This window comes from Hibiscus syriacus, unplaced genomic scaffold (assembly GCF_006381635.1).
Source record: "Hibiscus syriacus cultivar Baekdansim isolate YM2019G1 unplaced genomic scaffold, ASM638163v2 tig00002840_pilon, whole genome shotgun sequence".
Classification (NCBI taxonomy): domain Eukaryota; kingdom Viridiplantae; phylum Streptophyta; class Magnoliopsida; order Malvales; family Malvaceae; genus Hibiscus; species Hibiscus syriacus.
The window spans coordinates 3,977,136-4,049,224 of record NW_024061947.1 but is presented as its reverse complement, the minus strand read 5'-3'; the positions used below and the strand labels follow the sequence as shown (position 1 = coordinate 4,049,224).

The 72,089-nt window shown below is 34.2% G+C and overlaps 1 pseudogene; it reads left to right on the top strand.

Moving 5' to 3' along the window:
• The first annotated feature begins 25,188 nt into the window (after positions 1-25,188).
• LOC120154552 lies at positions 25,189-56,289 on the top strand (annotated as a pseudogene).
• The last annotated feature ends 15,800 nt before the right edge of the window (positions 56,290-72,089 follow it).

Sequence of the window (72,089 nt, the reverse complement as noted above, 5' to 3'; positions counted from 1 at the left end):
TCCGGGTCTTGTCAAAAGTTAAACTAGATGATATAAAATGGGTCCAAACTCGATATGATCAGTTGAACCTAATAGAGGAAATGAGGTTGAAAGTCATTCATCATGGTCAACTTTACCAAAAACGAATGATCCGAGCACATAATAAAAAGGTGCACCCAAGAGTATTCCACGAAGGAGATTTTGTACTAAAGAGAATTTGGCCAATTCAAAAAGATTTCAGAGGAAAATGGATGACAAATTGAGAAGGACCTTATGTCGTAAAGAGGGCTTTTTTGGAGGAGCACTGATTCTGGCTGAAATGGACAGGCTGGAATTACCAAATCCCATTAATTCAGATGCAGTCAAAAAATATTTCGCTTAGCGTGAAAACCTGAAAGGGCGCCTTAAGTTGAAAAAAAATTAAGGGTGAAAAGCTAAAAAGGTGCCTTAAATTAAAAAAAAAGGGTTGGTCCAAGATGAAAACTATCAAAGGGCGTATTGAGACTAAGGATGGATTCAAGTTAAAAACTCGAAAGGGCAATTTGGATGAGGATTCAGGAAAGGTTCTGCATCACGAATTCCAAATCTTCTGCAGACTTAACAATTCGAGGAAATATGGCACTTCCGAACATTGTCACATTTTCAAGGTCCCCTTGACAAAGGCTGCACTCAAAATTCATCTAACGGCGTATCAGTTGGAAACTCAAACTGTTGGAATATCATCTAATCTCGCTTCAGTTATTTGAGTGTCTATCACATTAGCCAGAAAAGCTATACACTCTTTCGACATCATTTTCTTTGCAGTCATTGCTGATATCACATTGGATGGTGTTTTCGTTTTTTCACCGATTATTATGATTTATGAGCCTTCCGCATCCTTTAAAAATAGTCACTTATTATGACAATCAACCCATCCATGATGTGGAGACAATCAATCCATGTCCAAAATAATTTCGAACTTGTCGAAAGGCAATTTATTAAGTTTGCCGAGAACACAACCCCTTGAATCATTATTGGGCATTCTACATATCCAAGTTACCCTTGCACTATGACCCATAGGGTTTACCGCTATCATCTCACTAAAGATTGGTTCTAACGGGATTCCTCTAGCTCTAATCAACTTTGTAGTAATATAAGAGTGCGTACAACTAGGGTCAACCAAAACAAATACAGGTTCATAAAAAATATGGAATATACCTGTTAAAATCTCTGGGTCATCCTGATCCTCATTAGTCTTAATATTATAAATTCTGGCTACTCCTTGCGTCTCTGCTCGCTAGATTGACTCAAATTATCTTACGGATCTACCTCTCACTCTGCCTCTATGATATCTGTTACTGATCTCTCAGTTTGCACTGATTTATCCCCGTATATCTTAGGACAATTTCGAGCATAGTGACCAGTCTCACTACACTAGAAACAAGCTCCATTGAGCAATCTACATACTCCATGGTGAAATTTACCAGAAGTCTGCATGGAGTAGTTCGTTCTCCATATGCTCTACCCGAGCTAGCAGCAAAAGATTGTGATTGTTTATTCTTTTGCGAAGCTGCAGCTGAACCATCTCTATTATTGTATTGGGAACTCAAACCCTTGCCTCTTTTAGCATGATAGGAAGCTGAAGACGTTCCAACTCTTTTTAACGTCTTCATACCCAGCTCTGCTGTTAAAGTCTCCTCTTGAGCTCTTTCGATGGCCTTAGCTCGGTTTATGACTTCTTACAGGGTAGGCAAGTTTAAAGCCAACATCATCTCTTTCAATTTAAGCCTCAATCCCTCGATGAACCAATCACATCGAGCTTATCATTGGGATCTTCTTCTGTAGAAAAATGACTTAGTTTGTTATACTGAGCCTCATATTCATGTATTGCTCGATCACCTTGTTTTAGATTAAGAAACTTCAGCAGCATCACTCATATAAACTGCTCACCGATGTACTTGTTCTTAAATTCATCCTGAAAGAACTGACATGTCACTTGCCCAGGTTGTGCATACATCGTAGTGTTTGTCCACCACACTCGAGCTGATCCTCAAAGTAAAGATATAACTCCTCCCAGCTTTTCAAAATCTAAGCATTGAAGATTTTCAAGCATCACCTTAATGTTGTTTAACCATAAGTCGGCGTCTATAGGACCTTCATCCTCTTCTCCCCTGAACTCAGGTGCTCCCAAACTTTTCAGCTGTTTTGGGATTAACATCCGAGGTGCTGGAGAAGTAGGGGGAGGTGGAGGAGGTTGAAATCGAGTCAAGATCGCATCGAGAGCCTGCATAAAAGCTTCATACTCTAGCACTGGCATACCCTGATGTACCGACGCGTTAGCATTTTCAGACTGGATCGAATGCTCACTAATACCTTCATTGCTCTCACTACCCGACCCTTTTCGAACTTCTTATTTAGTTTCTCTCCATGAATTTGCAGATTCTGACATCTAATACGACATACATAATAATAACTACTGAAATTAGTAAGGAGTGACATCAATCATATCCTAATGACACCATATCAATAACTTTGACATCTTAGTGGCCTATAAACCCTTTTTAAAGTAAAATACACTCGGTTTTAGCCAATAATCGGTTAAACCCATAGTTGTGATACCAATGAATGTAACACCCATTTACCATATATGTTCCCGTACACAAGTCACATATGTCACATGACTTTTAAAACATTTCTGTATTTAAAAACCAATAAAATTTTGTTTCTATAAATAAAATATTTTACTGTAATAATAATAAAAATGTTCATTAACTAATATTATGCAAAATAACTTTAAAGTTATAACATAATAAATACTACCACATCATAAGTCAAATACATTCCAGAGCATAATCATAAATCTATTACATTCCATCTAGTAAAATCAAAAGTAGACATAAATGTCATACAATTACTGATGAGGTAACCTTTGATTTAAGATGTCAGCTGCAGTCCTTACTCCGTTCGTATGTTATTACTTACGTGTGAAATCATCATACGCTAAGTATTCACTAAGTGAGGCATAATAATATAAAAGAGGCAAAACTAGAACATAAGCAGATCATAAAATATCAAAATATGAATTTAATCGTATAAATAATAGTAATACATAAAAATGACTTTGTAAACAAAATTTCTTTCACATAACCTGCGAAACAATATTTAGTATGCCCATCATATCTATCAATAAATATTTTTTTCAAAGTATCCATTTATTTTCTCAATGTATGTCGAATGAGAATACAAGGTACATGAGTTACACATAAGTGCTAAACGAAAGCATATGTTCTGTAGTGACAACAACACTATAATAAGGTGACAAAATGGTAATTCAGAAACTCATTATGAATACCATGGATGCACACATAGTGTCGAAAGTACACATAGTACTGATACAAAAATACAACATATGCATTAAACAAAATCGATTGATAAGCATCATACACAAAGTATGTCGAAATGCACCTATGACTCTTAATGCATATACAATAGGCCTTTAAATCAAATTCGCAGACTAAACATTTATTCTGAAACATCGTTAGTTGTTAAAATAATATAAAAGTACATCCATCTATTTTAGATCCATTCATACTCTAAAATATTTTGTAAAATCATTTTCATAAATTTTATGAAAATATTTTAAAATACAGTAAAACATACTTTTATCAAAACATTCGAGGTTGACTTATCGCAAGTCATCCTCATATCATATAAGTACATAATAAATGCACTCACCTGGTATGCCACAATATTATGCCTTAATGTAGTTCGACTATTCTGTAACTTTATCCTTTTCTTTTTGTTTGCTTGTCTCAGGAATTTGATTACAATCTACACAAGCATCCATAATCACATACAATATAAACTAAAATGTTACTATACCTTCTAACATTTATACAAAATAATAATACTCAAAAGTACTATTATTTTTTAATTCTTTTCAAATTCATCCTAAATTTTCCTTTTTATTCATAATGGTCCATTGTCATAAATTCTTTGATTAAAGCCTAAATAAGCCCAAACATTTTCCAGCATTAAACTTACAGCCCAAAATCTCAACAATACCAAATTAAACCATCGACTTAAAATTTCAGACTGAATAGTATCGATACCTTACTACAATATCAATACTTCTCTCATATGGTACCGATACCCGCTTCAGTATCGATACCATCTGTGCATTCTGGAAATCCAATTTTCAACTATAGTATCGATACCTTCCTCTTGGTATCGATACCTCCACATTAGTACCAATACTACTTTAATCAGTATCGATACTGTTCATCATATTCATACTCTTTCCTTCAATTTAACCTTATAGTATCCGTACTGTTCTTCCAGTACCGATACCCTTACCTTGATTTTACCTATTTCACTTCAATTTTTACCCAAATTTCACCTAAATCTCTTACTCGTATCTTCAACCATGCCATCAAACTCATTATCATTTATCCCAATTAACTTACATTCATAAATTTCCTTATAACATCCAAATTCTCCATAGAACACTTAAAACTAAAATCACACCAAATATTCAAACATGTTTTCAATCATTTATAAGGCTCCAAGTTTCTTATTTACATCTTTGACAAGTTATTATGTTTTTAAAATCCAATTACTAACCAAATTTCATCAATTCACTAAAAAATCCATTTTACTAATTCACTAACAATTCACTAATCTCTTTGTTTAATTCATCCTTAAACTTTCCTTAAGCTTTTATATCACTCAAGGCTTCAAAACCAACCCAAAAATGAAAGGAATAACCAACTTGAAACATATCTTACCTTAGCAATGGAGTTACAAGAAAGAGAAGAAGAATAAGAGTAGAGAACCAAAGTTCCAGCCCTTTTTTCTTTTTCCCCTATTCATCACTTAATAAATATCTCTAAATATGAATATTAAATTCATTTCCTACTAAAAGTACATAATTCCCCTCCATTCTTCTATCCTTAATAATAAGTCTTAGTCATAATTTCCAAAATGAGTCATTGTACTTTTTAATTAATTCAAATTAAACACCAACTTTTAAATCATTACATTTTAGTCACTGACTCGATGTTTGGGATATTACAATAATCATTTAAATTTAGGATTCGTGCGTGGTGGAGGTTCTGAATTAATTTTGAAGATTTGAGTAGTAACATCAAATGGTGATCGGGGATAGGTTTAAAGATTGAAAAAGGCTTGAATAACCAGAAAAGGAATGGATAACATATGAGATTCAAATATTGATTTACAACATCCAACATTTGGGGAATTTGAAAGTACATGGGGAAATTCACACCCTTGCACATTGTCACAATTCTCAAGATCCCTTTAACATAAGCTACACTTGAGTCATTCTGCGGCGTGCCAATTCAAAAGCATTTGTACTATTGATGTCTAAGTAAGCCTACTTTATTTTTTTAATCTTTTTGAGTTAAAAGTTTGTTGTGTAAAAACTTTTTACATTTATATAAATAAAAAGAGGTCTTTTTATTGTTAAAACCATGTTGCAAGCATCCTAATTTGAAAATAAAAACATGTAGATTAACTTGGGAAACATGAGATTGGTGTGTATTATTGTACAAAATGTTTTGGAAAAGTGCAGGTGTTCCGAAGCCAAAAATGGTTTTAGCATGAGGCTTACATGATGATGGGCTACAGAAAATTAAAGCCTTTGGCTACGTATAAAATCTCATCAGGTTGGGATAATCTAAGATGTTTGTCACTGATCAAGTAGCTGGTCATGAATACTATCTGGACTCAAGAAAGAAAAGAATCAAAGTCATGTCCAGCCAAAGAGTTTCTGATCACGATTGTCAGTCAGGGTAAACTGCTGGTGATTTTTGGACCCAAGATTTGACTAAATTACGAGGCGGTCAACAAAATAGAGTTCTTATTTGAAAAAAAACCCTAAAAGTGCATCATTGCACACATTTTAGACATAAATAGGATCATGACATTCATAAAATGCACAAAGGTGATAAATGCAATTGAGTACTTATAGCTTTTCCAAAATGAAAGGTTGAAGATGTCAAGATCCAATATAAAAGTAACCAATTCAGAGTCCCAAAAAAGGAAAGGTTCAACTGAAACTGAAGTCGAGGTAGATTCCCATATATGGTGGCAGTGAGATAAGCTTCCACAAGAAAAATTAATTTCCAAATATTATCTTGAGTTCTAAAACTTTCAGGTATGGTGTTTTCAAAATTCTTAAACATATACTAACAAGTGGTAATGCTTAATTTTCAGATTTAATATTCTTGAAGTTAAGAGAAGCAAAATAAACTCAATTCAATCTTCCATGAAGAATAGTGGAATGAATCAATGTTTCCGGATCTGATTTACCCTGAAGAAGTAGCAGGGCAGATCCCCTTTCTTTTTCCAGATTTGATATTCCCTGAATAAGTAGTGGAACAAGCTTGCCTCGATTTAATTTTTCAGAAGAATAGTGAAATGAATCAACATTTCCAGATCTATTCCACCCTAAAAAAGTAGTGGAGTAGATCCCCTTTTTCCAGATTTGATCTTCCGTGAGTAGCAGTGGAACAAGTCTACCTCGATTCAATCTTTCCTGAAGAACAGTGGAGTGAATCAAAGTTTCTAGATCTGATCTACACTGAAGAAGCAGCGGAGTAGATCCTCTTTTTCCATATTTGATCTTCCCTGAGTAGCATGGAATAAGTCTACCTCGATTCAATCTTCCTTGAAGAATAGTGGAATGAATCAACACTTGCAGATATAATCTACCCTAAAGAGAAGTAGAGCAGACCCTTTTTCAGATTTGATATTTAAAAATCTCTCTTGAGATATTGTTCACTTCCAGTCTCAATCGAGACTATATCATATTTCAAAAGCACAGATTCGGTCGTATGAAAACTCATTGTCTCTTCGTCTTTGCCCTATTATGGTTAACACAATAATGGGCAATAATAGGGAAAAGAGGGGCAGTTGTCGATGCCCGTTTTTGTCTGGAGACTGTTATTATTATGTTTTATATTTTATTTTATTTACAAACCCATTTACAAAACCGGACCCAAATCAAACCCATTTACAGAGCCGAGCCCTAACCAAACCCAGACCCGAGTCCAAACCAAACCCAAACCCGGGTCCAAATTGAAATCTAACCAAAACCTAACCCTAGCCCTGCCACAGTAGACCTGTAATGCTCTGCTCCAAACAAGGAGATTGCTGCTCCAACATGCCACTCCACACCAAATCGGCAAGCAACTACAAGTTACAAGGCATTGTAATGATTTTGTTTTATTTTTTTATTTTTTTTGTAAAGATAGGTATAAAACCCGAAACATTTGTAAGCAAAAGGGACCCCTTTTTTTGTCTATTTTTTCGAAAGCAATACAAGCAAAGGTTTAAGGTAAAAATATATTTTTTCTTTTTTTAGTTTCAAAAATAAAAATACACATTTATTTATGAAAAACGAGATAAAAGGAAGAGATCTAGAAAGATACGGAGGAAGGTGTTGAACCGTACGACCGGTTCATATTTCGCGGTGGTCGGAGAAGGTGAAAACCTAAAGCTTCGAAGGGCCTTTTTGAGTTTTTTAGGCACATCGTTTGGTGGTTTCAGACTTAGATCTAGGCTTAGGTGGGTAGATATGGAAGTATATGATTTTTTGGGTCGGTTTAGGAGTTCCGACCGTCGTGTGTGGCAGCCAGAATGGCGGTCGGAGAGGTAGCATAGGGTGGCTGGAAGGGAATAACTCGAGGAAGAAAGGGGACAGTTTTAGATTTTTTTAGTTTCGGTTGAAAATGAAAAAAATAATAATGAGAAAAGTAGGTTTTATAGGAAAACTTTAGGATAAAATCATGCATAGGTCCCCCTAAGTTAGTCGTGTTTTTGCATGTTGGTCACCTGCAAGGACCAAAGTTGTTATTTACCCGTTTTTATGCATGTTATATATTTTATGGGATATTTGTTCTTTAGTCCCCCTATAGTTTAGCGTGCTTTTGCATATTGGTCACATATAGGGACCAAAGTTGTTATTTACCTGTTTTCATGTATTTTATGTATTTTTTGGAATATTTGTTGTTTAGTCCCCTTATTTAGGTGTGTTTTTGCATTTTGGTCATGTGAAGTATTTTTTTATTTTAATATTTCTAGATTGATTTAGTGATCTATGAATTTTTCTTTAAAAGTAAGTTTTAAGCTTGTAAAGAAAGGAATAATTATTAAAAGGTCCCAGGAGTTTCAACATATTTTATATTTTGGTCTTTGATATGTTTTTTATTTAATTTAATTTAAACACGTAATTTTATTTTATTTTAATTTGGTCCCCATATCTTTCTTATTTTTATTAATTACAATTTTGGCACTTAATGTTAAATATGTTCATTTTGGTCACTTTTGCACTTTATTTTATTTTAATTTTTAATAAGATGATTTATTTGTTTACTTTCTAGTCAAATTTTCATTTTGTTTTATTTTAATTTTGCATGCTGCTTTTATGTTATTTTATTTTAGTCATTAATTAGTTATGTTATCTCTTTTAAACTAATTTGCATGGTACCCTCATAAGCATTTCTTGACTCGAATCAAAATAATTTGACAAAGGGTAATGTTGTTCATTTTAAGATTGTCATAAAGTGACAGTCTTAACGTATAAAAAGTTACTTTCTATAATTTTAAAATGAAGTCTATCCCATTAAGTGACATGAATTGAATTAATTCCATTTTAAAATTTGGGGTTTGGTAAAAAATCATGTTCTTTTAATTAAGTTCACCGAGAAAAGACTCTTAGATCGAATCTAAGGTATCGCCTCGTCCTTATTCTCATTAAAGGTTGGTGAAATAAATAAATAATTGTACTTGCTTGACGTATGTTTTTAATTTGTTTTATTTTTGCATGTACTTTCAATGGAATTTCAAAAATAAATAACACTCGAATTAATATTGAATTTTAGGACGAAATAGTAATATCTCTTCATTTTGATTGAAGTAATAAATGATTGCTTTAAGACATGAGAAGTCATTTATTCTCGATTGGAAATAATTAGATATTATCGTTTTCTCTCGAATCAATATTAAATTTTAGGACGAAATGTTAATATCTCTTTATTTCAATTGGAGTAATAAATGACTGCTTTAAAGCATGAGAGGTCATTTATTCTCAATTGGAAATAATTAGATATTATCGTTCTCTCTCTTAAAATTCAAAGAATATGTTTAAGAAAAAGGTCTTAGAGTTATTTTGTTTTTATTGTATTGTTATGTATACGCTTAAATTTTGAATTAGTAATGAACTTTAGGATGTAATTATAATATTTTCTTATTTGATTAGAGTAAGAATCGACTGATTTAAGGTATGAGAGGTCGATTCTTCTCGATATGAAGTAATTAAATATTATTTTGTTTCATCCTAAAATTCAAATAACATTATTTGTATGAGATCTTAAATTAAATTAAACTCAAACTCCTAATTTTCATTGCAAAGACAATTAATTAATTGACTAGGTATCGATTTAGGGCGTTGTGGGGGTGCTAATCCTTCCCCGCACTTAACCGACACTCGAACTCAAATTTTGGTAACGCAGACAGCAAATTTTTTCTTTTAATTAAAAGTAATATTTAAAAAAAATAACAAATACGTTTTGGGTGCCCATTCACACATTAACCAAAGATTGGTGGCGACCCCTCGAATCACATTTTATTATTAACTGGGCACTAAATTATTCAAAACGAGATCTTTTAAAAACCAAATTTTAAAAATTAATTTTTTTAAGAAAAATTGTTTCGACAAGGACAACACTATAGATCATCGCAATAAAAACATAACAAACAATCACCAAAGCCAATGGCATAACGATCTCTAAGCCAGTCCCGATTCCACAACTTTTGAATAAGTTACCACCATGCTTTAAACATAATACTCCGATACATTCCTTCCATTTCCGGATGATGAGCCAAAGAAGAAAGTTGCCAGCCGGAACTGGAGAAATGAACATCTTCAATTGAACTCACCAACCTGCCGATCTCTATTAAGCATTGCCACCGATTCTACAACCTTGATTCCACTAACCACTTCCACACCTTTTTTGAGGGCATAAAAAACTTTAGCTTACCCTTCCCCGACCACTTGGCCTCGATGAAAATCTACAAAGCTCTTTTAATCGCTGTCAGCAATGCTAATTCTATGTTATCGCCTACGACCGGTCCAGAAAAGATTGCTCTCATAACATTATCCTTTGAGAGGACTCCCCCGCAACCCGACGCTGCTTCGGCCTCGTTTTCAACTACAGAATTTGACAAAAATCTACTGTAGGAGTACATCTTGCGTGTACCTTGCAAGAACACCTGAGACGTTTTTCGGCTCACAATGCGGATTAATCCACCAATCATCTAGGTTTGGAGACCAATCATCTTTCGATGCCTTAAGCCAATATAACGCACGAAGCTTTGTAAAAAAGATAAACCTCATCAATTATTAGGACGTGCCAAAGAGGTCATAGTTCCTGGTTGAACCATTTTGACCAGCAATTCCAGTCGGACTTCTTCAACACTAGTTTCAACAAACTAACATTGAGTGCAACATAAATGAGCTATACATGGCCAAAGTAATCAAAATCAAAATGAAATAAACACAAAAATCTAAGATATTTATAGGAATCATTTTACTTATAAAAAGAAACAAAAAATTAAAAAAAAAAACACACAAGAGAAGACCTAGTTTTTTTTTTCTCGGCAAAATATTTTTATTAATGAAACCTTAGTTAAGAGCCATGTTAAAAACCTCTCTAAGCGTAGGTGGAGGAAAAGAGTACTCTTAACTAGGTGCAAAGCACAACTGTGAGAGGAAAAGAGTAAAATAATACTCTTAAGAGAAGACCTAGTTAATTGCCATCACTATTCACTCAGAAACAGGTTGCTTAAATGCATGAACTTTATAAGAAAAACTAAGTCCAGACAAGTCATTGAACCTTATCTGATGCACTGCCGGAAACCAGTTGCCTGGACATCAATTCTTCTGCTGATAAGAGCAACTCTAAGTTTAATTAGATGCATTTATAAGATGGCGATTATGAACATAAAGTAACGCCAATGGCTTTCACTCTCATTTATTATACACTCATGACTATTTGTAACCCTTCCTGCATTTAACTGTGATAGTACTGCTTGATTCAATGCACAAAGTCAACTGGCAGCATATATTATTGATTCCACTTTCATTTTTTTTTAAAGTATTCGTGTTAAGTATTCATATCTTATTCATATCCGGATCAGTACCTTTTATAGTGGTTCCTATAGTGAAAAAAAAGCAATTTCAGTCTACAAGAAGTTTTAGGGCTTTTACATGTAGACCACTAGAGATTTGAACATAAGAACAGTATTGGTATCATATATATATTCTATTAGCACAAAATTTCACAAAAAGAATCGACCATGAAAACGATGAAAGTTTTTAAGAATGATAAGGAAATTCTAGTGGTATACAACTCGCGAAAACTGAACCCTACATTGCATTTTCATCTCTCCACTATGAAATTTCCCACCATCATGGCAACATAACTAATTTTTATCATCACTGAAAAGTCTAGTCAAAAGTGAGTTTGGCAATATATACTAGAAATTGTGACTTAAATCCAGTTAGATTCGATCTTAAAACTTTATGATATCATCTGCTTAATGTTTCTTTTATTTTGTTATGCGATCCGTTGTCAGTACCTATAGTAATTTTGTAACAACGAATCAATGATGATGTGAAATTCTATTGTGTTGTTATTCAATCAAATATCATTTTTATACGAAATTCCATTTAATCTTAAATATTTAAAACTTTTCTGTATGTGCATTTTTTTTTAATTGAAAACTTTTCTGTATATTATTTTTTTATCACTTTAATGACCATAAGTAAAGGCATTATGAATTTGGACCTGTTAAAAGCATTATAAAAACTTATGCATTAAATCTTAAATTGCAACACGGTATAAGGGCTAAAACAAAATTTGACCCTAAGTAATTAATTCTCACCAGAGCCTGCAACCGAGGCCTCACTTCCATTGCAAATGAAATGTTTTAAAACTTCGTGTCGGTACTTATCTCTCTCTCGACACTCGGTTTTCGTCCCGCTTTACAAAAAGCCCAAATTAGGCCCCAATCACATTACACCCCAAGACCCGAAGGCCCAGAATGAAACAGACCCAATTCAAGCAACCCGTACCCGGTCCAACAAGCAATCCGGCCCAAAACCAGATTCTGCCAACCCCATACACTGCCATGCCCACGTGAAACACTCTCCACCATGCTTGCTCAGCCGCTGCCATACCCAAGAGGATGTCATACACGCCACTCTCCTGTATGTTTATGTGTGTTTTATATTTTGGTCATGTGTAGTGGCTTTTTTATTTTTTGTTAAACTATTTAAGGGCTGGTTTAGTAATTTACCCTTTTTATTTTGAATGTATATTTTAGGCTAAAATAAATAGAATATTTAGGAAATAGTCCCTATAGTTTCTGCATGTGTATATTTCAAACCTCAAATATGCTTTTTATTTATTTAATTTGGCCATGCAATTGCAATTTCTTTTAATTTAGTCCCATGTTTTATTTATTTTTTTATTTTTTTGTAATTTTAGCACTTAATATTGAAAATGCTCATTTTAGTCACTTGTATACTTTATTTCATTCTAATTTTGGCATGATAGTTTGATTGTTTACGTTTTAGTCATGTTTTTATTTTTTATTTTAATTTTTTCATGTTTCTTGCATATTAGTTCATTTTAATCATAATTAATTTTGTATGATACCTTCATAAGCATCACTTGACTCGACTAGAAATAAAATGACTAAGGATAATATTCGATCATTTTAATATTGTCGTAAAGTGAATGTATTTAAGTATAATAAAGTTACTTTCGATAATTTTAAAATGAAAGTCTATCTCATTTAGTGACATGAATTAAATCAAATTCATTTTAAAATTTGGGTATCAGGAAAAATCATGTTCTTTTAATTAAATTCATCGAGAAAGACTGTTAGATCGAATCTAAGGTCTCGTCTTGAGATGTTTAAATAATTGAACATCCTTATTCTCGTTAAATATTGGTAAAGTAAATAATTAATTACACGTTTGTTATGCTTTTTATTTGTTTTATTTTTGCATGTGTTTCCTGATAGATTTTCAAAACAATAACATTTGAATCGATATTGAAAATAATAATATACTTTCATTTTGGTCTGAGTACAAAATGACTGCTTTAAGGTGAAAGAGGTCATTTATTCTCGATTGAAAATCATTAGATATTATCGTTTTCACTCAAATCACTATTGGATTTTAAGACGAAATAGTAATATCTCTTTATTTCAGTTGGTGTAATAAATTACTGTTTTAATGCACGAAAGTTCATTTATTCTCGATTGGAAATAATTAGATATTATCGTTTTCACTCTTAAAATTATTTTGGGTGTTGTTATTTTGAATTAATAGTGAACTTTAGAATGGAATTTTAATATTTCTTTATTTCGATTGGGGTAAGAATCGATTGCTTCAAGGTGTGAGATATTGATTCTTCTCGATATGAAATAATTAAATATTATTATGTTTCATCCAAGAATTCAAAGAATGTTATTTTTAGGGGATATTAAATTAAGTTAGACTCGAACTTGTTAATTTCATTGCAAAAACAATTAATCGACTAGGTATTGATTTAGGGGGATATAGGGCTGCTAATCCTTCCCCACACGTAACTGACTCCCAAACTCGAATTTTGGTAACGCAGACCGCAAGTTTGTTATTTTAATTAAAATTAATATTTTATAAAAATAACAAATGCATTTTTGGGTGATCAATCACACCCTAATCAAAGATTGGTGGTGACTCCTCAAATCACGTTGTATCATTAACTAATCATCAAAATTATTTCGAAACGAGACGCTCTTTTCCCCATCCGAAAAAATCGTTTCGACCTCTTGGCGACTCCGCTTGGGAAATTTTATAGAGAGTTAGTCCATTAGTTGACTAATTAATTGTCTATGCAAATGAAAATTACCAGTTTGATCTAATTTAGTTTTTGATCCCTTGTTTGGTTTGAATAATTTTTTTTGCCTGTAATCTAATTAATCACTAAATAGTTTTATTGATCTGTTTGCTAATGCTTTCAGAATAAATAATTGTTCAGGATTTTGAGTTTTCTATTTAGTGTTGTTTGATTTATTTTCGCTTTTCCTCACACACTGCACAACTGCATTTGCATACAATGAGCTAAAACCTCGCTCTGTCGTATTTAGGTAGGAGTGAGAAACTACTCCCTCGTATGGTTTTCACCTCCATATGGGATAATAGATTACTCTTGGGGCTCACGCTTTATGGTCCTCGTGATGGTTTTCAGCTTCGTATGGACATAAGGAAGTGTGTCCCCTCAAATTAAACTCGATTTGAAAGCCTGTGATGGGTCAGGATTGAGGGTTCGACAGCTCAATGAGGCACTAACAAGGACAATTCGAGGACCTCTTACTTTAGAACCGAACCCAACATGTAGTAAACTTAGAACCCAGTTAGAGCCTTACCCAGATCATCATAATCCCGTGAGGAGAGTACACAAGGAAAAGCATGTTTGATCCATTTAATTGTTGTAGTGTAATTTTAGTTCCCAAATAAATGTATGCAAACTAGATATCATGCGGATATGTTTATATTTTCGAATAAGCATGTGAACTAGATGGTATAAGGTTAGGACTTTGTATAAACGAAATATGTGGGTAGAAATCCTATTTGGGGTAGGATCTACCAAAGCATGATTGGGTAGCCAGCATGTGAGGTAGGTTCTATCGATAAATTACATTATGTCTGATTAATTTATTTATGACTACTGACAAATCTTCCCTTGTCATTTTGTTTTATTTTGTTCTCATTTTTCATTGCATTTTTCTTCTCATTGGTGTTGATCCATGACTGATGTCCATATAGAAGACTAGTAATATTGAACGAATGATTCAAAAAGAGGTAGAAAATAATGCAGATGTTCTGAGATGGTCCGAGCAGTCCCAGCTAACAAATGGAGGCAGTTTGTAGACTAGGTCAAATCTAATTGGGTACACACACATCAATGACAGTCAAAATGACATGATCACTAACTACCATCAATATGCTCAAAGAGTGGCTCAGTGCTTGGTTAACCTATCGCATGAAGTTGATGTTGTAAGTGAAGGATTGGAACCCGAGACTAAAGAAGCTCGGAGGATTTTAGATTTACTAGGGCACATGCAACAATTAGGAGAAATAGCTCAGATTTATATGTGATATGCTTAAGCCTTGTAACTGAACTTCATTTATAATAAAAAGTTGTTCTAAGGAATCGTTCCAGAATCAACACCTTGCATTGCATTTACATTGCATCCACATTGTATTTACCTTTTCGCATTGAATTTTATTCATTAATAGTCATATTTTTCACATTCATTAATAAAATATTAATAAAAGGATATTGTGGCAGAGTTTCTGAAAGCCAATTAAAGTTCCAGGGGTGTGTTTCTGGAAAGATAGAAAGTAATTAATGAAATATTAGCATGTGTTAGTAGGATCAAGAGAATACAGGAGCAACTCATAAAGACCCAACAAGAAATGATTGATGAAGCAAGAAATTTCCAAGTTGAGACCAAAGAACAAATGTCCAAGTTAATGGGTATGATGGTTACAGTAATATATGGGGAGAAATCATTAGAGGACCCTATTATGGAATAAAATATGAAAACTTCGAGTGAGAATCTGAATATTAGTGGTGCAGCCAATGCGATGACAGCAAGTGATCAACAACCTGTTGGGGAATATGGTAATCCAAGTAAACTCCAAAAATCGGGTATGATTCCACAAAAAGTGACAGAGATCATGTTGGGAAAAGCAAAAATTGAGGGTGAAACTCCTAACATGAAAGTTAAGACTGACTGAAAGAAGAGAGGGATAGAGGAAGTTCAAATGCCAGTAAAGATGACTAAAAAAAACAGAAAGAAAAAGAAGAAGATACCTCTCGTTCCGATTCCAATCTCATATTCAAATTTGTTACCCTTTATCTTCGAAAGTGGCCTCCTAACGCCTATTCCTCCAAGGCCTAATACTTATTTTCGTCTAGATTGGCAAGATGTCAAAAATTCATGAGGCCATCTTAGAGAATTTAGCCACTCTACGAAAAGTTGTGCAGTTATTAGATTAAAAGTTCAAAACCTCATCATGGAAGGGTTGTTATGCTTTGAAAATGGAAAACCTAAGCTCCCCAGAAGCTCAAAACTTGTTGACGAAGGGAGATCTGCAAACAAATGTCTCTCCAAAGATGTTAAGTTAAACCTTCAAAATGAACATCTAAATGATCAGTCACAAGGTCTTTAAGATGGCCATAATAATGACAATGAGAAAGTGAGATCAAAAGAGCTTCTACTAAATTTTCCTTCATTTTCGCTCAACAAGTTATATTCCAAGTTGCTTCAAGACCAACTGATTGCTCCACGTCTTTCTCTACTATCCTTTTATCCGAGTTGGTATAATGAGAAGTTTCTTGTGAATATCCCGCTGGAGCCCAAAGACACTCCATCGAGAATTGTAGCAACTTCAAGCAACAAGTCCAAGATCTTTTGGCTCATGGAGTTATAGAGTTGGATGTTAACAATCGATCTGTTTTGGTCAGAAAATTTGGAGTCAGCCCCCATAATGGAGTTGATGGGGTTGAAATATGAAAGAGAGCTTTAAAAGGAAAAATAGAAAAATCAAAGAAAACAAGGTATGTAAGGTAGATTATTAAACTCTCGAGACCTCTCTGATGCTATAAAAGGATAAAGAAATGGAAAATAATGAGAAAGAAGTTAAATGAGGTCTTGGAAAAATACGACCCTCAAGGTTTTTCAAGTGCCCATTTCTGACTTGTTATCTCCTTTAATCAAGAGTCAGTACCTCACTCCAAGGCCTTTGACCATGAAGACTAAACCATCTGATTATGGCTATGACTCGAGTAGTGCTTGTGATTTTCATCTGGGGGCATTGGGCCATCACACTGACAAGTGCATACCATTGATGGAAGAGATAGAAAAGCTCGTTAACAAAAGAGTCCTGACAAGAGAAATAATCGAGAAATGGGGAGCAAGTTAGGGTAAAGACCTTAATCCAATTGGACACCCATCATTCTAGGAGAAATAGAGCTTTTTGGCTAAACAAGTAGAGGTCTTGGTCTACCACAGTCGCACTTTATGTTTGTAGCATCTTGCTTGAACTTGTTATTTGTATTTTCTCAGTTTTTTTGTAAGGATACTTTAAATGAACTTGTGCTACTTTAAAATGGTGAGCATTGAATTAAATTTGCAATCTTGAAATTCTTTGAATATCAACTGAATTAAAAATGCTTTAAAACAATTAGAGTTATGGATCTTTGACAAAATGATAAGATTGTAAACTGATAAAACAAGGACCCTTGACCTTACCCTAGAAGATACACTCGAACACCATACCCCTCTCTTGCAAGGACCAAACTAGCCTTCTCTCCGTATTTAGGTACATAAGGATGTAGACAAAATGGGGCATCTTGCACATGAGATTGCAAAGATGATTGGTTTCTACTTTTTTTGATGACGTTCAATGATGATCATGATATTCGTATATGGAATAATTGAGTAGGTGAATCTAGTTTAGGTCAATCGCTTGGAAATTGAACTCTAAGGATGAGGTTTTGTTTTTACTTTCAACAACACCTAGACTATAACAGGTTCTTCTTAACAAGCTTAAGAAACTGAATCTGTATACCCAGAATGCAATTATATATGTATACAATAAAACTTGAGCTATCCCTCTAGAGCAATTGGTTAAACGCCCTAACTTTATGGATAGATTCAACTAGCCCGATAAAGGCGATTATAGTATATATATACAATAAAGTTGAATTCAGCTAGCAAAACAATGGACTAAGGGAGTTAAGGAACACATGTTATAGTCAAGTTCACACGAGCACTCAGGAATTTCATTTTTAGACCGATATTTTTACACTGCCTTTGTAGAGGGGTCTACAAAACTTGAACAAATGAAAGATTTCAGAGAACTGAAATAGAAGTGTTCTAAAAGATTTAACAATTGATTATGTTAGTTGCAACATTTTGTTTGCACCCAATTAAATGCCAAGGCAGAAATAAGGGGTATCTATAACATTCCAAAGAGCATAGACAAGAAGAATGAATTGATGGCTGAAACCTTAGAAAATAGGAAGCCAAACAAAAAATAACCCATAAATTTTAACACTTGTCAAAGAGATATAACTTTGAAAATATTAAAGAGTTGTTGATTCTTTTGATATTCTGTGAACTCATGTTTATGATTTGATCTAATTGTGAACATGAATTAAGGGGCTTCCTTGTGAGAGATGCCAAAAAGAATAAGCGATGCCAAGTATTCCGCAAACTCCAAAGTAAATAGTCTGAGAGATTATAAAAACTGAAGGATAGAACTTGGAACACTTCCTTGTGATGTTTTCAGTAACTTGCCAAGAAGCAGAGGATCGCCTTATTTGAAAGGGGCACTTATCCCAGCACATAGCAAAAATGAAAAAGTGCGACCAGTCAATGATAAATTTTGGCACCCAAATAGGGACGAATCATGAAAGTACCCACATTGGGGCATCACCAAAGACCTAGATCGTGTTGAAATAACAAGGTTCAGACCGAAAAGACATTAAGAATGAGCCTCAAAACTTGGAGTGTCATAGGAATAACATTAATTTGAGCAGAGTCTACCTTGTAAAGCAAACCAGCCGAACATCAATTAACTGTAGTTCAAAAAAAAATAACTCTAAAAGTGTAATTGAGCCAAGGACGGAAAGGGGGCATCAAGATCATAATACTGACCACAACAAGAATTTGAGAGAGAAAACATTTCCTCTGAAATGAAGACAGGAAAAAAGAGCACAAGATGATTGGGCAGATATTCAGAAGTTGCAAGTTGCTACACTGATATTTGAGTGAACCCTAGAGAAGAGTGATCAAGAGGGAGAAGGCATGGTTCCCCACCTTGGAGTCAAAGGAAAATTGAATCAGTATTTATGCATGCATGAGAACATCATTTGGATAAAAGAGAATTCATTACATTACATTACATTCACATTTCACACATAAACGTTTAGTTTTTACAGATCTTCCAAGGAAAAATAGATTCATGGTATTAAAATTCCATCAAGTGGAAGCTAGAATTCAAACCTCAAATATAAGGAATCACATTTAAGGAGGCAGAATCTAAAGAACAGAGTGGGCCCAATCCATAGAGGAAGCATTACTTTGAAGTGGGGCATGTTGCCCGACCAATAAGTCATTTTATAAGTCGAAAAATAAGAAAATTTTCTCTTTTAAATCTAAAAATTGAAATTTTTGAAAAGTAAGCAAAGTTTTTTACCTAGTAAACTATTTCCAAAATTGGTAAGTCCTTCAGGCCATTAGTAAGTCTTTCGAGCATGATGCTTAAATCCTTCGTATCACCTGTAAGTCTTTCAAGCAAGATGATAAGTCCTTCGGGCCATCCATAAGACCTTCGGGCAAGATGTTTTCACATGTCTCTCAAAAAATGAGAAATTTTCTCATTTAAATATGAAAATTGAAATTTTTGAAAAGTAAGAAAAGTTTCTTACCTAGTAAGTTATTTCAAAATTCGGTAAGTCCTTTGGGCCATCAGTAAGTCTTTCGAGCATGATTCTTAAATCCTTCGGGTCATCTGTAAGTATTTTGAGCAAGATGATAAGTCCTTTGGGCAGTCCATAAGACCTTCGGGTAGGATGTTTTCACATGTCTGTTGAAAAATGAGAAAGGTCTCTCATTTAAATATAAAAATTGAAATTTTTGAAAAGTAAGAAAAGTTTCTTACCTAGTAAACTATTTTCAAATTTGGTAAGTCCTTTGGGCCATCAGTAATTCTTTTGAGCATGATGCTTAAATATTTCGGGTCAACTATAAGCCTCTCAAGCAAGATGATAAGTCCTTCGGGCGGGATATTTTTGCATGATTTTTTGAAAAATGAGAAAATCATTTCCAAAGTTTATCAGTTAAATCTTTTATCAAAATAAAATTTTTGAAAAAAGTAACTTATTCAGAATTCCAAAAAGTGAGAGATTCAACTGATACTCAAGTCGAGACAGACTCTCATATTTGGTGGCTGTGAGATAAGTTTCTACAAGAAATCGATTTTCAAAGATTATCTTTAAATCCAAATCTTCATGTATGATTTTTCAAATTTTCAAACATGTACTAACAAGTGGTAATGTTTAATTTGCAGATTTGATATTCTCGAAGACTAGAGAATCGAATCGAACTCATTTCAATCTTCCTTGAAGAACAGTGGAATGAATCAATGCCCCCATATCTGATTTCCCTTGGAGAGAAAGTAGAATAGATATCTCTCTTTCAAGATTTGATATTTCCTAAGTAATAGTGGAACAAGTCTACCTCAATTCAATCTTCCCTGGGTGACAGTGGAATGAAATCCCTCTCTTTCCAGATTTAGTCTTCCCTGAGTAATAGTGGAATAAGTCTGCCTCGAGTCAATCTTCCTTAAAGAATAGTGGAATGAGTCAACGTTTCTCTATCTGATCTACCCTAAAGAAACAGTGGAGAAGATCCCTCATCATATTTCAGAGCATAGAATCGAACGGACGAAAACTCATTTTCTCTTCATCTTTTCGCTATTCTTGTTGACATAAGAATGGGAAAAGTGGGGTAGCTTTTGACACTCGATTTTTGTTCCACTTTACAACAAGCCTAAATTGGGCCCCAATCACATTACACCCCAAGACCCGAAGGCCCAGCAAGGAACACACCCAATTCAAGCAACCCGTACCCAGCCCAACAAGCAATCCGTTCCAAACTTCCAACACCCATACACTGCCATGCCCACGTGAAGCACTCCCCACCATGCTTGCTCAGCAGCTGCCAGACCCAAGATGATGTCATACACGCCACCAACCTGCAACAGTCATCACCCCTTCACCAAAATACCAAGCAAAGTAAAAAGTTTTTTCAAACTAATATATACTGTAAAAACAGATATAAAACCCAAATAAACCAATGTAAAAATAGTTCCCCCTCTTTGATTTTCCAGAAAATAAAGAAATAATATCAAAAAAGTTTGAGGTATGTTTTCGATTTTATTTTTTTCCCTTTGTATTTTTTGTAGATTTCGAAATAAAAAAAATGAAATCAAAGCATGCATGAAACCTAAGTAGGGGAAAGGGGTTAGATGTATTACCTTAGGAGGAGCTCAAAACGGGGTCGGTTCGTCGTCACAGGAGTTAGAGGGAGCCGAACAGTCGAGGTTGTTGTAGAGTCTTTAGGGAAATTTTAGGTGGGTTCTAGGCTATATTAGTTGTCTAGGGGTGCGGATCTAGACATTTTGGGTGTTTTGGGATAATTTGGGAATTTCGGCCACCATGTGCGATGGCCAGAGTGGTGGCCGATCGATGGTCTGACGGAGGGCGGGCAACAGTGGGCCGTACGAAATAAATTTAGAGAGATGAGACTCTCTCTCCTTTTTTCTTGTTTTTGGTTCAAATGAAAAAAAAAGAGTAAGTTGTATTTATAAAACAAGTTTCAGGTAAAATTGCTCTTAAGTCCTTCAACTTTAGGCATATTTTTATAAAATGGTCACTTGTAGGGACCGAACTTGCTATTTTTCCTTTTTTATGCATATGATAAAATTTTCAGATTAATTGTTGTTTAGTCCTCCTAGTTTAGCCGTGTTTTTGCATGTTAGTCACATGTAGGGAATTTGTTTTGTGATTTACCCATTTTTATACATGATATTTGTTTTTAGGGTTATTTGCCTTTTAGTCCCTGTATGTTTATGCGTGTTTTGCATTTTGGTCAGGTATAGTGGCTTTATTAATTTATGTTAAAATATTTAGGGACTGATTTAGTAGTTTATCTTTTTTATTTCGAATGTATATTTTAAGCTAAAATAAATGGAATATTTAGGAAATAGTCCTTGAAGTTTCTGCATATGTATATTTTGAACCTCAAATATGTTTTTTTATTTAAGTTAATTTGGCCATGCAATTTTAATTTTTTTAATTTAGTCTCATGTTTTATTTATTCTTTATATTTTATAATTTTAGTACTTAATATTGAAAATGCTCATTTTAGTCACTTGTATACTTTATTTCGTTCTAATTTTGGCATGATAGTTTGATTGTTTACGTTTTAGTCCTGCTTTAATTTTTATTTTTGAATGTTACTTGCATATTAGTTCATTTTAGTACTAATTAATTTTGTTTGATACCTTCATAAGCATCACTTGTCTCGAATCGAAATAAATTGACTAAGGGTAATATTCATTTTAATATTGTAGTAAAGTGACTATCTTAACGTATAATAAAGTTACTTTCGGTAATTTTAAAATGAAAGGCTATCCCATTTAGTGACATGAATTAAATCGAATTCATTTTAAAATTTGGGGATCGGGAAAAAGATCATGTTCTTTTAATTAAATTCATCGAGAAAAGACTGTTAGATCGAATCTAAGGTCTCGTCTCGAGATATTTAAATAATTGAACATCCTTATTCTCGTTAAATATTGGTAAAGTAAATAGTTAATTACTTGTTTGTTATGCTTTTTATTTGTTTTATTTTTGCATGTGTTTTCTGATAGATCTTCAAAACAATAACATTTGAATCGATATTGAGAATAATAATATATTTTCATTTCGATATGAGTAATAAATGATTGCTTTAAGATATGAGAGGTCATTTATTCTCGATTGGAAATCATTAGATATTATCGTTTTCACTCAAATCACTATTGGATTTTAAGACGAAATAGTAATATATCTTTATTTCAATTGGAGTAATAAATGATTGTTTTATGCACGAAAGGTCATTTATTCTCGATTGGAAATAATTAGATATTATCCTTTTCACTCTTAAAATTATTTTGGGTGTTGTTATTTTGAATTAATAGTGAACTTTAGAATGAAATTTTAATATTTCTTTATTTCGATTGAAGTAATAATCGATTGCTTCAAGGTATGAGAGATCGATTCTTCTCGATAGGAAATAATTAAATATTATTATGTTTCATTCAAGAATTCAAAGAATGTTATTTTTAGGGGATCTTAAATTAAACTAGACTCGAACTTGTTAATTTCATTGCAAAGATAATTAATTAATCGACTAGATACTCATTTAGGGCGTTGTGGGCGTGGTAATCCTTCCCCACACGTAACCGTATTTTGGTAATGCAGACTGCAAGTTTGTTGTTTTAATTAAAATTAATATTTTATTAAAATGACAAATATGTTTTTGGGTGTCCAATCACACCCTAATCAAATATTGGCGATGACTCCTCAAATCACGTTTTATCATTAACCGGTCATCAAAAATTATTTGAAACGAGACCCCTTTTCCCCTGCGGAAAAAAACCGTTTTGAAACTCTCAATATGTACTTTTGGTGCACCTTGTAAACATTGGAATCTTTCTTCTTAACAACAGTTTCGTCTGCAGGCAAGATTGTCATCGGTGCAGCTGATGGTTCCCATGCTTTCTCTCAATGGCTTGCCACCTTTTTCTCCGACTTTATAGTTGTTTTATTACATGTAATTGGTGACAAAAAAAAAAAAAAAAAACTAGACCGGGGGATGACGACAAGTATCTGTAAATATGATTTGATTTGTTTGCCATCCCACGTTTATCACTCATTTCATTTCTTTTATTATTTTGTTTTGTTTTGTAGTGATAAACAAAGTTTGGGGCATATCCAAAGAGTTGCGACGAAATTAAAGAAGTTTGAGTCTTAAAATGTCACGAATAATGCTCAATTTTGTCTCACTCAAAACTCATCAATCCAATTGAAACACAGAGTATAAGTGGCATATTTAATTCAAAATAAAAAATAGTATTTAATAAGACAAACAAAACATGATGTTAGAATTTTAATTTATTCTCTTTTAAAATTGTAGAACCTCTCAATTTGGTAGTGTGCAAGAACGTCACAAACAATGTTCAATTTTGCCTTACTCGAAACTCATCGATCAAACGAGTTGGAATTTGTAATTCTTTCTTGTTATCGGCATCCCTTTTTCATTATTGTAAACTTCAATTTCTTAAAAGGAAATTAAAAAAAATAAACCCACCGAAAAATAATTGAAGTGGAATTGATGGTTCAAAGCTTATGGAGGAATTTTTAACAGAAATTATGGGAGATGAAGATGAGAAATAAAGTTGATGTTCAATAAATTTATTTTCTGGACAGATCCTGAAATTTTTGGATTGATAAAATTGTATTGAAAATTAATTTCTTTAATAAAATTGTTTGACTAAAAATTGGAAGTGAGTATAACTCGCGTATTTTTTTTATAAAACTCACGTGTTTACTTCACACTAAAGAAGAAATTATTTAATAGGACAAGAAAAATATAATGTCATATTTTTAGGTTTCTTTTGATTTTTGAAAATATTTTATATCTCTGTTTTTTTAGAAAATTAATTTTTATTTTTTAAAAAATAAAAAGTACTTTTGTCAATAGAAATAAAAATTGTGAGAAAATACTTTATATCTAATTTCTTAAAATAAAAATGAATACATAAATATGAAATAATTAAATTAAAATATAATTATTAAAAAATGTCATTAAAATAATAAAAAATTAAGAAAATTTTTTAAAATCAATAAAAATGTTGCAAGAAGTATTTGAATCTATAAGTTGATTTAAAAACTCAAATCCTGTATTGTTTCTATTTTTCAAAATTTTAAAATGATTTTACTAAAATGTTAAAAAAATCTTTCAATATTTTTAAATTATAATTTATTTTATGAAAATTATTTTTTAATTTTAATATCAAACATATTTTTTAATATTTTTACTTTTCAAAAAATTAAAAAATAAAAATATTTATTTTTCAATACCAAACAAATCCTTATTTTTCTTCTCTTTTAAATTGAAGAATTAAGTCCACTCATTTTGGCCCAACTCATTTATTTTCTTTTCAACTTTGTAGTGTATTAGAACGTATAAAACAATGTTCAATTTTGTGTCCCTCAAAATTCATTAATCAAATTAATTAGATTTTATTTACTATCTTATTATCGTAATTAAGATATCATCCTTGTAAACTTCAATTTCTTAAAAAAAATTGACCCAAAAGTTGAAATGTAGAGTATAATTCACACATGATTTGAAATAAAAATATTATTTATTAATATAAGTTGATTCAAGTAGTAGGTAGTTTAATATCGTTTAAACATGATCTCGTGTTTTATTCTGTGTATGCAGAATATTTATTATCGACGAATGAAAGAGTCCTATTTAACAGAGGAGAGCCTCGGTGCACAGAACAAGTTCCATAGAATGCTTCCTCATAAGGTTCATGTCTCCAATTTCATTGCCAGCATGAACGATGAAAGGAATAATAAGTGCAGTCCTTATTACAAAGGACTCACTGATTCCTCCCTCTCTATAAACCACGAAAAGAACATTTCTGGAGCCGACATCAGTCCCGGTAGAGAGAGTCAAGCAACAACTGCGGCCAGTTCATCTAGCTCTTTTTCGAGTTTGTTCGGTAAAGTTCAAGAATTTGGTTCTAGTTGTTTTACTTGTAGGACAAGTGGTGATCGTTACAGGGACCCCTCTACGCCTTCTGATGTTCTGAAACCTGTTAAAGCAACTAGTTTTTCGTCTTCAACGTGTAATAAAACGACTACAGAGATGGAGAGAAAGGAGATCCACGATCCCTATGTTCAGTTAGTGGTTGAGGAGAAGCCATTGAGGGAGAGAGTATGGGAACGGGCGACTACACCGGTGACGGCGCCGGTAATCTTGTCAGCAGAAGGAACTGCTGTTGGGAAGAAAGATGCCGATGTTTGCAAGGTGCACCAAAAGTACGTGTTGGCAGACAAGTACCGGCCCAAAACTTTGAAAGATTGATTTCATCTGCAATAGAAGTAAGGTCACTCGGTTGCAGGCTCTGGTGAGAATATCTACTTATGGTCTATTTTTTATTTTAGCACTTATATATCATGTTGAAATTTGAGATCAATTGCATAAATTTTTATAATGTTATTAATAAGTCTAAATCGATAATAGTCTTAAATATTTTTATTAACATGTAAATTTATTATCAATTGAAAATTATTAATGATAATGTAATCACATTATATTTGAAATCATTAATGAGAATGTAAATTATAGACTTCGTTAGTTTCTGATTGACGACAGTTATTTTCGTCCAGACTTATATAATAATATTATTATATTCATTATATATTATATTATATTATATTATTATTACAAAACCCGAAGGCCCAATTACAACAAAAACCCGAAAGCCCATTTTACAAGTCCAACCCACATTAGGCCCAGAATCGATCCAGATTCAAACCCAGTCCATGCCCAGATGACCAAATTGGCCCGAATTCAGCTAGGGTTTCCCTTGCTTATCCAGCGACGCCAACAACCATCATTTTAGATCTGGAGAGATCCAACGGCCACAGATGATCCAACAGAAACCCCAGGGTTTCATTACAACCATAGGGGCTATTTCGGCTGCCGCCTCCATATGGCCCACTCCGACATTGCCACACCATCACCGCCTCACCAGAAGACTCCAGAAATAGTAGGATGACTACACACTTCATTGCCCTATGGTAAATCACCACCGTAGGTCCAGTGACTCACCGGGTTAATCTCATCATTTCAGCCGAGTCTCCGAGGCCTATAAAAGACCGATCCTGTAAGAAAAGAGGGAGACACGAAAAAACATAGAACAATAGGAGAGACACGGAAAGACAAAGCAAGCAATAAGGAATACCCAGCAACCAATCCACGGAAAAAAAACTAGGAAAATATAGATAAGAGATCGGGAGAGCCTTACCGTCGTCAGAGCTTCCAAGCGTCGTCGGAGAAGACAAAACACCGAAGGTAAATCATTCGATCTACTTCGATTGAGAGCTTTTTAGGGAAAAAGATCACCGGATTCGACTTTAGGATTCGGCATATGACTGCCGGCCAGTGGACGGTTTTCCTCCGATGAGGGAAACCTAGAGAGAGGGGAGAGTTTCTATCTAAGAGAGGGAAGCCAAATGAGAGAAATGGCCCTTAAGGGCCGGTTTTGGGTTATTTATACCCTCTATAATTGATGTCATTTTGGGGATGGGGTTTCTTTGTAAATAGTGAATGGGTAAACCTCGTATGTAGTCCCTCTAATTTTGTAAGCCTTCCATTTTGGTCACTTAATCAAGTTTTTACACATTTTAATTTCGTTTTCAAGTTTTATTTTATTCTGTTTTAGTCCATGCCAGTATGTTTATATATTTTCGGGTAAATAACATGTTTAGTCCCTTGTATTTTAATAATTTATACTTAAACCCGTATAATTAATTATAAATTTTTAATTTTAAATATTATTATTAGTTTATTTACACTTTTAAGTACCATAAATAGGATTTATTTACAATATTGATTTTTATCTTTTATATTTTCATGATTTAATCATTAAAATTATTATATGTAATATGGTTGTTTTATTTTATTCAATAAGTCATAAAATTATTTTCTTAACTTATTAGGAATATATTTTTTAAATGATTATTGGTGTAAAATAATATTCCAATTGCTTTTTATGGGATCAAAAATTAAAATTAAATACAAATTATTAGTTTACTGCAAAGACAATTAATTAATAAACAAAGGTACCAATTTTGGGTGTTGTGGGGGTGCTAATCATTCCCCACACGTAACCGACTCCCAAACTCATTTTCTGGTAAGCAGACCCTTGTTATGTTATTTTAATATTATTTTACTAAAATAACATATCATTTTGGTGACCAATCACACCTCGACAAAGGATTGTGTTTTATCTTATACCAGAAGATAAACACTTATTTTTTCGAGACAATGACACTTGTGTGTACACTTTGTTTTTTTCGCCGGGTAAATACCGTCTCTTGACGACTCAACTGTGGATATTTTTAAAAAAACAGTCAAGCCACCAATTTACTAATCAATTGTCTTTGCAATAAAATGATAAATTTGTTTTAATTTTGTTTTAATCCATTGATTATTTTTTTAGTTGTACTAACTTCTTTTTTTTATGTTTTCAGATTTAATTATGGGTCTTTAGAATAAATTAGTATGGTGTATATTGTTTTTCTTTTTATGTTTTTCCTCACACACTGTGCATTGCATTTCATGAAATGAGCTAAAACCCCGCTCTATACCATTTAGCTTGAATGAGAAACTACTCCCTCATGTGGTTTTTGCCTCCGTATGGGATAGGGGACCATTCATTGAGCTCACACCTTATGTTCCTCGTGTGGATTTCATCTCTGTATGGACATAAGGAAGTGTGTTCCTTCAAATTGAACTCGATCCGAAAGTCTGTGATGGACCAGGATTGAGGGCTTGGTAGTCAAAGGGGCACCAAACAAAGGACAATTTGATGACCCTTTTCACCTTAGAGCCATAACTCAGCATATAGTAAACCTAGAATTTGAGTCTAGGCATAGCCTAACACAAAAGAGTCTTGTAAGGTTAGCACACAAGGAAAAATATGTTGAGTCTTTTAATTTACTTAGTATTGCTTTATTTTCCTAATAAATGCATGCGAAATAAAAATCATGCGGTTAGGTTTATTTTTCCAAACAAAACATGGAACTAGAAAGCATGAGGTTAGGATGGATATATAGATAGGATCTTTTCTTTTCATTAATTGGTACTAATCATTTTTTCTTATCTTTATCTATTAAGTAGTTACATTTTATTTTACTCGTTGATATTAATTTCTTTTACTTGCATTGTATAATCGTGACATAATCAAAGGTGTTCGAGAGTGGTCATCAAAATAAAAGATTTTCATTATGGACAAAGGGTTTCAGGATCAAGTGAACTATGACACAATCAAGGAATGACATCTTGAGGAAGCTTTTAAAATAATGGAAAGCTATGTACCCAAAGATCCTGTTAGATTGGTATCAAAAGCATTCTATGGTAAGAGTATCAATAAAAGCATTCAGAAGGAAGGAAGTTTTTATGAAGCTCAAACACGTTTTTGGAAGAATGAAAACAAGAAATTGAACGCAAAGATTGAAGCCATACATAATGATTTAAAAAAATCATTCAATCCTTTAAAAATGTTGGTATAGGAAATACCCCAGAAGAATGGATAACAGGGATTAGTAAACTGAAAAATGATGTTGAGCAATGGAGAATGAATGAAAAGATACATGAAGATTGAGCAAAGAAATTATCTTATGACATACAGATTGCAGAAGAAATACGCAATACAACCATCATTAATTTGGGAAAATGTCAAGCTAAAAATTAGATATTGAAGAAGGCTATAGCCAATATGGAAGCTTTATATCAGTTCTACCAGTTTGAGATTGATACTGAATTAAAAGCCACTAGAGCCTAGAACCACACATTGATGAAAATGGTAGATGATTATGGAGATCTTGTACAAGAACTTCTTAAACATAAAGGCTCTCTTATAAGGGAAAATGAGTAACATTGTCTACAACTCCGAGAGATGACATGTAAGATTCAAGAAAAAGATGATGTCATGAAGAAAGTTGCTACCCAATAAAGCAATGTAGCCCACAAGCTAGTAGACTTAGCTGGCTTTACAAGGGAATTGAAGCAGATTGACAACTTAACTCTTGAGCATGAATGGAAATTGTTAATATAGTTCAACAGAAATTAACTTGGCTTTTTAAAGAGATAGAAAAGTTAGAAGTGAAATCTATCCCTTATATATAAAGTTTTGTTTGATGTATCAGAACTTTTGTGTTCAATGAAAGTTGTTTTAAGATTATCACTCTTGAATGACACCTCTTTCATGTATATATGCATTTGCATTGCATAGTTTGCATTTTTGTTTTGCATTTACATTCATGTTCTGCATATCATGTTAACATGCATCAATCATGAAAACGTGGGAGTAATTTGTGAAGGATTTTATAATCAGCAGATCTGAAACTAAATTCAAGTCATTAAGGGCAGGTCTCCAAAAGATTGAAAGTGATTAATGGAATATCAGCACGAGTTGGAAGGATTGAAAGAATTCAAGATCAACTTGTAGAGACTCATCGAGAAATGTTTAATGAAACAAGAAAGTTCCAAGTTGACTCCAAGGAACAGATGTCTAAACTGATAAGTATGATGGTTACTATATTGTATGGGGAGAAAATGTTATAAGACCCTATTGATCATGAAAAGATGAAAGCCTTGGGAAAAAGTTTGAATGTTAATGATACAATTAATGTCATGATGAGAATTGACCAAGAACCTGTTGTGGAACTTAGAAATCCAACTAAACTCCAAAAATCGAAGAATGTGATAGAAATCAAGTTAGAGGAAGTGGAAATTATGGGTGAAACCTCTAACATGAAAATTGAAGTTGATTCAAAGAAAAGAAGCATGGAAGAGGATCAAATGTCATTCAAGAAGGCTAAAAAGAGCATAAAGAAAAAGAGGAGGACACATCTCAATCCAATTTTAATCTCATATTCAGACTTGTTACCTTTTCTCTTTGAAAGTGGTCTCATAACGCCCATTCCCCCTAGTACTTATTTGCGTCTAGATTGGCAAGATATCAAAAATTCATGCAATTATCATTCTGGATATTTTAGCCACTCTACGAAAAATTGTATAATTTTGAGATTAAAGGTTCAAAACCTCATCACAGAGGGGTTGCTATGTTTTGAATATGGGAAACCTAAGCTCCTCAGAAGCTCAAAACTGGTCAAGGAAGAGAGATCTTCAAATCACTGTCTCTCTCATGATGTTGGTCAAGAGTTAAACATTCGAAGCAAATATTTTGGTCATTAGTCACAAGGTCTTTAAGATAGAAATAACAATTGCAAAAAGACAATGAGATCAAAAGAGCTTATACCTAATTTTTCTTCAGTTTCGTGCAGCGAGTTATATCCCAAGTTACTCCATGCCCAGATTATTGCTCCATGTCTGAATAAGCCTTTGTTGCCTCCATACCCTAGTTGATATAACGAGAAAGTGTCTTGTGAATATCATGTGGGAACCTAAGGGCACTCCATTGAGAATTGTGGTAACTTCAAACGACGAGTCCAAGATCTTTTGACTCATTGATTTATAGAATTGGATGTTAGTAATCAGTTCATTATGGTCAGATATTTGGGAGTCAACCCCCAAAATGAAGTTAATAGGGTCAAAGCAAGTGAAGTTCATACAACATAAGATATTGAAAAGAAAAAAGGTAAAATTAAAGAAGGTGAGGAATGTATGGCAGACTCAACTTTCAATACCTCTCTCATGCTAAAGAATGAGAAAGAAATGAGAAATGAATAAGTAAAGGGAAAGGTAATTCGAGATTAACCCATATGTTTAAGAAGGAATAGGGCAAAAGATATTAGATTCTCTGAAAACAAGTGAGGCAGGGGGCAATTTAAGGAGTTTGGTGAATACTACCCCAATCATAGCTGCAGTGAGCATCCAGAACCAGGACAAAACTGTTATCACCAAGGAAAATTGTTATGGAACTAAATTTGAGCATAGTTTTCATTCATGGAAGAAGAGGATGATGATCGGATTTTTACCAAGAAACTACTCATAATAAACAAAAGATTAGAGCGTCTGAATGAGTTACCCAAGAAATGATCAAGAAATAGGGGAAAATGAGGACAAAGATCATGGTCCGATTACACACCCAACATTCTAGGAGTAATAGGGAAGTTAGATAAATAAGTGGAAGTTGTTATCTACCACTATAGTTCCTTTTATTTTCAGCATCTTGTTTGAACAAGTTTTTTGTTCCTTTCTCCACCTTTTTTTAATAAATAAATTTATATTGCTTTTAAGGTTATGAATATTGAATTAATTTTATAATATTGCAATTCTTTGAATATCAATGGATTAAAAAATCTTTATGATTAGAGTTATACATCTTTGACAAAGTATAAAGATTAAAAACTGATAAAACAAGGACCCTTGACCTTACCTCAGAAGAAATACACCCAAACACCATACCATCCTCCTACAAATATGAGATAACCTTCTCTTATTGCAAGGAATTAGACAAAAGGCTTAGTATTTATATATAGGAGCGCACATCATGGGGCATCTTTTTTGTATGACATTGCAAAACTGACTAGAATAATGTGATGAACGTAATCTTCACAAATAGGTAAATCTAGTTTAAGTCAGTTGCTTGGGAATTGAACTCTAACGATGAGATTTTCTGACTTCCCCCAAAACACCTATACTATAATAGGTTATTCTTAACAAGCTTAAGAAGTTCGACCCGTATACCCATATTATATTATTATATACAATAAAGCTTGAGTTGTCCCTCTAGAGCAATTGGTTAATTGCCCCGGCTTTATGGATAATATTCAGCTAGCCTATTATATTATTATTCTATGCAATAAAGTTATCCATCTAGAGCAATTGTTTAATAGCCCGTGCTTTATGGATGTGTTTCAATTAGCTCAAATAAAGGCTAATTTCAATAAAGCTGAATTCAACTAGCCAAAATGGAAAAAGGTTACTAAATAAGAAGTTGTTGTAAAGATGGACTAACGGAGTCAAGGAACACGTGTTATAGTCAACCTCACATGAGCACACAAAAATTTCATCTTTAGACCGATATTTTTGCACTGCCTTGGTTAGAGGAGTCTAAATGGAAGATTTCATATAACTGAAAGAGAAGTATTCTAGAAAGTCTAGTAATTGGCTATGCTAGTTGCGTTATTTTGTCCGCATCCGGTTAAAATACCAAGTTAAGAAATGGAGGCATGTGTTAATGTTCACAGAGAGTGAAAGAGGAGTGACATCTTTAATAGATGAAACCATAGAAAATATGAAAACCAGCCTGAAACTGACTCATCAATATTGATACTTGCCAAAGAAATATAACTCTCAAACATTAAAGAGTTGTTGATTCTTTTAATATTCTTTGAACTTTGATCCAATTGTGAACCTGTAAGGGGCAATCTTTTACAAAATTCTTTCATTCTTTGATAAAGAAAGAAGGAAAAACATTTTTAAACAGGACAGTCTCAAATGAGAAAATTCTTGAAGCAGGTGATGCATATTCTACTTTTATTGGATAAAAAGATTAAGCGATGCCAGAATGATGAAGTATTTCACATTTTTTAAAGCAAGTGGTCCGAGAAACCAAAACGTCTGAAGAACAGAACTTATAATATTCCCTTTATGACAACTCGTCAAGAAGAAGATGATCACCTCATTCGAAAAAGGGGGACATATCTCAATGCATATAAAAAAAAGGCAAGAATGCAACTAGTCAAGAAGAAGATGATCACCTCATTCGGAAGAGGCACATATCTCAGGCATTTTTATATCACTTTTTAAGTTTGTGACAACATGAAGAGAATCCCTTACTTAACAACATTACTGTTTAGTAACAATAGAGTGAGAGTATTTAGGATAAAGAGATCTAGGCACGAATAGAGCCACGAGAACCCACAATGGGGCATTATCAAAATTAAACCTTGTGGGGATCATAAAATTCAAAATCCAATAGACATTGAGAGTGAACCTTACGACTTGAAGGTTGGAGGTATTTTTGAAGGTCCATATTATTCATGTTGGGCATTTTGAAGGCTCACATCAATATGAAAATGTTGGGACATTTTAAATGCTCATTTTAACTAGAAATAGAATGTTAGGCCATTTTGAAGGCCCATTTCAGAAAGAAATGATCCATGTGGGGCATTTGGAATGCTCACATCAGTATAAAAATGTTGGGGCATTTCGGGGACCCGTTTCAACAAAAACCAAATGCTGGGGCATGCTAAAAGCCCATATCATCCTTCAGAAAGATCATTGATTTGAGAAAATATTTCCAATGAGATATAAAGATGTGAAGAATGAAAATGGTGAAATATTGACAGTAGAACTGATTATACATAATTGCTTTGTTCATCATACAGTTGCATTATTCCGACGATTAGATGCTGACAAGCCAAAACCTTCCACTTGTATTTCCAGAGAGCTTGGTCCTTTGGTATCCCTATAACACCATACCTCTAAATATCATGCAAAGAGTTCCCTGGTAGAGAAATCTAGGCAGAAGCCACATGAAAGGATGAATGTTTTGTCAAATGTTTTACGAACTAGTTATTATGATACTGCACCAATGTTGTGATCATATGGTCAATTTATTGACCCAAGATGAAGATTGTATTCCAAAACCCCAAGGTTCAAAATGAGAAATTTTGAAGATTTATTTCCACAGAGGAGCAATAAATTTTCAAGAAACTAGTCAAGCCAACTAATATTGACCGATAAGCTTTTGCTAAATATCTCGACATGATATGGTCTAAATAACCTTGTTCGAGATCTGATTAGATGTGAAGACATCAAATGAATTAGGATAGATTCTCCCTTAGAGGTGTTTCAAGAGTCAAATCAGAACAGACGATGCTCTTCCAAGATGATAGATTATCCTTTCAAATATAAGAGCTTTATTGGATTTTTACACAAGTACAGATAAAGAAAGCCAATCTTATCAGGGAACTGACATAGATCAATACTTACAAGAGTGTACGTTGATGAAAATTTCTTTTGGCAACCATCCTTTCAAAGATCAAGAAAACACCCATTTGTACATGCCATTGCATCATTTCATACATACATGAAAAATATGTTAGGAGAACTTTTTATCACTCTTAGATTTGTTTTCTAAAAACTTCAATTATAGTTTTTTGGGGAACACTTTTATAGGAAATTCAATCTTGTTTCCTTGAGTCAATCCATGACTTCCTCGTAAAGAGAAGACAAGCTTTGTCATTCTAGGCTCCTCAGTGGAGTCAATCCTTGACTTCCTCGTAAAGACAAGTCAAACTTTGTCATTCTCGACTCCTCAGTATAGTCAATCTTTGACTTCATCGTGAAGAGAAATCAACTTTTGGTATTTTTGACTCCCCAGTTGAGTCAATCTTTTACTTCCTCATAAAGAGAAGTCAACTTTGTTATTTCTGACTCCTCAGTAGAGTTAATCTTTGACTTCCTCATGAAGAGAAGTCAACCTTTGTTATTTCTGACTCCTCAGTATAGTAAATTTTTGACTTCCTCGTGAAGAGAAGTCACCCTTTATTATTTCTGACTCCCCAGTAGAGTCAATCTTTGACTTCCTCATGAAGAGAAGTCAATTTTTGTTATTTCTGACTCCCCAGTAGAGTCAATCTTTGACTTCCTCGTGAAGAGAAGTCAACTTTTTTTCTGACTTCCTAGTAGAGCCAATCCTTGACTTCCTTGTGAAGAGAAGTCAACATTGCATATTTGTTCTTCCTGGCAAAGTAGCGATGCAAGTCAACTTTGAGTTTGAGCTCTCTTGAATGAATAGTGGAGCAGATACTTCTTCAAAAATTGATTTGAATACCCGAAAAGGTAGCACAGATCCAGTCTGATCTTCTCTGAATGAATTGTGGGGCATATTCTTCTTATTTGTAAATAATTATTATCGTTCGTGAAAGAGTAGTGAAGCAATGCAATCCAGCCTTCATGGAAGAGTAGTGAAGCAATGTAATTCAGCCTTCACGGAAGAGTAGTGAAGTAAATCATTCTTAGCCTTCCTGGAAGAGTAGTTAAGTAAAACAACCCAACCTTCATGGAATAGTAATGAAGTAAATCATTCTCAGCATTCATGGAAGAGTAGTGAAACAATATAATTTAGCCTTCACGGAAGAGTAGTGAAGTAAATCATTCTTAGCCTTCACGGAAGAGTAGTGAAGTAATGCAATCCAGCCTTCATGAAAGAGTAGTGAAGAAGGAACAGATCAAAGTTCGATCTCCACAAAAGAGTAGTGGAATGGATTACCCATCAAAGTATGAAGTCCACTGGACGAAAATTCCTTTGTCTTTTTAACTTTTCTAGATTATTGTTAACACAAAAATAAGCAAAGAGGGGCAACTATCGACAATTATTTTCATATGGACTTATATAATAATATTATTATATTATTATATTCATTATATTATATAATAATAATAATTATTATTATTATTACAAAACCCAAAAGCCCAATTACAACAAAAACCCGAAAGCCCATTTTACAAGTCCAACCCATACCAAGCCTAGAACCGATCCAGGTCCACACCCAGTCCAGGCCCAGATGACCAAATTGGCCGAAATTCATATAGGGTTTCTCCTTCTTATCCAGTGCTGCCAGCAACCATCACCGTTGGATCTGGAGAGATCCAACGACCACATATGATCCAACAGAAATCCTAGGGTTTCATTACAACCCTAGGGGCTATTCCGGGCGTCGCCTCTAAATGGCCCACTCCGACGTTGCCACGCCATCACTGCCTCACCAGAATACTCGAGAAACAACATGATGATCGCACACTTCACTTCCCTATGATGAGTCACCACCGTAGATTTGGTGACTTACCGGGTATATCTCATCATTTCAGTCGAGTCTCCTAGGCCTATAAAAGACCGATCCTGCAAGCAAAGAGGGAGACACAAAAAAATAGAGAGCAATAGGAGAGACACAGAAAGACAAAGTAAGCAACAAAGAATTCCAATCAACCAATCCACGAAAAAATAGGAAAATATAGATAAGAGATCGGGAGAGCCTTACTGTCGTCGGAGCTTCCAAGCGTCGCCGGAAAAGATGAAACACTGAAGGTAAATCATTAGATCTACTTCGATTGAGAGCTTTTTAGGGAAAAATGTCACATGAATTCGGCTTTAGGACGGGCAGAGGATTGATTAGGTGTATTTTATAATTTTCGGCCACCGTGGCCGATGGCCGGCAGTAACGATCGACGACGACATATGGCTACCGGTCGGTGGACGGTTTCCCTCCGGTGAGGGAAACCTAGAGAGAGGGAAGAGCTTCTCTCTAAAAGAGATAAGCCAAATGAGAGAAATGACCCTTAAGGGCCGGTTTTGGGCTATTTATACCCTCCCCGAATGACGTCATTTTGGGGAGGGGTTTCTGTGTAAATAATGAAGAGGTAAACCCCGTCTGTAGTCCCTTTAATTTTGTAAGCCGTCCATTTTGGTCACTTAATCAGGTTTATACGCATTTTAATTTGGTTTTCAAGTTTTATTTTATGATGTTTTAGTCCATGCAGTATGTTTATACATTTTCGGGTAAATAACATATTTAGTCCCTTGTATTTTAATAATTTATATTTAAACTCATATAATTAATTATATTTAAATTACTCTAATAGTATCTAGATTTTGTAATATTTTGAATTAGGCCCATTATTTTTTTATTTTACAATTTAACCATTGAACTTTAATATTTTTAATTTTTAATATTACTATTAGTTTATTTACACTTTGAAGTACCATAAATAGGATTTATTTATAATATTGACCTAGATCTTTTATATTTTCATGATTTAATCATTAAAATTATTATATGTAATATGGTTATTTTATTTTATACCATAAGTCATAAAAATATTTCCTTAACTTTTTAGGAATATATTTTTTAAATGATTATTGGTATAAAATAATATTCCAACTGTTTTGGGCGTTGTGGGGTGTTAATCTTTCCCCACATGTAACTGACTCCCAAACTTATTTTCTGGTAAGGAGGCCCTTGTTATGTTATTTTAATATTATTTTATTAAAATAACATATCGTTTTGGTGACCAATCACACCTCGACAAAGGATTGGTGGCGACTCTTCAAATTCGTATTTTATCTTTCAAATTCGTATTTTATCTTATACGAGAAGATAAACACTTATTTTTTTCGTGACAATGACACTTGTGTGTACACTTTGTTTTTTTCGCCGGGCACATACCGTCTCGACACCGATACTTGGTATCCCTGTTGTATGGCTTATATTAGGGTGAAAAGTGGAGAATGTAATCACATCATATTTGAAGGACCTCCTAGTGTTGGTAAAAGAACCATGATTTTGGCCATGCTTCGAGAAGTTTTTGGACCCAATCGAGTTTAGGTACCTTACTATTAAATATATTGTAATAATATTGGGTAACCATTGTAGACATTATTTTTCCCATTTTATTTTAATATTAATATTATTATTATTATTTTATTAATATTATCAATATTATTATTATTATCACTATTATTAAATAATAAATATTTTTTATATTATAGGCCCATTATAACTCAAACCCTAAAGACCAATCCCGAAGGCCCAAACAGCAGATTCAGACTTGGTCCAGACCCTATCCAGCCTTCTAGGGTTTTCATCATCAGCTCCCAGCAGCCAGCTCATTTCTACCGTTGGATTTGGCCTTGATCCAACGGCCACAGATGAGCCTGAAGAAACCATAGGGTTATGATACCCTAGAGACTACGGTTGCCGCCTCTGACACTGTCGACGTCCCGCTGTCACGCCACCCCTCCTTCGAAGCCTCCAGAAGTCCCAACGGCAGCCGCACACGTCGCCCCTACAGTGAGTCACCACTAAAGGTTCGGTGACTCACCAAAATTCACCAATTAGACCAATCTGAGGCAAGCACCGTGGTGGCCTATAAAGGCCACCGAACCTGCAACGCCAAAGAGACACAGAAGGAAAAGAACCCACAACAGCAAAATATCACACAAAAAATGAGAGAAACTTATCGAAGACCGCACGTTGACCGGAGCCTCCACGCGCATTCACTCGCCGCTAAAGAAACCAAAATACTGAAGGTATTTCTCTATATCTAGGGAAATTTTGGGCTATTTAGGGGAAACAGACACCGAAATTGGCCTTTGGGCATTCCGATCTTTAATTTAAGGTATTTTATAATTTTTGACCACCGATGGTGGTGTTGGCGGCGGCGTACGGCTGCTGACCGACAATCGGATTCCCTCTGGCGAGGGAATCCTAGAGAAAAAGGGAGAGAAATTTTTATCTCTCTCTTTTAGAGAGAGAATAAGAAATGAAGAAATGTGAAAAATGGCCTAAGGGTCGGATTTTAAAGGGTATTTATACCCTCCCTTGAACGACGTCATTTAAGGGATGGACCTTATGCATAATCTTTGCGCATAGGTAAATTATACCCTCGGTCCCTGTAATTTGTGTACTTTGTAATTTAATCCCAAAAAGCATGTTTTTGTTATTTTAATTTGGTATTCGAATTTATTATATTTTAGTCACTTCCATGCTTTAACATAATTTAGGTAAAATAACATGTTTAGCCCCTATAATTTTAATAACTTTTATTTTAACCCCGAATAATTGGTTATGGTCAAATTACACGGTTAATACTTATATTTTATGATATTACTAATTATATCCATTAATTTTTATATTTTATAATTTAATCACTGTTTTATATATAATTTTCATTTTGACTTTAAGTTTTATTACTTTTTAATTTAATCTTATAATTTTAATTTCTTTTATTTTGGTCATTGTTTAATTATAATTTTATTTTATTTTTATCCTTTATTTTTCAAATACTTTAATTATTTCTTCTTATGTTTTAGTCACTAATATTTATATAAAATGTAAGCATTATTTGATTAATTTCACAAAAATGAATTAAATAATATTATTTATTTTAAATATTAAGAAAGGATTGTCTTAAAATAACTAGATGTCCTATTTTGGTATTTTAAAAATGAATAAATGTCCTGCTTACATATATATATATATATATATATATACTTCATTAGTGTTTAAATTATTTTTTATGAAGAATTATCATACTCTTATTAATATTTATTTATTTTTTAATATAAAGAAAATGGTTGTCTTAAAGTAACTAGATGTTATTTTCTGATATTTTTAAATAAATAAATGCCCTATTTATAAAACCCTAAATATATATATACTTTAATTTTATAAAAATTATTTTAATATATTTTTAGAATTATTCGATTGAATCTGGAATAACAGGATCGTAAATTAAATTCATATTTGAATTCTTAAATTTCTATTATTAGAGACAATTTATAATCGACAGATACCAATCTTTGGGCGTTTGGGGGTGTTAATCCTTCCCCAAACGTAACCGACCATGAATCCCTTTTTATTATTAAAAATAATGAATTTTTGGTTATATGCAGACCAATTTAACTTTTAAAATGGTGTTTTCTTAAAAACTATTTTAAAAGGTGATTTTTAGCTATTCGACCTACCTAACCCAAAAAGGTCGATGGCGACTCCAAATATTTCTTTAAAAAACCATTTATTCATCCACATAACATTTCCGCCAAGGAAATTCGTGACTGGACGAAAACCGGTTATGACAACTTGGTGACTCTGCTGGGGACCCTGGTCAAACCTAAATCGATTATATATTATCTCTATAGTAAGAAATTGAGAATTCGAATATTAATTTAATTTATGATTCTTTGATTTCTTTTAATTTATTATATTTCCTTATATACTAATGTTTATATTTGATTAATTTTCAGATATTAGGATTCATTTTTTATTGGTTGTTTGTGAAAGGTTTGAGAATTTCTCCTCACACACAACACTTACATTGCATAAACATAAGCTCTATACTAGAGCTATTTTCCCTTTTTAGTGGGAGTGAAAAGGACGTCTTCGTGAGAATTTATTCTCTGTATCAGACTTAGCAAGTGACTTTCAGGGTTTATATGATCTACGTCTTAATGAGAATTTATTCTTCGTGTCAGGCATAGGGAAATGTGCCCTCTCGAATTGAACTCGATCTGCTTTAAGCCTATAATTTATTTGATCTAAGACAATGTCGATACTCTGTCCGTAGGTGTACACAAAGGAGAAATAAGTTCAAACTTTTTTTTTAATTTATTTGATTTTTTATGCATACGAACTAGTAATCGTGCGGTTAGGTTTATTTTTCCAAACAAAGCATGAAACTAGAAAGCATGAGGTTTGAATTTATATATAGATACTATGATATATAAAATCTTTTCTTTCCATTAATTGGTACTAACCATTTTATTTTTTCTTATTTTTATCTATTTCGAGGATACATTTTATTTTGCTCTAATTTGTTTCTATTGATTTATTTTGCTTGCATTACATGATCATGGCATAACCAGAAGATGTTGATTCGAGAGAGTGGTCATCAAATTGAAAAGTTTTTATAAATGTACAAAAAGTTTTATGATCAAGCGAACTATAAAGCAGCCAATGAATGTCATCCCAAGGGAATTCAGAGGATAGAGGATAATTATGCACCCAAAGATCGTATGCTCGTTGAAGAGCAAAAGGAGATACGAGAAATAAGAGAACAAATGTCCAAGATGATGGGTAGAATATCTGTTTTGGCCAAAGGAAAAGAGATTCCTACACAAAAAGAGAGAGAGCTCAATGAATATAATCATGCAATCTCATATATACAAGGGGCTTCTGATCCTAACCAACTTGAGAAATTGTATACAATCATCTTTCGTATTCACAAGTTGTCTAGAGATACCAAGGAAATGGTGACAACTGTAAAAGTTCCCAGAAATGAGAATATATCATGTAATATGAAATTGTCGAGGTTTAGTCTGCTCCCGACGTCTGAACTCAGGTTTAATCCAAGATAAAAGGTGGTTCTCATTTTGATGCTATCCCTATATCATATGAGGAGTTGTACGAGAAGTTACTTGAAGCGCAAGAAGCGGCTCCGCATTATGTGAAACCGTTGCAGCCTCCGTATCCGAATTGGTATGACATCAACTTTTATTATGAATATCATGCCGGAGCTCAAGGACATGCCATTGAGAATTGCCTAGCCTTCAAGTATCGAGACCAAAGTCTTTTGGATCATGGAATCTTAGAGTTTATGATAAATGATCGACCTAGTTTGGTAATTGAATATCCTGCTAGATTAATACCAAAAATGGTCAAAGGAAAGAGTATTAATAAAGACGTCCAGAAGAAAGAAGATTTGCCGGTGTACGAGGCTCAATTAAGTCATTTAAAGATTGAAAACGATAAATTGAGAACAAAAATGGAAACCATGCATGAAGATTTCCAAAAGGTCAATCAAGCCTTTCAAAATGCTGGCATAGGAAATACCCCAGAATAGTGGATAGCAGGGGTCACTAAACTGAAAAAGAACTGCAAAATACACGGAAATCAAGCGAAGAAGTTCTCTCATGACTTACGAATTGTAGAAGAAAGACGCAATACATCTGTCATTAAATTGGGAAGATGTCAAGCCAAAAATCAAATGTTGAATAGTGCTAAAATCAACATGGAATATTCATATCAGATTCATCGAAGTGAGATTAATGTTGAAATAGAATTCACTAAGACCAGAAACAAGACATTGATGAAATGTTTAGATGATTATGGAGATCTTGTACGAAAACTTCTTGAACACAAAGATTCTCTTACAATGGATAATAAGAAACATTGTCTACAACTCCGAGAGATGGCATGTAAGATGAAGGAAAAAGACAATGTCATGAAGGAAGCTGTTGCTCAAGCAAACAGTACGGCTCATAAACTGGTTGATTTAGTTGGCTTCACGAGAGAGTTAAAGCAGATTGACAACTCCACACCTAAGCATGAGTGGAAGTTAATTTGGCTTTTAAGAGAAATAGAGAATTTAAGAGTGAAAGCTATCCCCTATATGTAAAGTTTTGTTTGATGTATCGAAACTTTTGTATTTAATGAAATCTGTTTTAAGATGATCACTCTTGATTGATACTTTTTTCATGCATTTGCATTGCATAGTTTGCATTCCCATTTTTACATTTTCGCATTTACATTATAGTTTTATTTAAATATTGTTATATGCATTAGTTATTAAAATATATAAATAATTCCTAAAAGGTTTTGTAACAGTAAAAACAAGATCATTCATTCATATTATTGTACCATCATCATGAAAACAATGGAGCAATCTTGTGAGGGATTACAAGATCAGTGGCCAGAATAATTAACAAGGTTACATATAGATACGAGGAATGAAGCATCAGATTCTCTAGAAGATGGATCAAATCAAATTATTCAAGTGATAGCAACTAATAAAGAAGAGATAACTGCTAAAGAGCAACACTGCTATCAGATTAATGAGTCGAGAAGGATAACATACCCTGGGTCATCCCACTTGAACCCAAAGAATAGCCTCATTAATTATTCACAATATGAGGAGAGATTCAAAAGGGTGGATGGAGAAATCAGAAATATAAAAGGTTTTAATGCCTCCCACAAAGAACTAGAAGCCGAGAACTCAGTTTGGTTCCAGATTTGGTTATTCCCCAGGAATTTAGGATGCATGATTTTGAGAAATATGATTACACCAGTTGTATCCTAATCCATTTGAGAATGTTTTACAGAAAAATGGAAGGATATTTAAATTTTGATGATTTGTTAATTCACTTCTTCCATGATAGCCTTGTTGGGCTAGCAGTAATATGGTACAATCATTTGAACCAATAGCATATTAAGAGATGGGTTGATATAGCTGATACTTTTTTGGGACAATATTGGTATGTTAAAGGTAAAGCTCCCAAACGTAAGGATCTTCAAGGAGTAAAGATGAAATCCAATGAAGGATTTAAGGAGTATGCCTTAAGATGAAGATGAATGGCAGCACAAGTTCAACCTCCCATGTTAGAAGAAGAGATATCACATATGTTTCACGATTCCCTTCCTGCTCCTTTCTTTGAGTTAATGCTGGCAAATCCGACGAAGGAATTCGATAATTTTGTGACAAATGGAGAATTAATTGAAAATATAATCAGCGAAGGAAACTTAAAAGTCACATCCAAAAGCCCGATTTATCAAAAGTGAAAGCTGATGATGTAAATGAATGCCGCATCCAGAGTCCCCACAACTGTAAAAGAAAAGGAGCAAGTAGTTGTTCAGATTGACCAAAGAAAGTCACACGATTAAGAAATACTTTGGAGGTGTTCCAAACTTCCATTTCAGACTTGTACCCTCATTTGATTAAAGGTCAATACATCACACCAAGACCAACGAAAGTGCCACTAAACCCTTCTGCTCATAGCTATGATCAAAATAGTGTTTATGAGTTCCACTTGGGGCTATCTGGGCACTCTACAGGAAATTGTAGGCCACTATTAAAAGAAATTGAGATGCTTGTTAACAATGAGACATTGACACGAGAGTTGGTGGAACAGTGGATGATGAACTCAAGTAGGGCATCAAAGCATGATTGAATCAAGTGTTGTCGCACTAGATAAGTAAAAGGGCATCATGATCAAAGAAGATATCATTTCATCAGTCATAGTACTTTTCATTTTCAGCATCTTGTTTGAACATGTTTTTTGTTCCTTTCTCCGCCTTTTTGTGATAAATAAATTTGTGTTGCTTTTATGATTATGAGCAAGGAATCAAAATTTAATCTTGAAATTTTTTAGTATCAAGTAAAGTAAATATTCTTTTAACTTTTCAAGACTTATAGATCTTTGGCAAGTGGTAAAATTAAACCTTTCATATCCCATACAATGCCATAAATACAATTACGTGATCTATTTTTGACCCTTACCAAAACTAAATCTGGGCACTATATTTATATGAGACTCTGAAGTATTACCTCTACCTATTTTTGAGACATCAAATCCATATGTTTATCTTCTTGGTTAAAGTTGATTTGTTTATAACACTACCTTTCACCATATACTTGACTTCAAAAGTCACACCTTTGGCCTTCCAAATACAAAACTGTCATACCGATGAAATCAAAAGACCTCAAAAGAAGCAAACTTTCATTTATCCATGAATCTTCCTGCAAGAATAAACGAGATGGGGCATAATGGATCAACTTATCGAAGAGAATTTTGAGTAATTGGGCCATGCCTGAAGAAGAAAAAAAATAGGGAATGATTTAAATATTTATATCATGCATCAATTACATTGTTTTCATGTAAATAAAGTTAATCCTGACTATTCATCCCCCTAGAGATACCTCTTTTACAAAGATTTCTATGTATGAAATGATGAACGACCATCTTTCATTTATCTCTTCGTAAAAGGAGAAAAATATATCCTTTGTTGTCCCAATTTGAGCTTGAATGATTTTTCTTCTGATTTAACCTTAACCACCCTCCACATTGGGGGGCAAGGTGAAGGATATTTGCTCACAGGAATAAAGATCGTCAATACAGTTTTATCACGAAAGCAAATCTCCATGAAGTAAAGAGAGTTTTGAACTACAAGATAGGTCAAATACAAAGTGCTTAAAGATCAATCCAGTCAAGAATAATGAAAGAATTTTTGAAATGCAAGAGAAAAATGAGGTTCTCAAAACAATTGAAGTCCAATACTCATCTATCAGGAAAAAAAAAGAGAAAAGAAAAAAATGAAAAAAGAAAAGAAAAAAAGAAAAAAATTGAATCAAGTATTTCAAGATAGGTGACTCATTGAGCCTCAAGCTACAAGGTTGATCAAGTGCAATTAGTTCAAAGATTCATATTCAACAAGAAGCGCAAGAATTGCTGGAGATATAAGAAAATGGAAATAAACCCAAAAATTGGCAGTCTAGAGGGATTAAAAAAAATAAATGATGAAAGACGAGTAGCAAAGAAGATCCAATGTCAAGCAAGGCAAGATTGAAGGCGTCAGAATGAATTGATCCTTGGTTCACTTGTTTGGGCCTTTTTTATCCATTTCTTTCATAACCATGAGCTCTGACCTACGTTATGTACCTGAAAAGTCCATTCTAATCATATATGGATTTCTAATAAAAGCGACTATCTTCAGTTTTCATTCTGCTTCTCAGGATTGATTTTTATTTGCAAAAATTGGTTTTTTAAATCTTTAATGCATGATGAAAAATAATGAAGTAGGGTTCAAGACGTAAAATTTTGAATAACATCTTGAAACCAAAGGAGGATTCGAGTTAAAAACCTGAAAAAGTGGCTCGAATATTGAATGGTGCAACAACGACATTGGAGACGATTTTAAGCTCTTGATAAAGCACCGCACATCCCAAAGATGTTCATGAGATTCTGGAATTAAGAAGTATATCTATGAGATGAGCATAACAACCATTTCTCCAAGATAATGGACGCTCAAAGAGACATGTATACTAAACCAACCTGAAAGACCTTACCTTACCAAAATCAACCTACACCTTAAATCAGTCAATAATTTTGGCCTTTGCCATTTGTCTATGATTTTTTTATTTAAAAGTGTAGTTGATTTATTTGATATTCATTAAACTCATGTTTTATGATTTGATTCAATTGTAAGCCTATAAGGGACAATACTTTACAAAGTTATTTCATTCTTTGATAAAGAAAAGAGGAAAAACATTTTCAAACAGGACAGTCTCAAATGAGGAGGGTCCTTGAAGCAAGTTATTGCCTATTCTACCTCTATTGGAGAAAAAGAATAAACGATGACAGAATGATGAAGCATTTCACATTCTTGAAAGCAAGTGGTCCAAGAAGCCAGAAAGTCTGGAGAATTGAACTTGTAACGCTCTCTTATGACATTATCAACAACTCATCAAGAATGATTACCTTGTTCTAAAAGGGGCATGCTGAAAGCCCGTTTCAATTAGAAATGACCCATGTGAAGCATTTTGAAGGCTCACGTCAAAAATAGAATGTTCAACGCATTGTGAACGTTCGTATCCGTAAATGTTGGGGCATGCTGAGGGCCCATATCATCCTTTGTCAAGATCATTGAATTGACCAAATATTTCCAATAAGATAGAAATGTATGAAGAATGAAAATGATGAAACAATGATAGTCGAGATTGCTATACATAATTGTTTTGTTCATCATACAGTTGCATTATTCTGATAATTTGATACTGGCAGTTAAAGTGTCTCACTTGTAATCCCACTGAGTTTTGTTCTTAAGTGTCATTGTGACGTCCTACAAAAGCCCTGAAAACTTTGCAAAGAGCTACACTGATTGAGAAATCTCGACAAAAGCCACAGGAAATGATGATTGTGTTGTCAAATGTTTTACGAACCAGTGATTATGGTGTTGAACTAATGTTGTGATCATATGGTGTTTCCATTTATTGACCCAAGATGAAGTTTGTCTTCTTCAATCCCAAGGTAAAAGTGAGAAATGATGAAGATTTCTTTCCACGGAAGAGGAGTTGAAATTTTAACAACAGGAAACTAGTGGAGCCAACTAAGGTTGAACAATAGGTTGTTGTTAAGCATCTCGACATGATATGGCCTAAATGGCTTTGTTCGAAATTCAGTTAGATGTGGAGACAAGAAAGGAATTAGGATAAATCCTCATTGTGATGTGTTTCGAGAGTCAAATTAGAACAGACACTGTTGTCCTAATTAATCTCTGCTAAGTTAGGCATATCTACATCTATATTCTTCAAAGATGATAGATTCTCCTTTCAAAGATAAAAGCTTTATTGGATTTCTACACAAGTCCAGGCGAAGAAAGTCGGTGTTATCAAAGACAAAATGAGGCAACAAGATCATAATTCTGAATGCAGCAAGAGTTCCATGAATGAAACATTTTTCTGAGACTTTAATGCAAATGAAGCAAAGAAAACACAAGATTGCTCTTCCAAAAAAGATAATGCCAACTTGAAATGATATTTTGACTAAGTAAAGGAAGACCGAGGTTCACCACTTTGAAGTCAAATGAAGATTGCATCAATATTTTTGCATTCATAAGAACATCATTTGCATAATAGAAAATGCATTACATTGATACATTTGATTGCATTGAAACATGAGGTTTTTACAGATCTTCATATGAAAAAAGAAGATTCATGATGGCAAATACCTTACAAGTGGAAGGTAGAATTCAAACCTCAAATATATTAATCAAATAGATAGATGCAATCCATAAATGAAGCATTATTTTGAAGTTGGGGCATGTTACCCAATCAACAAGTTATTTCTCATTTAATCTTTTCTGAAAATGAAATTGTTAAATAGTAAGAAAACGATTTCCAAAGTTTCTTACTTAGTAAACTATTTCTCGAATTTGTAAGTTCTTCGGGCCATCACTAAGTCTTTCGAGCATGATGTTTAAATCCTTCGGGTCATCTGTAAGTCTTTCGAGCAAGTTGATAAAACCTTTGGGTCATCCATAAGACCTTTAGTGCTGGATGTTTTCAAATGAGATTTTAGAAACTAAGCCTTTGGGGGTTTCCTAATTATCTCAAAAGAGATGTTAAAGGAAGCTAAGCCTAACAAAGGGGTTCCTTGACAACTAAGAAACTAAGCTTTCAAGTGTTTCTTGATTCATAAGTCCTTCGGGCCATCTGTAAGTCTTTCGAGCATGATGTTTAAATCTTTCGAGTCATCTATAAGTCTTTCGAGAAAGATGATAAAACCTTCGGGTCATCCATAAGACCTTCAGTGCTGGATGTTTTCAAATGAGATTTTAGAAACTAAACCTTTGGGGGTTTCTTAATTATCTCAAAAGAGTTGTTAAAGGAAGCTAAGCCTAACAAAGGGGTTCCTTGACAACTAAGAAACTAATCTTTCGAGGGTTTCTTGATTCATAAGTCCTTCGGGCCATCTATAAGTCTTTCGAGCGTGATGTTTAAATCCTTCGGGTCATCTATAAGCCTTTCGAGCAAGATGATAAGACTTAGGGCCATCCATAAGACCTTCAGTGTAGGATGTTTTCAAATGAGGTTTTTAAAACTAAGTTTAATTTTAAGGGGTTTCCTAATTATCTCAAAAGAGTGGTTAAAGGAAGCTAAGCCTAACAAAGGGGTTCCTTGATAACTAAGAAACTAAGCTTTCGAGGGTTTCTTGATTCGTCAGTCCTTCGGGCCATCTGTAAGCCTTTCGAGCAAGATGATAAGTCCTTCGGGCCATTTATAAGTCCTTCGGGCCATTCATAAGACCTTCGGGCAGAATGTTTTCAACATTTCCGTTGTTTGATTCACGACATTTCGAGTCAACGACGTCTCTCAAAACAAATTTTATCTTACCTTAGATAGTTCCTTTTCGAACAAATTTCTTTGCATTTATTTTACATTTTTATCCAGATGTTGAATAATTTACGGGAATTCCAGAATTCAGCAAAGATTTCAGCAAAAAATTACCATACTTTTCAAAGCTTTGAAAATATGGATTTCAACAAAGATTTGAATCCATCACTTAAGGGTTTAACAACTCCGTCTTAAACAAGAGAAGTAAATTCACAAAAAAATTATTGTCTTTTCGTCTTTGCTCTATTCTTGTTAACACAAGAATGAGCAAAGAGGGGTAGTTGTAAGCACTAATTTTTCCCATTTTATTTTAATATTATTATTAATATTATTATTTTATTAATATTATTAATATTATTATTTTATTAATATTATTATTATTATTATCATTATTAAATAATAACTATTTTTTATATTACAGGCCTATTACAAATCAAACCCTAAAGCACAATCCCGAAGACCCAAACAGCAGACCCGATCCAGCCTTCTAGGGTTTTCATCATCAGCTCCCGGCCACCAGCTCCTTTCCACCGTTGGATCTGGCCTTGATCCAACGACCACAGATGAGCCTGAAGAAACCCTAGGGTTATGATACCCTAAAGACTACGGTCGCCGCCTCTGACACTATCGACACCCCGCTGCCACGCCACCCCTCCGTCGAAGCCTCCATAAGGCCCAATGCTAGCCGCACACATCGCCCCTACGGTGAGTCGCCACTAGAGGTTCGGTGACTCACCGAAATTCACCCATAAGACTAGTCCGAGGCAAGCACCGTGGTGGCCTATAAAGGTCACCGAACCTGCAAAGCCAAACAGACACAAAAGGAAAAGAACCCACAGCAGCCAAATATCACACAAAAAAATGAGAGACACTTACCGAAGATCGCACGGTGACCAGAGCCTCCACGCGCCTTCACGCGCCGCTAAAGAAACCGAAATACCGAAGGTACTTCTGTAGATCTAGGGAATTTTAGTGCTATTTAGGGGAAACGGACACGGAATCGGCCTTTGGGCATTCCAATCTTTTTTTTAAGGTATTTTGTAATTTTTCGACCACCGATGGTGGTGTTGGCAACGGCGTACAGTTGTTGGCCGGCGACCGGATACCCTCTGGCGAGAGAATCCTAGAGAGAAGGGAGAGATATTTTTATCTCTCTTTTAGAGAGAGAATGAGAAAGGAAAAAAATGTGAAAATGGCCTAAGGGTCGGATTTTAAAGGGTATTTATACCCTCCCTTGAACGACGTTGTTTAAGGGAGGGACCTCATGCGTAATTTTTGTGTATGGGTAAATTATACTTGCGGTCCTTGTAATTTGTATAATTTGCAATTTAATCCCGAAATGCAGTTTCTGTTATTTTAATTTGGTATTCGAATCTTAATTTATTATATTTTAGTCCCTACCATGCTTTTACATAATTTAGGTAAAATAGCATGTTTAGCCCCTATAATTTTAATAACTTTTATTTTAACCCCGAATAATTGATTATGGTCAAATTACATTGTTAATACTTATATTTTATGATAATACTAATTATGTCCATTAAATTTTATATTTTATAATTTAATAACTGATTTTTATATAATTTTCATTTTAACTTTTTAATTTAATCTTATATTTTTAATTTCTTTTATTTTGGTCATTGTTTAATTATAATTTTATTATTTTCCTTTGTTTTTCAAATACTTTAATTATTTCTTCTTATGTTTTAGTCACTAATGTTTATATAAAATATAAGTATTATTTGATTAATTTCACACATTAATTAAATAATAATATTTATTTTTTAAAATATTAAGAAAGTACTGTCTTAAAATAACTAGATGTCTTATTCTGGTATTTTAAAAATTAATAAATATCCTGCTTACATATATATATATATATATACTTCATTTTTATTTAAATTATTTTTTATGAAGAATTATCATATTCTTATTAATATTTATTTTTTAATATAAAGAAAAGGATTGTCTTAAAGTAACTAAATGTTCTTTTCTGATATTTTTAAATAAATAAATAAATGCCCTATTTATAAAACCCTAAATATATATATATAAACTTTAGTTTTATAAAAATTATTTTAATATATTTTTAGAATTATTCGATTGAATCTGCAATAACAGAATCATAAATTAAATTCATATTCGAATTCTTAAATTTCTATTATTAGAGACAATTTATAATCGACGGGTACCAATACTTGGGCGTTATGGGGTGTTAATCCTTCCACAAACGTAACTGACCACGAATCCTTTTTTATTATTAAAAAAAATGAATTTTTTGTTATATGCAGACCGATTTATCTTTTAAAATGATGCTTTCTTAAAAACTATTTTAAAAGATGGTTTTTAAGTATTCGACCTACCTAACCCAAAAAGGTCGATGGTGACTCTAAATATTTTCTTAAAAAAACCATTTATTCATCCACATAACATTTCCGCCAAAGAAATTCATGTCCGGACGAAAACCGATTACGATAACCATATTATTAAGAGGGAACTTGACCTTTTATGGGAACCATGATTTTGGCTGTGTCCAGTCGTTAGACGGAATTGTATCTTTCTCGTCGCCAAACTAACAAAAAAATATTATATAAATCATAATTCTTTAATTTAATCAAATGATATTAATAAATTTTTATTATGTTAATTTCATTGAATGTTTTTAGTTTAAGTTAATAATAAAATGTTCGATAATGTAATTTGATAAAGTTAAAGATTTCTTACTTAAATGAAAATTGATGCTATATTATGTGACTTCCAAGGTAAATTGCCTATTTTTAGAGGACCCTTTAACTTCACTTCCTGAAAATTGTTACTTGTAATAACAATCTGGTCTCTGGTGTGGGTATATTCGTTTGCAAAGATAATTTATGGTCAAATTCTGATTTTGTACCCTTTATTATGCTCATATAAAAATAAGTGTCCAAGGTATACTCAAAATTAATTGTTAATGACTAACGATTTTTCATTAAAAATATGTGTATAATGTTTTCTCGGTTACACTTTTAAGTGTTTATCGTTAAAAAATCGCCTAGTGGCTTATTTCACCTTTAGATTTTTTTAATATTTTTAAAAAATATTTTATTTTTGGCAAAAGGGTACCTAAGCCCTCGAACTTTTCAAAAAAACCAATGTGACCCTCCCTTTTTTTTGCACTCAATGTGATCCTCCAAGTAAGAAAAAAAAACTCAACGTGGTCCTTTGACCAATGGGTCGTTTTGTGCTGACGTGCCACGTTAAATAGGCCAATATCCTATTTTTCTCTCAATTTGGCCCTCCAACTCAGAAAATAAATAAATCTGACACTTCTATTTTTTTATCTTCAATTTTGGTCACTAAACTTTAAAAGTTTTCAAATTGATCACTCAACTTTTGAATTACTCCTATTTTAATCATCATGATTTATTTTATTAATATTTATGTATGATGTGGAATTTATTATTTTTATTTATTAATATATGATTAAAATAATATTAATTAAATTAAAATTTTAAAATTATATTGAAACAAAAAAAATATTCCCAAAATTATAATTAAATTAAAAAATATATTCCTTATGCTTTATATATTTCCAAATATCCACTCTCCTTTATCGTCTCATTTCATTTTTCTTCCTTTTCAACCAAAGATTTTTTTTTTCTTTCATTACCCGGTCAAGTAGCTCATCCCCAATTTTTTTACAAGTTCAATCTGAGGTCACTGAATCTGGTAATGAAAGGGAAAAAAGTAATCTTTGGTTGAAAATAAAAAAATGACACATCACACATAAATATTAATAAAATAAATCATAATAATTAAAACATGAGTAATTCAAAAGTTGAGTGATTAAATTGAAAACTTTTAAAGTTTAATGACCAAAATAAAAGAGAAAAAATAGGATGTCAGATTGAGTTATTTTCTTGAGTTTGGAGGGTTAGATTGAGAGAAAAAAATATATGATGTTGGAGTGCTTAACGTTCCACGTCGTCAAAAACTAAAGGCCCCGTCAGTCAAAGACGAAAAATGTTGGTCAAAGGACCACATTGAGTATTTTTTCTGACTTGAAGGGTCACATTGAATGCAAAAAAATAATGGAGGGCCACTTTGATTTTTACGGACTATTTAATTTAAACGGACTATTTAGATTGATTAATGGTATTATTGGACAAAAGAGATCAAATTTGAAGGACGACCCAATCCATAGTTTGTCCTAAATTTGTAGCTAACTTACTAAAGGGTTCGTGTTTTACAGACAAGAGACGAGCGCAAGGCTTTTCACTTGAAGGTAATTGATAATCCTCCGTATTAATAAACGGTAACGACTTATTTCCCTACAGCATTGTAATGAAAAATGTATAATCAACGACAGGGGGAATCAATAAGAAGAATCAAAGTAACCGTGAAGGAATCTTCCAAACACGTAGAAGTCAATCTGTCGGATCTAAGAGGGTACGAGAAGCATGTGATCGTGGAACTAATGAAGGAAACACAAACAAAGAACTCTAAATCTAACAAAGTTTTGTCCAGCGACCCCGAAAACTGTAGAAGTAATCGACCTACTACCCTATGAAAACAATATCACACATCATTTAGCCGTGTATGCTTTTTTAAAGGTTGAATTTTTGTGCAGCCATTATTTTATGTGAAGCAGACAAACTAAGCCCGATGCTCTGTTACAGGGTTTTAAATCGTGGTCGCGGTCGCGTTTTCGATTATTTCAGATTTACCATGATTGCGTATGTCGAGGGCACTATTGCAGCCGTCACGAGTAACTCGGACAACGGCGAAACCGCTATATCGCGGCCGAAATAACGGTCGCGGACCGTTTTTTAAAACCCTGATCTGTTGTACATCCGGCGGCTGTTAGAAAGGTATAAAGCTGGGAACAAGGTTTTCTTCTGCTGCTCCAACGTGTCTAAGCTTCAGCCGATTATGTCACTTTGCACACTAATCAACCTATTACCGCCTTCCAAACAAGAGGTGGCTGCCCTTGCTATTTAGTTCCTACTGCAACATAAAATGATGTGTTTTTCTTTTCTTATCAAGTTTTTGTTTTTGTGACTTCAGACTGTTCAAGTGATGGAATTTATAGCTAAACAAGAAGTCCTTTCTTTGCCCCATAAGTTGGCTGAAAGGATTGCTGAAAGTTAGAAAAATAATCTGCGTCAATCCATTCGTTCATTCGAAGCCTGCCGGTATTCAAGGTCAGCTTCATATCTTCCTTCTTAGTAAGCTTTTCCCAAAGAACTTGTTTCCCCTTTTTTGTAAAACTATATTATTATTGTTCAACTTCAGTTATCCTTTCAAGGAAGACCAAAAAATTCTAACCGGATGGGAAGAAGACATTGCCAATATTGCCAAAAAAAATGGTAGAGGAGCGAAGCCCAAAACAGTGAGTTGTTATTCTTTTTCTAAGTTCTAATATAATTATAAGATAATATTTATGTTGGATTTTAAATCTTGATAAATTTATTTATATTTACTCAAAAAAGTATTTAAATTCTAATCATATTTTCTTATTGTTGAAAAATCGAGTTTATTGCTCAATTATTGTTTTTTTTTAAGTTTTAAAAAGTATCATCATTTAAACTTTGTTTGAGAGGATATTAACGTCACTTTATCATGTTATGACATTAAGATTATCTATAATTGCTCAACCATTTGAACTTGGTGAATTACAGGTTATATAAATTCCGTAGAAAGAGTCAAAATCTGGTAGAGCATGATGTCTCTCCCGACTTCATATTCGTGGTAAGTAGGGCTAAAAAAAACCAAGACAAAGCCCCAAGAAAAATATTTCACCTACTCACAATATGTTGTAATTCTCAAAATCATTCTTATTAAGTAAAATACGGTAAATATCATCCTTATTAAATAAAATTCGGTAAATGTTATTATTTATAACTTCTCGTGATGATATTTATTATTAATAAATGTTGGGCTGACATGTAAATCATTCTATTTATTATTGATAATATTTATTTTAAATAAAACTTAATACATCCATCATAAAATTAGTAGCATAATGTTAAAATTCACCTCTAACATTTGCCTGAATAATCATTTTTATTATTTTTTTGGAAACACTTTAATCTTATCATTTTATGTTGTATCAAAATAACCCTTGGTAAATGAAAATTGTTAATTAACTAATGACCAACACTTTTTGTTGACGTGACAAATCTTATATGTCCAAAGAACTAATATCGCATTGTCATGTGTACATAGGTGATTATATGACACATATCATGTATCCAGAGTGATTATGTGACATATATTATGTCTAAAGTGATGGCATATTATTTTCATATGCACATAAGTGCAAATGTGGAACGTATCACGTGTCTAAAGTGATGACATGACATATTACACATCAGTCTTTTACACATGCAGAACTTGACATGTCAATGATAAGTGTTTACTCAAGTTAACTAACGATTTTCATTCAATCATGAGTCATTTTGACCTAAAATAAAATGTTAGGAGCTAATGTACTTAAAAAAGAATAAGAGTTAAAATAATTATTCAATCCAACATTAGAGATGATTTTTTTTCATCTTGCCAAAATTAGTAAACGAATACATTTAAAGTATATTTAAATTAAAATAAAATAAAATTTAAATTGGGTAGATAAATAGAATAATTTTATCTGATAGTTATTTTTTCAGTTTCTAACTTCATGAAATTCCCACATTTATTCAATTAAATCATTTGATCATGATTAAGTTAGAATGATTCCCAAAAGAAATTCCATTCGTAGAAAACTTTTATGTTCTAAATTATCAAATATACAAATCACTCCCCCACTAATTCAATTTCCATTGAATTTCTTCCCAATTTCTCTTTCCCTTTGCAGTTTAGGTATCCAATCCCAGGTTCAAATGGATGGGGATTACACTGATTAGCTAAAATATTGAATAAAAAAATACACTAGTTTAATTTTTTTTTTTAAATGGTAAAAAGCTAAAAGTAAAATTAAAAAGAGATGGATATTAAAAAATAAAAATTAGATGAATTACCAACCGATCAGAATCGACTAAATTTTGCTTTATTTTCATATTCAAGTTAATTTAATAAATCTTAATAATTTCGAGTCATTGGTGGAAGAAGTGAAGAAGCACTTGCAGGATAGCCTGCACCTACAAGTAGATTGTTTATATGAAGAATACAATGTATGGATCAACCTTTTGATTAATCTTTGCATATGGATTATCTTAATTGAAGTTAAATGCTATTAATTAAGAGGGATGATGAAAATATGATCGACAGTGAAGACGATATGGAAACAAATGACAGTAGGATTTTCTCAAGAATCGAAGGTATGAATTTAATTATATGGAGATTTTGCAATCGCTTGTTTCCCTATTTAACACGAATTTATATTGAAATTGTTGAGCACAGAATTTATAGCCAGATTCATGAGCTGGTACAATAAACAATCAAAGATGGCAAGTGCAGCCTTGCCCGACGTTGGACTTGAACTTTCTTCAAAATAAAAACAAGGTATATTGAAATACTGATGTTTAGTGATATACATGCTTATACATTGATCAAGGAGATTACGATGCATCTACATGCTCTTTATACACTGCTTATCAAGCAGTTACTGCCAACCTGTACAAGCTAACAACCAACAGCCTTTAACAGACTAATTAACAGCTAACAACTAACCACCTGCTAACCGTTGCTAACTCAGCTGACTAACAGCTGACTACACGCATGCATACAACGTATATACTCCTAATATTCCCCCTGCATCTTCATCTTCCTTCCTTCATCTCAGCACAACACATACTTTGTCTCGAAATTCGTCAAATGCTTCTTTTGACAGAGGTTTAGTGAGACCATATGCCACTTGATGTGCAGCAGGCACGTAATTAACACAGATATGCCCAGTAGCAACCTTTTCCCTTACAAAATGCACATCCAACTCAAAATGCTTGGACTGTGCGTGATAGATAGGATTGGTACTCATGGCCACTACGCTCGTGTTGTCACACCAAATCACCGACTTTCCTTGCTTTTGAACACCAAGATCAGCTAACAAGGTACTGATCCATGTGACTTCGGCTGCAGCATCAGCAACACTTTTGTATTCAGCCTCCATGGTCGATCTCGACACCGACCGTTGCTTCTTAGAGCTCCATGTAACAAGGCACTTGCCTATGAACACTCCATAGCCCGATACTGACCTTCGATCATCCAGATTGGCACCCCAGTTAGCATCAGCAAAGGCTGAGACCAATGCTTTGTTCAGTTGGTGAAAATAACAAACCATAGTTTACCGTACCTGCTAGGTAGCTAAAGATTCTCTTTACAGCCGTAAAGTGTGTCACTCGAGGTGCATGCATGAATTGTGCAACTTTTCCTACACTTAACGACAAATCTGGTCGAGTATGGCAGAGGTAAAGCAGTGATCCAACAATGCTTCTGTACTCACTTGCATCTTCAATCAGTTCACCTTCTTCACGAGACAGCTTGCACGCTAAGGTCATGGGTGTAGAACACGGAGCCGCTATTTTCATACCGGCCTTTTCTAGCAATTCTAAGGCAAACTTCCTTTGACTGAGAACAAGTGACGTACTGCTTCTTAACACTTCGATCCCTAGAAAGTAACTCAATGTTCCCAGGTCCTTAAGGGAGAACTTCCCTTGCAACATATCAACCACTGCTTTAATATCGTGCGAGGACCCTCCCGTGATTAGTATGTCATCCATATACACTAAGAGATACACCCGATCGTTGCCACTGTCTTTAAAGAATAAAGATGGGTCTGCTCGGGAAACTTGAAAACCTATTTCCAGCAAAGCTTCCTTCAGCTTGGAGTGCCAATTCTTGGGTGCTTGTTTTAACCCATACAATGCCTTCTGTAACTTGCATACCAAGGGCGAGCCATCATCAGCTACCTGCTCGAAACCTGGGGGTTGCTCCATGAAGACGTCATCTTTAAGATCGCCATTAAGGAAGGCATTATTTATATCTATATGCCTCAACTCCCATCTATTAGATACTGCCAAGGTAAGGATAACATTGACTGTGGAGAACCTGACCACTGGGTTGAAAGTGTCACAAAAATCATGACCAGGGACTTGAGTGAAGCCCTTGGCCACTAATCGGGCCTTGTATCGATGAATGGAGCCATCGGGCTTGAGACAGTAGAACCAGTGCCAATTCTACTAGATGACGATGCATTCTTTCAACCTTACCGTTTTGCTCAGATGTATATGGGCAGATTAATCTATGAGTAATACCTGCCTTGGCCAAAACGTCAGCAAAGGGTCGAAATTCCCCACCCCAGTCACTTTGGACTGCCTTGATGGGCATTCCAAACTGCGTATGCACCATTTTCTGAAACAATTGGAAGGCTATGGTAGCTTGATCCTTCGTGCGAAGTAAATAAAGCCATGTATGGCGTGTAAAGGCATCAACAAAGGATATGTAGTATCGAAATCCATTAGAAGCAACGTGAGGAGGCGCCATAAATCAGTGTGAACTAGCTGAAATGGAGAATTGTATTCAGTATTAGATTGAATAAATGGTTGTTTACGACTCTTGCCTACATGACAGGCAGAGCACACTTTGTTTACATCAAAGGAGATCTTTACTTCAACTAACTTTGCTATTTTATTCAAAGTGTCAAAGGATGCGTGGCCCAACCGTCGATGCCATACTTCATCATCTTGCACAGGCTTTGAAGCTACATTAATGTCACATTTTACTTCTGCACAAGTTTTCTGAATGCAGTATAGACCATCTATCTCTTCCCCACTCAACAAGACTTTTTTAGTTGCTTCATCACACACATAGCATTTCTTGGCATGGAACTCAAGGAATACACAGTTGTCTCTAGCAAACTTGGAGACCGAGAGAAGATTTTTGGTTATTTGAGGAACATGTAGCAAATCATTTAGTAAAAGCACACGAGAAGCATAAGGCATAACAACTTTTCCTATCTTATCAATGTCAAGAGCTATACCATTTCCTACCGTAAGCTTACCTAGTCCAAGAAAATCTATTTGGTTAGCCATGTTTGACGCATCAGGGGTAACATGATGAGTAGCCCCAGAGTCCACTACCCATCGATCAGTAGTAGCAGTGACCACGTTGGCTTGTGGTTGCAGGCTAGTAGAGGGTGCACCCAAGCATCCTTTAGAACAACAGTCACAGTTTGAATTACTTTTCCCAAAGACATAACATGCATTTCCTGTACTTTCTTTTGCTGGGCCATAACTATCAGTTGTTACACAGGTAAATTCTTCATCATATCGATGCCAACATCGATCGACTAAGTGACCAAGTTTTCCACAGAGTTGGCACTGCAACTTGGTTCGCCCACGCCCCCTGCCTTGGTTTCTAATACCAGGTCCATTAGCAGAGCGATTCAGCCTGGAATCTTGATGATTAGAGTAATTAACAGACCCACGACCCATACTGCCTTGAGCTATATTCGCACTGGCAGGGAGTAACTCAACCTGTTCATCAAACCCCGCCAATTGAGACTCGGCATCCATCAGCATTGTGTAGATGCTATCTAGTGATAACGATTTTTTCATGGTCGTTATAATGGCCATGAATGGCTGGTATTCGCGTGGCAAGCCTTTCAAGATCATAACGATGTGTTCTACATGAGGAATAGCATTCCCACAGGAAGCAAGAGCGTCACACACCTCTTTGACTCGTGTGAGGTACGTACGCATGCTGTCACCGCCTTTCTTCAACGAGTGGAGTTTATAATGGAGATTCATTAATGTTGTTGTGGACCTGTTTGCAAAGAACTACAGGACTTTTCGCCAAACCGCTGCAGCTGTTTCTGCTCCTACGAACTAAGGAAGAAGATGGGGCTGATAGTTGATAGCAACCAAGAGGCAACAGCACTATCCTGTGCAATGAACTCTTCATAGCTTTCATTGATACGTTCCTCGCCGTCCTCATCAAGTATGGTTTCTGGTGGGGGCAGTAAAGCTCCAGTTAAGAGACGTTCCAGACGGTGGCTTCTGATGGTTAAAATAACCTACTGCTTCCATAACAGGAAATTGGTCTCATCCAGAACGATGTTGACCTTCTTGTTCGAGAAGTTCTTGGCAGCACCAAGTTGAAGATCCATTTCACGAACGAGACACAAGGATTTGTGCGAGCAGCAGAGAGAAAAGATTCCTCAAAATCACCCAGAACCGCCAGCGATTGATACCATATTGAAATACTGATGTTTAGTGATATACATGCTTATACATTGATCAAGGAGATTACATAGGTGATGCATCTACATGCTCTTTATACACTGCTTATCAAGCAGTTACTGCCAACTTGTACAAGCTAACAACCAACAGCCTTTAACAGACTAACTAACAGCTAACAACTAACCACCTGCTAATCATTGCTAACTCAGCTGACTAACAGCTGACTACACGCATGCATACAGCGTATATACTCCTAATAAGGTAGAGAAAATAAGCAAGACTGGCTTTCATTGCTTTAATTAAGATCTACTATAACCTTCTTCGTTTTTGTATAAGCTACTTATTTGAAGTCTCATATGTCGAGTATTTCACTTCAAAATTACTTTTTATATAACATGATTCTTGCTATTATAAATAAATCAAATTAATTTTAACATACAAACAATGTAGCATTAAAACATATAATCTTACGACGGCAAAGAAAGCTTCCGTTATTTATTTTATTTTTAGAATTTTTGCCTTTTAAATCTTATTAAATACTCTGAAGTATTTTATTAGGCAAAGTTATATATTTTAGAGAGTAAATGAGATAAAAAAATATTATAAGAGATGTTAGGATTAAATGATAGAATCAATTGCAAATATTTAACATAGTGAATTTATATACAAGAATGGATGGGTTAGAGGAGTCGTTCGCCCTTTCTATAAAATTTTAAATTTCTATATATTTTAGATATTTTTTTATATTTTATTGATAATCTATTTTCATCATCTAAAATTTTATAAGATTGCCCCTAAACTATTAAAATTTATCTCATAACATAAAATTTTACTCCCGTCCTTATTTATATATGTGTATAAATATTCACACACAAGATTTTATGTTTCTCTTCATTTAATAAAAATCTAAGACGACATAATTTAACTTGAGTTACAACAGTATATTATGACTGATAAACCTCAAAAATTACATATAAACTCTTTTCTTCCTCATCATCATGCTTTGAAACTTCCTCACTATAACCTCAAAAATTTCATATCAACTCGTTTCACCTGAATCCATATCAAACAAATCAAAAATATTCCTCGACTTTGAAACTTCCTCACGCCCTATTTCTATTTTCAATTGTTTATTTGGCCTAGGGTGAGTGAAGATATATACTCTATCCATTGCCCTATTGTAAGAAATCCAAAGAAACGATGAGTTATTCTCTCCTTTCTGACACGTTCGTGTCTTGCTTCTTGTTTCTTTTCTGATTGTTTGATTTGAACTTGTCTGCAGGTTTTTATTATTTGAGGATGAGTCTTGATTCAAAATTCGGGTTCTACTCGAGATAAAAATAACAGTGTATCGTTGGTATAATTACTGTTGTTTTCTATGTATTTGTGCATACAAAAGCCAATATTAAAAACAAGTATACATTTCAATAAAAGAACAAGTATACATATTTAATTTTGTATTTAAAACTAAATTTGAATTGTCTTATTTGAACAATTCAATATTTGTAACTTTTTGGGCGGCGGGTGGACTACTCTTCACAAGCAAGGGCTGAAAAATAATGGATTTCAATGGATTAGTAAATTGCAATAACCACAAACAACATGAATTTGATGTGTTTAAGATTTGGATGGATAGAACAACTTTGAAGTGAAGATGATCAGGTATTTTATGTTTTCATTCTTTCGATATTGTCTATAATAAGTCGATAAGTTTATATTCTTTGTGGGGCTGGGATGAGTGAGCTATCATCGTTAGTATCTTTGTTTGTTGACAACCTACCATTGGAGTTGCATTGGAAGGGGCTTCAGTAAATTTCCAGTAGACAAGGTGAAGTCAAGAACGTTTACATAGGTAGCAAGAGGAGTAGAAGGGAAACCAGATTCGCTTTCATCAGAACGAGATGTAAAGTAAAAAAAGGTGTGCCACTGCCTAAATGGATTTCAACAAAGAGGGCACCAAATTCGATGCCCAATTTTATTGAAAATGATAATAGGGATAATTATAATTTAATCCCTACACTTTAGGGTATTTTAAAAGATTAGTCCTTAAGTTTCAACTATAAATACCCTTACCCATTTAGCTTCAAAATCATCCCAAATCATTTCTTTCTCCCAATACTAGAGAGCTTTCTTGTGAGTTGTGAGTAACACCTGTAAATTTTCTCTCTTTAGTAAAAGATCTGCAGCAGTCCGGAGACGTAGGCATAATTGGCTGAACTCCGTTATCAATTTCGGGTATTATTTTTCCGTTTTTATTTCGCATTCTCACTAATCTGGTTATAGGAAAATTACTCATTTTATTTCCCAACAACTGGTATCAGGAGGTTTTGGTGGTTAACTTTATCAGTTTTACTGTGATGTTACTATTCACATGAATAGTGAATTTCGTTAATAGTAAAATTTTGTCGGCAATACGAGTTTGTCGATGGAGGTGTTCTAATATATGGTGGTTCACAAGAATTGTCATAAACGATCCAAAAGAAGTCAGATTCGAGTGGGAGCGATGGTTGCAGACGAAGGGAATGTGAAAATTGAGAAGTTCGATGGTGCGAACTTTGGCTTTTGGAAGATGCATATTGAAGATTTTCTGTACCAGAAAAATCTATATCAACATCTCTCAGGAAAGCAACCATAGGGCATGAAGAATGAAGACTGGGCTCTTCTCGACAGACAAGCCCTTAGAGTTTTCCGACTGACGTTATCCCGCAATGTTGCTTTCAACATAGAAAAGGAAAAGACCACGACGAGTCTTATGGCGGCTCTCCCCAGTATGTATGAGAAGCCATCGGCCTCAAACAAAGTTCACTTGATGAGGTGATTATTCAATTTGCGGATGGCGGAAAGGGTATTAGTGGCTCAACACCTAAATGAACTCAACACAATCACAACCCAGTTGAGTTCCGTGGAAATCGAATTCGATGATGAAGTTCGAGCTTTAATTCTCTTACCATCTCTACCAGACAATTGGAATGCTACTGTTACAGCAGTCAGCAGCTCGTCGGGAAATAGTAAATTGAAATTCGATGATGTTCGGGATCTGGTATTGAGTGAAGAAATTCGACGGAAAGAATCGGGTGAAGCATTAAGCTCCTCAGCCTTGCACACGGAGTCTACAGGGAGAACTTCAGAAAAAAATTCAAATCGTGGCAGATCAAAATCCAGAAGGGGAAAATCAAGAACGGGAAAGAAAGATTTTAACTATTATAATTGTGGCAAGAAGGGTCACTTTAAAAGAGATTACCGAGCACCGAAGAAAGATACTTGCGCACAGGAATCTGCCAACATGACAGAGGAGACAGGTGATGCCATGATTCTAAGCATCAACAGTCTGATTGAATCATGGATCTTGGATTCAGGGGCATCTTTCCACTCCATCCCATGCCAAGAAATCATAGAGAACTATGTCAGTGGTGATTTTGGGAAGGTTCTTCTAGTTAATGATGAAACCTTGAAGATCGTCGGAAAAGAAGACATCCGATTAAAGTTGCCAAACTAGACCACATGGAAGCTGAAAGGAGTGAGACATATTCCTGGCCTCAAAAGAAATTTGATTTCTGTAGGACAGCTTGATGGAGAAGGATATAGTACAACCTTTTCAGGTTGTGAATGGAAGATTACCAAAGTAGCACTCGTCATTGCTTGTGGTAAGAAGACTGGTACTCTCTATATAACCTCAAATTTAAAGAATATCATTACAGTAGCAGATGCTGATGGAAAATCAAACCTATGGCACCAAAGGCTTGGCCATATGAGCGAGAAAGGGATGAAGACACTTTTGTCAAAAGGGAAGTTGTCGGATCTAAAGAATATAGATGTCAGACCATGTGAAGATTGTATCTTTGGCAAACAAAAGAAAGTCGGTTTTGCAAAGATTGGTAAGACACCCAAGGAAGAAAAGTTAGAGTTGGTTCATACTGATGTATGCGGACCATATCCAGTTCCATCTCTTGCATGCTCACTATATTATGTCACATTCATCTATGATTCTACAAGGAAGGTGTGGGTCTATTTTCTGAAGAAGAAATCAGAAGTCTTTGATACCTTCATAAAATAGAAGGCAATGGTGGAAAATGAGACTGGTTTGAAAGTCAAGCGGTTGAGGTTTGATAATATAGGAGAGTATAGAAACAGTAGATTCAGAGATATTTGCGCAAACAATGGGATCAAGATAGAGACAAAAGGTCCAATAACATCGCAACAGAATGACATAGCAGAGCGCATGAACAGAACTCTGAATGAATGTGCCAGAAGAATGAGGATACATGTTGGCTTACCCAAATTGCTATGGGCTGAAGCTATCAACACTACATCTTACCTGATCAACTGTGGACCCTCAGTTCCCTTAGATGGTGGAATACCAGAGGAATCAAGGAGCAAGAGTTGTGCAACTACAAGTTCTCAAGTAGTCAACCCAAGATCAAAACATGACGAGACTGCGGGTGTCAACGTAGTCGAGCACAAGAAGGGACCCAGTGCGATAACAAGAGATAAAGCCATCAAGCCGAGGGTGCAATGTGAACATGTCTTCTCACAGTATGCCAGGATGGAGGCATTTTCCAAGTTGAGGCATCTCAGGCATAAAGGAACACTTAAGGAGTATGTGAGTCGATTAAAAAAACTCATACTCAAAGTCCTAAGTTTAACTGAAGAAGATGGATTCATCACCTTCATATTCGGATTGAAGCCATGGACGAAGAGAGTGTTGGATCAAAGGAAAGTCAAGGAGTTGCCTAAAGCCTTGATAACCGTTGAGTCCATCAAAGAATTTGGAGTCAAGGAGAACAAGACCTCTAAAGCAAAGCCGAAAGTCGAGGATAGCAGCAAGAGATTCTGTTATAAAGACATGTCAGAGGATGAAGAATGTTGTTCCTCGAGTGGCAGAGAAAATCCACTCAATGATGAACCAGATGGTGAGTCTGGGAAGATGAGTGTAGTCTTGGCACAAGTTTGAGTGTCAAATATGCTAAGCCGAGGGTAAGAGTAGAGCAAACGAGGGGGCGTAGACTTAAGATGCCAGAAGTGTTGTAAAATTAACCAAGGGGAGTCGAGTCATCCAAGGTGATGTGTGAGCCCAAGATCGAGTTGTACAGCGAAGAGGACGAACCCAAGATCGAAGAGGCATTGAGAGTTGGCTCAATAAAGTTCATTTCTGCCAAGGTGAGTAAAATTCAAGTGCAAGAAGAGTTGTCCGTGTCCAAGGAGTTTACCGAGCATGTTCGTGTAGAGAACATGACTTCAGAGACCACCTTAAGAGAAGGGTCGAAGCAGGGGCTTGCCGAGGATGTTCAAGTGAGGAACAATCCTTCAAAGACTAGTAGATAAGAGTCGAAAGGAGTCAAGACGTTAAGGGACAAGGCAACCACGGAGAAACTACCCATTTACAAGGTGGAAAATGAACTTCAACCTTCGTGTTAGAATGAAGGAGACAAAAAGAGGCATCAAACTTTGCCTTATGAAAGTATCAATGCATGATGGCGTAAAGAACTCCAATGACAAGGGTTCAATGCGATGAGTGTCAAACTTCAGGGGTAAGAAGGGTTGACACAAATTTTGAGTAAATGCCAATGAAATCATAGGGGAAGGTATATCTCAACACTACTCTAGTGTTCTTTTGAGTTTGATTTGTTGTTTTAAGTGAGTATAGGTCGAGCAAGACCTACTTTTAAGGCGAAGGAAACAAATTTTGGAGGGGATCCAAGACTTTACCGCAGGACCGAGAGGGTCCAAACCGGGGTAAATCAAGACTTGTTGGAAAGACAGTTCCTATGGTAGAGATGCACTTGTGGGAGTGTTAGCCCATTTCATCACTTGGCGGCAAGAGCCGAAGCAAGCACAGCCGTTATGGGAGGTTGAGTCCTTATGGGGGACATGAGCAAGTGGTGGCATCGAAAGGAAACCAAGTTGATGCAAAGTATGGCGCGAAAGATCATGAAGTTACATGCGGGAAAAGCCAATGCAAGTAGTTTGTATGGGAGGACCAAAGTGCTATGATGAAGCAATGCAGGTGGAGAATTCAGTCAAGTGGGAGTCTACCATGAAAGATGAGATGGACTCGCTTATGTCAAATCAGACGTGGGAATTAGCTGTATTAACACCAAACAAGAAAGTGCTCCATAACAAGTGGATTTACAGGACAGTGACTACGGACAAACTAAAGTTGTGTTCAGCTTCAGTTGGCATGCTAGAGTAACAAGACCAGAAAGGTTGTTGCATATATCGAGGTGTGAAGACAGATTAAAATCAGGCTTCAAGTGGGATATTGTAAACTTAAAAAAGGTGTGTCATCGCGTAAATGGATTTCAACAAAGAGGGCAACGAATTCGGTGCCCAATTTTGTTAAAAATGATAATAGGGATAATTGTAATTTAGTCCCTACACTTTAGGGTATTTTCAAAGATTAGTCCTTAAGCTTTAACTATAAATACCCTTACCCATTTAGCTTCAAAGTCATCCCAAATCATTTCTTTCTCTCAATACTAGAGAGCTTTCTTGTGAGTTGTGAGTGTTTTGTAAACACCTGTAAATTTTCTCTCTTTAGTAAAAGATCTGCTGCAGTCCTGAGACGTAGGTCTAATTTACTGAACTCCATTATCAATTTTGGGTATTATTTTTCCGCTTTTATTTTGCATTCTCACTAATCTGGTTATAGGGAAATTACTCGTTTTATTTCCCAAGAGAAACAACAATGAGGTGTTAAGGATGATTCAAAGATTAAACAGATTGAAGGTATATGGTAATAGAATATCGGTAATGCTAGCCAAAACTACAAATAAATCGTTGAGCTGGAAAACGCAAACTTGAAAGCTGGTTTGAAGACCTAAGAAGGTGGATGCAGCAAAAGGGGCAACAGGGGAGGAAGAGCCCATTATAAATAAGGGAAAAAAGAAAGAGTATAATAGGCTATGTCGAAGATTCAGACTTATGAAAGGCGAGAAGATGTTATCGGAACGGTCTTTAAGTTTTTTTAGGCTATTTTGGGGAGTGATCAAACTAAATCCTGGAAAAAGATTGCGTTTTAAAATAAAGAACAAAAAATAGATTTGGAATCACCATCGACCTTTGGGTTAGGTAGATCGAATACCTAAAAATACCTTTTAAAATAATTTTAAGAAAAATAATTTTAAAAGATTAAAAAATGATTTGCGTTTAACCATAATTTTATTTTGAAAAAGGGTTCAAGAGTCGATTACACGCGGGGAAGGATTAGCACCGCCACAATGCCCGAAATCGGTAACTAAGCGATTATACGTCATCTAAATATTGAAATTGGCACGAACATACATTTAAATTATAATCTCTTTTTAGAAAAAATATAAGGGTTGTTATTTTGCATGAACAATTCTCGAAATACTTTCCTTGTCAGTTAAGGGGGAATTTCCATGGATTCCCCATACCAAATAATATTGCCCAAATTTTTAGATAAAACACGTATATTAAATATATTTAAAAAAATCATTTGAATATATAAAAGATATTATTTTGTTCGAATAATTCTTGGAAACACACTCCTTGTCAGTTAAGGCATGTTTCTATAAATTCCTCAAGTAAAATAATATTTGAAAATATTACAACTAGCGGGAAATTAACAAATATATAAATGATGGATCAAAATTATAAAGATGGTGATTTTAGGGATTAAACTATACAACCAACAAGAAATCAAAGAAACCATTGCAAATATTTTACAAACTAGGCACTGCAATTGTAAATAAACCAACTTCAATCATTCAGGACTAAAATGGAAATTATTAAAGTAAGGAACTCAAATTAAAATAATCGTAAAGATAAGATAACAAGCAAAAATTGACAAAAACAAAATAAAATAAATAAAATAAAAACAATAGCCAAATCATAATCAATCGTTGACTAAAATGCATAAATTGAAGATATTGTACCCAAATTATAATAAAATAATAAATAGAATCCAAACAGTGGCCAAAATGAAAATAATGTAAAATATTGTGACTAATTTCGAATAAACTAGAATAATAAAATGATTAAATTAAAACATGAACAAATTATAGCACAAAATTAAAGAAATAAAATAAATAGAGAACCAGTGACAGAAATGGAAAAATGCTCGTAAAGTAGAGGGATCTGGAAGAAAATAAACCAAAAAGTTAATTTTGAGAAATAAAAAAGAAAAATCACTAAATCAGTCCCTAAGTATTTTTAAAAAATTAAACAGACACTACACATGACCAAAATGTAAAACAAGCATAAATATATAGGGACTAAATAGTAAATAACCCTAAAAATATATAACATGCATAAAAGAGGGTAAATTACAAAAACAATCCCTATAGGTGACCATTTTACAAAAGCATGCATAACTTAGGGGACCTAAGTGTAATTTCCCTTAAATTTTATATAAATACAAACTTTTTCTCTTTTTTATAATTTTCATTTTTTAAAAAAACTTCTAGAGAGAGGGTATCCCTTCTCTTTAGAAAACCAGCCATCGTTGGTTGTTGGCTTGTCCGCTGTGGGTCGCCTCCGGCCATCGTCTTCGGTGGCCGTTGGCCACCAAATTTTACCCAAAGATCCGTCTCGACACCCTCATATCATATCTGAGGTCTGTTTTCTGTGAAGGGAACTCCATCGTCGTCAAAATGGTCGAGACCCTTTGGTTTTCTTGGGCTCCTATCTCCACCGTCGGATCGTCGCGATTTCTTAGTATATTGGTCTTCTTGTCAATATGCAGCTTTTCACCATTTGGATGTTGGAAGAGAGACTCTGGTCTCTAAGAAACACCAATGGCCAAAAACAAGGTTGATTTCGTTTTCCTTCTCTCTCTCTCACTTTTTTTTGCTTTGTTTGATGTATGCTGTTGATGGATACTAGTTATTGGTTGTTGTTTGGTTTAGTGAGTGTTGATTAAGTTTGGTCAAGTGGTATGATAGTGAGGGTTTACAATGGTGGTGATGAGGATTGTAACACCCTCAACTCATACCCGACCCGGATACGAGTCCAGGATGTCACATTGACTAAACAAAACCATACTAAAAAACGATAAAACATTCAAACTTATTTATTAAAATACAATACTATACATATATTAATACAAGTTTATCAAAATAATCAGAGTATACATCACTTGACACTTTGATTACATGCCAATATTAATTTACATAATAAAAGGACCTACTGCTCAAGTTGCCTCTGATCTGATAGTTGCAGGAGTAATGTTGTATAGCTGCTTAACTTGTCTCGTCTACTTTCTTGGATCCTACGTGTGAAACATTCACACGCTAAGTCATCGACTTAGTGGGGCAATATAATAATGATAACAAAGAAATGTAATGGAAATGCCATAATTAAATGGAATGAGATAAAATCAAATGCTTAACCATGCAGTTTATATCACCATGTTATTTACCTGTAAGCATAATATATTGACATTCATGAATTCATATTAATAAGATTATTAGCCCATGATACCATACTAAGAACCTAAGGTATGTGAGTACTGTGAGTTGTGCATTATGCTGTCACCACAGCTCGTATAAATGCACCGAAGTGCCACGTAGAATCGCACCGAAGAGCCGCGTAGAATTGCACCGTAGTGCCATATAAGATTATCCCTAAGGACCACATAGAAAATTTCCTTAAGAATCATATATATATGCCAAGGATCAAGTATGTGTCTTAAAAGACCTCACACATGTTCCAAAGAATACATATATGTCCCGAAGGACCGCGTAGACCCTCTACTTTTGGCATGCCAACTATACCTATAGTTCTCATCTACATAACATGGGCTTTCACCATTCCCATAATTTATATTGTATAGACATATAATTTCCATACCTTTATCACATAAACATATCATTTTCCATCACTTTATCACATAGCTTATATAACCTTTCTTGCATATTCATGTCACTTAATGCATATAATATGAATTCGTGTCATGTATCATAATATAAAATGCGATCATGTATCAAAATATTGAATCTAGACTTATCACAAGTCTAGAACTGAATAGAATAATATATTCATGCTATGCATATGAACTCACCTATATTTCTTTGTTTTTTCCTCGATCGATCTTACGAGGCAATTGTTCTAGAACTTGTTTAGGCTCGGTATCTACAGAGTAATTCATTGATGCTAATCAGTATACTAATTAATGTATTCTAAACTATCATTTCTTGGGCTAAAAGAAAAGTCATTTTCATCTTTTAATGAAGGTAAGCATCGATGCACCACACCATGCATCGATGCATAAATCCTATTCGATGTTTATATTTAAGGGGGTGCATCGATGCACTGATGGCATTCGATGTTTGTATTTTAAAAGAGTGCATCGATGAACTTCATGTGCATCGATACACCTTGAACAATTTCTGGGATTTATCCTTGATGCATCGGTGCACATTGAATGTGCACCGATGCACATAGCCCATAAATGTCATTTTAAGCACGAAAATCTCCTTATAATATTCTCTACACTTTATATTTCACCTCCTTTTATATCCCTAACTTGCATACTCTTATCTAAACTAATTATTATCCATTCCATACTTCTAAAACTTAGAAATCCAATCTTCCATATGGAATCTAAGAATCTCACTCAAATTCCAACATGTTCAAATTTTAATTCTAACACTTCCTATTCCTTAATTAGCTTGATGACAAGTCAAATCCCACTTCTAATTCTTATTATGAACTCTATTACAAGATTTCACTTTTCTACTTCCTTTCTTTAATCCTTCATGTACTCATCATCTTATTGTTTTAAGATAATCTAAGTTTTCCTTAAGCTTATTTATCATCTAAGGATCAATAAGCAACTTTAAATTCATCAAGAATTTGATTAACAAGAAAACTCACCTTTAGCTTTGTCTTCACGGTGAAGAAGAAGAAGAGAAATCTGGAAACTTTTGCCTTCTCTACTAACTTCCACATGGTTTATTAAATAACCTTAAGTAATATTTAATTATTTCTCTTGCTAAAAGATTCATTTACCCTCTTAATTTCTCTTCTTTGCTTATCCATCCTACATGAAACATTCCCATTAAATCTTTCAACTATTCAATTTATCTACTTTGGTCACTAAATTTTAAAATTTCACAATTTGATCACTAACCCGGTATGGAGGATGTTACAAGGATGGTGATGGAAGGGCTCGATGGTTTATGTTGGGGAATGGCTAGAGGATAGTGGTCGAGAGTCTCTTTCTCACTTCTCCTCTTTTTCTTTTTTACTCTATTATTGTGAAAAAAGTGTGTATATATATATCGAATTAAAAAGAAAGAATCCGGAAAAAAAAAATTGCTTCAAACGTTTTTTTATTCTTGTTTGAAATGGGGGAGTCTTCTTCTCTTTATAATATGTCTTGGGGTTCTTTTATAACCCATTATATTTTTTGTTCTGTAATCTGTTGATTTGGAGATGTTCATAGGGCATGGTAGGGCTGCTACTTCACTTGGGAGTCTGCTAGGGTTGTTGAGATTTGGTGCAGTTACCCTGGAGTGTTGGAGATGGCAAGGCATGGTGGTGGCATGCGTGGAGTGTTGCAGTGATCAAGCTATGTCTTCAGTGGGTGACCAAACCGGGGGTGGCTCACCAATGGGCTTGTTGTAATTTGGGTTGTTGGGCCTTGAGTTGAAATTGGGTCGGCTGGGTTATAGTTCTAGGCCCAGTTGGGCATGTAATTCTGATGTGTAAGAAATAAATAAAAATAATAATAATAATAATAATAATAATGGTCCGGGCAAAAATGGGTGTCGACAACTACCCCTATTTGTCCATTCTTGTGTTAACAAGGATAGGGAAAAAATGAAGAGATAATGAGTTTTCGTACGGACGAATATGTACTTTGGAATCTAATAAGGGATATGTTCCACTGTTTCTTCAAGGTAGATCAAATTTAGAAACATTGATTCATTCCACTGTTCTTCAGGGAAGATTGAATCAATGTAGACTTGTTCCACTGTTACCCAGGGAATATCAAATCTTGAAATAGAGGTATATGTTATGCTACTTCTTGACGAAAAATCAGATGTGGGGACGTTGATTCATTCCACTATTACTCAGGGAAGATTGACTTAAGTCAGACTTGTTCCACTGTTACTCAGGGAATATCAAATCTTGAAAGAGAGATTTGTTCCACTTTTTCTTGAGGGAAAATCAGATCTGGGGACGTTGATTCATTCCACTGTTCTTTAGGAAATATTGAATTGAGACAGATTTGTTCCACTATTACTCAGGAAATATCAAATCTTGAAAGAGACGGATATGTTCCGCTTCTTCTTGAGGGAA